General features: G+C 51.9%; 1 protein-coding gene and 1 long non-coding RNA gene across 5 annotated transcripts; one reads left to right on the forward strand and one right to left on the reverse strand.

Moving 5' to 3' along the window:
* Window positions 1-14,450: 14,450 nt before the first annotated feature.
* On the reverse strand, window positions 14,451-16,341 carry LOC309884549. The gene is made up of 2 exons (XR_014318641.1): window positions 16,202-16,341; window positions 14,451-16,100 (listed from the first exon to the last, which is right to left on the reverse strand). It is a non-coding gene; the product is annotated as an uncharacterized lncRNA (long non-coding RNA).
* Window positions 16,342-16,653: 312 nt separating this feature from the next.
* On the forward strand, window positions 16,654-60,048 carry PMEPA1 (prostate transmembrane protein, androgen induced 1). 4 transcript variants are annotated; one of them, XM_082773548.1, is made up of 4 exons: window positions 16,654-17,207; window positions 49,336-49,490; window positions 53,782-53,835; window positions 53,941-60,048. In XM_082773548.1, exons 1-4 carry the CDS (start codon window positions 17,105-17,107, stop codon window positions 54,487-54,489), a joined length of 861 nt encoding a protein of 286 aa, XP_082629674.1. In that variant the 5' UTR covers window positions 16,654-17,104; the 3' UTR covers window positions 54,490-60,048. The 4 variants fall into 4 exon arrangements, with proteins under 4 accessions (XP_082629674.1, XP_082629675.1, XP_082629676.1 ...); XM_082773549.1 differs by having other exon boundaries at window positions 53,944-60,048; XM_082773550.1 differs by lacking the exon at window positions 16,654-17,207 and adding an exon at window positions 22,497-22,609.
* Window positions 60,049-60,948: the final 900 nt, after the last annotated feature.

The following is a 60,948-nucleotide window of genomic DNA, read 5'->3' on the forward strand; positions in this document are numbered from 1 at the left end:
TTCTTTCTCCTTCTTCTTTTTTTTTTTTTCCTCTTTTTTTTTTTTTTTCAACAAATAGGGCTCAGTTTTACCATTGTTCAATTTTTTTTTTCTTTTATTTAAGCAAATTTTTCAGCCATTCAGCGCCTCTGTTGAGATTTTTTCTTTCATTACTTTATGGCAGATGAAAGTTAAGAGGTCCAATTACTAACATTTTATGATAGCACAGAATATTATTAAAGCACTTAAGAGGTTATTAACACCTTTTATGTACCTCATTATTTAAAAGCCTGCCATATTTAATCATTTTAGCACCATTAAATTGGCATTAACAACAACCCCATGACTTACGCTCAGAAATGTCACCGTTTGACAACACTAATGCAAGAACGCATCTCGCAGAAACCTGGAGGCACCAGGTGAGCCACAATGCTTCATGCAAATGGGGCATTTTCCAGGGCTTTCGACCCCAAAGAGGGTCAAACATGCAGGATGTGGGGGCTGCTCTCTCCTGGTGCCCATGCCACACCAGGGGCTCACATCCTTGGGGGCCCTGGCTCGGTGTCTGCTGGGTCCCTTCCCATGCCTAGCGGTGGGCAAGCCACTTGGCCAACTAAGCAAGGGAAGAGCAGAAACAACCTTAATTCCCCATCCTACGGCATCCCCATGTTTATGGGAGCTGTTCTATGCGTGCTACTCCCTCTTGTAGAGTTGTGAAATTATTTATTGTGTCCCCCTCCCCTTGGGTCCTGTACCTCCTGTTTCTTTTTCACTCCCTCGCTGGGGAGGGCTGCAGCAGAAACGCAGGCTGCTGGTTAGCAATTACGCAGCATCAGCCTCTACCCATTGATTATCAAGGACAAAAAAACAACAGCAGTGGAGTTGCTGAGTGGAACATCATGTTAATCAAGTTAGAAATATTATTTTTACAGCCGCCTGATTATTTCTAACAACCTGCTAAAGCCAGGGGGACTGGGTGGGTCAGAAAGGCTCTGAGGACGTTGGGAGCGTTCCAGCCCCTTCTTTTCAGCTCTGAAACTCCAGGAGTGAGATCTATTTATATGGGACTTTTTTCCTTTTTATTTTTTTTTCATCAAAATATCGGATGATTTGTGTTTTCTCTATAAGGCTTACAAACAAATCCTTTGCCATAATCATTATTTTCATAGATGAGCATTACTAATATATTTTGGCATTTTAAAGCACATCCTTGAATTTACTCTGGCAACTATTATAGAGCTGAACACGGCATCGGGCAAATCTACTCCATGACTAATCTGCCCAGACTTCAGTAGCATTCCCTTTCTTTGTGACTGTCTAACAGAAAATGGAAAAGGTCCCAAATGCCTCCAGTTTGGAGCCATAAAGGGCCTCCTGAGTTGTATTTCAGATGCTGGCACTCAGACAAGCGGCTGTGTCAAAAACCCCAACAGGTCCACGTACAAAACAGATCAGTCCCATCTGCTGGAGGGATGCCACCGCTGCTATCAGTACATTAGCTCAGCCATTTGGGGAGAGTAAATGTCGGCGTTTGTGCGGAGCAGGGTCGGGGCACTTGCTGCTAATGGGGCTGCCTGTCCACACCAAAATCCCCCCCATGCCTGCGAACCACAGGCTCTGCCCTATTTCCATTGCCCTTGGAGGGAGATATTAATATTCGAGCCCAGCCACACCTGGGTTTGTTTTGCTGTTTGTATTGCATCTATATCTGCACAGCTCAATGCTGGTAGGCCTTCAGCTCTGTTAAATGATTTACAGGAGCCTTCAGACACCGCATGCTGGGCTCTGTCCCCTCAAGCCACCCAGCTCACCCTGTGTGCCTTCCTGCCAGCCCCCTCCCCAGCACAGCCACCTCCTCGTTATCTGCAAAGGCAGGGAGTTAATTAGCAGGTATCAGTGGAGCATTTAACAGCAGTGCCCTAGCCCTGAGGAGGTGAGGGCATGGGGCTGTGTCTTGTTTTCTCCTTTGGCTCTAGTCCCCATCTCCCCAGGTGCCTCCAATCCCTCTGCGTTTTTCTGCCCCTCCTGCCCACCTCTCCCCCACCTTCAAAAGGCTTAAAAAAGGTCAGGCAGCAAAGGGGCTGAGGTAACAGGAGAGCTTAAAGAACTTTATTTTTCAGAATAACTCAGCAGTAAGTGTAACTCCTACTGGGGTTTGAGCTCCCAATTCATTCAGCAGGGAGGGGAACGTCCCCCATGGGGCCAGCAGCATTGGTGGGCTTGGACTGCAGTTTTCCTCGCTTTATCGTTGCAGTTACAGCAGTGGTGCTATAGACAAGCTCTCATGTGGACTTTCCTGTTAAGTCTTTGCTGCCAAAGAGGTGTGACTCTATTTGTTCCTCATGGGCAGGTAACTACCACATACTAGCTATTTTGCTGTAAAATCTAGTGGAGTTGAGACTCAAGGTGAAAGTGCAGTGTTGTTAGGTGAAACTACCCATGGGCCATTTAGCATCAAGCAAGTGAAATGGCTTAGTCCCTGTGGTCACTTCAGCCTGTTGGTCTTTCCCTTCAGGGTTTACTTTCAGCAGTCTCAGTGCTTGTTCTGCTGGTGCAGATACACCCTGAGAAGTTTCTAGCTTAGCCTGCCCTTCATCAGCTGTGGGGCTGTCTCCTCAGCAAGCCGAGCGAGGCAATTTGGCTGTGTTTTGCGGAGTGTCAGCCCAGGCTGGTGCAAACCCAGCATCATTTATCATCTGGGTGTATGATGGATGAGGTGATGTGAATTGGTGGCTTTGGTCCATTACTGTTGGAACCGACCAATCTCCTTACTGGCAGCCTCAGCAGAAAATCTGGGAAAGGCTCTTCGTGCCCTGTGGCACCTTTCCATCCTTGGAGGCAGCCCCTGTCCCCCAGCAGGGACTGCGAGCAGTCAGCACTGTGACCCTTGGTGTTTTGCTGCTTCTGCCTTCTGGAGCTCCTCCTGCTCTGCCAGGGCTGCGTGCCCGCTCCAAGACCCAGCTGTGTCCCCAGTGACTCCGTGCCCAGGACCCCAGGCAGATGACACGGGTCCTGCAGCTGCTTTCCAGCCAGAGGTTTGCGTGTCTGTAGTGGCTGCTTTGCAGCACCGAGGGATTTGATTTCAGTGGATTTTTCTGCCCCAGATCCCAGAGAGCTTGGGTCAAAACCACAGCATCCCGCACGCAGAGAAGTGAGGGGAGATGGCTTGTGCAGCTCAGCTGGTGCCTGCTGCGGGTTCTGCATTTCAAGTTAAAGCCAGTAAAGGTCTATTCTAATTCATTTAACTTCTACATTTCCCATCTTATTTTTCGCAAAAAGCTCAGAAGTTCACAGGAGCTCAGCTCCTGTAACTCTCAAAGTAAATGGGGATAGCTACAATAAATTTACAGTCTGAAAAAGAGCTGTTCTCTGCATAAACTGCTTTTAAACAAAGTGAGAGTTTATTTTCAGAGGATGAGTTTAGGTGGCTGCTGTTGTTAGTCTGTTTTGTGCCTTTTTTTTAATTATTACTATGTTTTTGTTATATTGCGTGATTCTTGAATAGGTACTCAAACAAGAAAGGCTGGCTCATCATCCCTCTTTAATTCTGCATCGTGTCACTTTGGAAGGGAAATGGCTTGGTAAAAGCCAGAGAGTTCAGCTATGATGCTGGCAGATCGTTATGAAATATTCACAAGACATTTAGTTTAACTCGGTGCTAATTGAACACTGACAGCACAAGTTACTCCTGCCTGCAGCGATAGTCTATCACGTTTCGGCATTCCTTCCCCTTTGATGCTCGGGCAGATAGGAGGCAGGAGCAGGGTTAGCAGCGTTAAGCAGCGTCAGCAGAGGCTGGTCCTGTGCTCATGGTGCTGGGGGAACCCGCTGGAGATGGGATGGGTTTGTTGGCACAGGGCTCTAATGAGGCTTCATCTTGGTATTACGTAAGGGATGAACTGGAACTGATGCAGATATTTGGGGGATATCTTCTTTAGTGAGACGTTGAAAAGAGACTTTTTTTTTGAAGGAATGTCCCAAAGCCCCTCTTGCCCTGATATAAGAGGGTTTCCAGGACATTTTTAGCCGTACTGATGTAACAGTATTTCTCTGTGGAGACATGGCCTTATTTACATCTGTGTCTTTACTTCTATAGCTCAACAATCTGAATGTAAGGGTGTAACAGAGCTTTTTGGTGTTAAAGTTTTCCGTGAGGTGGCTAACTGAGGTAGCAGTCTGCTGTAAGAACTCACCTGGCTTTCAGCAAAGCCAAGGCCTTAAACATATTTTCAAAAGTAAAGGAAGCAATCCCAGATTGAGAGCCCCCAGCCTCCTGTGAATCTCCCAGTTCTCCTACCACCACTCTCCCCATCCAGTTGGCCTAGGGAGGGCTGAATATGACAGCCTCCTGTGCCTGTACAAAGCCCCTGGCCACCAGACCTGGCTGGAGGGACATGCGGTGTCCCATGCTCTGCAGGGTGCTGCCCCAACTGGCTTCCATAACCACCACTCTTCAGGAGGGAAATAAATGAGGCTTTCCAAGTTGTTTTACTTGATTCATTTCATTCTGGACTAGAGCAAGGCAAAGAGACAGTGGGAGGACTTCTCTGATAAAGTTGTGTTTGTTTTTTTTTTTTCCCCAAAGCAGAGAATACCAGAAGATAACACAACAGCAAATTACTGCATATTTTAAACCCTTGTAGCTAAACACTCTGTTTTGGGGCCGCGCCAGGTATCTTGTGGTGCCAATGAAAATGGGATACAGATGTTCGCTTGTTTGGATGGAGACACTGCAATAATTCATGACTGCTACAAATTATATGATGCCTCGTGCTCACAAAAGAATACCCCAATCTTTTTGTCAGTAATAAGAAATCACACTCTGTACCTATCTTAAAGAAAATAAGAATGGTAAAAATTGTGAGTTGGGAAGTGTCCTTTTGTTTTCCAAGATGTGACCTCTGTTGTAGTGACAAAGTAGTGCCAGCACCGTGCAAACCGTGCAAGTGGTGTCACCGCTTGGTTGGGAGGACACTGGTGTCTGGGCCAGGTACATGGGCGTTAACTACTCTGCCCTGTGTGTGTTACGAGCAGGGGCCCTGAGCTGCCAGAACAGCAGAGGTTTGGGATGTTGTCTGGGACTTTTTTTAAAAAACAAACAAACCCTACTGATTTAGGCTTGAATATTAGTGATTTGGTTAGATGAATTTTAGGTGTTTGTAAAACGTCATCTCTGATTTTGAACTTGCTGATGAACAGTCTCATTGAAGGCCACGGCAACAGGGTGTTCAGGAATGTGATCTGCCCTTGTCGTGGGCATCATGAAAATGGGACCTACACACCCCGAATACACAGGGATGGGACGGGAAGAAAGAGCTGAGCCCATCCCACGTCAGCGTAACAGAAGGGCTGAGGCTCAGCTTCTGCTTTTTCATCTGTAGCAGCTAACTGCAAAACTGGCATCTGCCAAAAGAATTTGTTAGCATACCTCAGTACTCGCACCGCTGGTTTCCCTCTGTTGTGCTCCTGTCAGGAGAAGTACAAACAGGTTCACACCTGCTGGATGGCTTCAGGTTCGAGGAATGCATGTGCAAATTTGGCAGGTAGAAATTGCACTCTTAAAATTAAATTCCCCTTCTTGAAATCGGATCTCCCTGCTTTCCCCTCCTGCTGTTCATTTTTCACTTTCTCCTTGCAATGCCCATATTAAAATGAAGATTTTTTTTTAATCTTAGTTCATTTTCATGAAGCTGTAACTGAATCTAAAATCATACTTCTGGGAATCCAGCACCAATGTTGTATGAGCGTCTTAAAGGTGTGCACAGTTTTTCTCTCTCTCCCCCAGATTTTACTTTCTCTGTAATTTTTGTGGCATGGGTTTGGGCTTGACGCAAATGGCACAGTTTGGGATGCAATGACTTATTCTTCTGTTTTATTTGGGGAGGTGTTTAACCATTTGCTCACCCTTCCCAAGTTATACATTGACTTTTAATTGAAAAATCTCCTCTCAAGACAAAAACCTGAAAAGCTTTTGATTCAGTAGCACTTAAATGCAGTGTTTGGATTTCTCTATTTTTTAATTGTTTTTCTTGGCTTAAACCACTCACCAGATTTTTTTCCAATGTAATGAAAAGTTTTGGCATTCTGAAATGGCATCTTTTTGCAGGACAAGTGTTGACTGAAAATGCTTTACCCTCGCACTATTAATACATGAAATTTTTCACATTAGGGCAGCCTATGACTGTCCCTAGCTAGCTCTGCCTCTTGGCATAGGGAATTTTCAGTCTTCAGGGTGCAGACCTCTCAAATATTTCCATGGGGAATGTGGATCCCTGGATAGCAAATTTCTGGCTGTGAACACAATGTCTCTTTTTAATATCTCTGTGGACTCCTTAAAGTCCACCAGCCCCCCATATTTCAGGGCATAGCCTCAGATCCGCTTCAGGATCACTCACACTTGCTCGCATAATGCAGTGGTTCAGCAGAGATGTGCTGCCCCACTGGTCTGTCTTCAGTGGAGCTAGTCTCAGCCAGAAATAAAGGCAGGGTCTATTTTTTTCTTCTGTAAGTATGTTCAAAACATGAATTTCCATGAGCTTCCAACATAAGACCTATATCTGCATGGTAAGTAGAGTCACTTTCACTTGCAAATGAGGTTGGATCTGCTAAAAAATCTGCTAATTTGCAATAAAAATAGCATCCATCTTTGCTCTGCAAATATAGCCTATTTGAAAACTGTCCCATTTTCAGCACTGTAGCAGATTGTAGGATGGGAGAAAGGGGAAGGAGGAAATACCTTGCATTTGAAGTCACTTCTCATTTCTCCGGGACTGTTCCACACACCTTTAGTCATGATGTTGCGTTTTGTGTCGTCACGGTAATTTTCGCAGCAGCAGCGATACAAACTGTGTGACTGCGGTGCAGATTCAGGAGAAACTGGGTTGATTGGGAGGGAGAAGGATTTGTTCAGACATAAATATCTCCTGCCATATTGATGGGAATAAAAAAAATGGCCAGCCAAGAAATTGCTTTTTGTAGGAACGTTCTGTCTTTTTTTTTTTTTTCCTTTAATGCATGCTCCAGTGCGAGAGACCCAGAACAAGGGGGCACCAAGGAGCTACTTAATGAGTTTGTGATGCTGAATGCAGCTCCTCTTTCTGCTGGGTGAAAGTACAAGTAATAAAGGCGAGGGAGGTGAACGCATGCAGAAAATGGTATTAAATGAAGAGGCCTGGCCATGTAGGATCTCCGTGGGAAAGCTCTGACTTTCTTGCAGGTTAAATATTCGAAGGAAATGCAGAGTCAGGCTCCAAGGCAATCAATGCGTACATCAAAAACTCAGCAGCTCAGCATGCGGCCAGGTGAAGCCACCAGGTGCAGAGAGGAAAGCCAGCACAACACCTTCTGTCCCAATACTCCTGCATCAAAAAGTGGTGCTTGGAGAAGAGCAGGTGGGGTGTACCTGTACAGCAAAGCCTGTAGGAATATGCAGGGGCAATGTAGGATTTCAGGATAGCGTAGAAAGTGCCAGTTGTATCGTCTAGGTCAATACCTGTTGCACTAAATCCTTCCCTGTTCCAGCACCTAAATCTGCCTGGTTTGGCAATGCTGCTTCTGGCCTGCTGTGGCCAGTGTCCTGCCATGCAGTGTAGGCAGGAAATTTCCTGTGCTCCAGGGGACAAGCTGAGGGATGCCTTTGCTTCTGAGGGGATGATTTGAGCTCTTCATTGCCCCTTATTAAGTATTTGGGGATGGAGCTTGTGGACAGGTAAAATAAATACACCAATAAGGAGGTATGAGGAAAAGTCCCAGTGTCTAATCGGAGGTTTTGCTAATAAGGATGGCTCCAAGAGCACTTTATTCCTCCCACTTTGCACTAAGGCTGGCTGTGATGGGCCGCCCCATGCTTCATGCAGCAGCAGAGCCTGGGACTGAGGTTTCCCCTCAGTGTGCCCGAGCTTCTGACACCCAAAGACTTGGGTGGAAACTTGCTCATGTCTAGATGGTTTGCAGCAGGCGATGCTCTTAGAAGAACAGCTCATTGCATATTCATGGTGGGGCACACGGCACTTGAGAGCAGCCCTTTATTTCTGCTCTGGTAGATCTGGAAATTCACCTCTGGCCATGCTCAGCATGGATCAAGAGGAGCTTTTTGGCCCTTCTTCCTCTGAGAAAGACCAACTAGTTTCTTCAGTTTGGGCACATTATTTTATTTTTTTAAAAACAAAAGAGCATGATAGAGCTCTACATACCAGTTGGAAAAAACATGATTTGTCATGAATACTAATATGTGTTTGACAGTATCCTATAAATTCAACGTGTTTTGAAGAGCGTTAATAAGAGTTATAGGAACCGTACTTAAGATTTTTTTTCTTTTTTTCCCCCAATTAAAAGAAAAGGAAGCTAGCAAGTCTGTATTTGTACCCAAAACAAATATGGCTTGGGTCACGGCAAGACTTCTGCCCGCCGTGCTAGGCCTGGGTCTGCAGCACGTTCATTGATTTTTGTCTCCATGAATCACCCTACAGCTATAGGCAACAAAAGCTGAAGCTATGTAGATCTGATTTCTAGTTCATTTGTTGTTCATTAGAAAGATTTTCTCTCTCTTATTTGCTGCACCCCTGCTGCTGCATGTTCATTAGGAGAATGGAATGTATTCCAAATATTTCCTAGCTCTGGGAGGGCAGATGGTGGAAAGCAATTTTCCAAACCCCTCTAAAAGAGAGGGAGGGGGGGAAACCCTCCCCAGTAACCCCAAGTCACCCCTGTGCACTGGCAGGCTGAGGTATTTCTGAGCGCGGACCTGCCGTGCACTCTCCTTGGTTGCACAATGCTGCGTGTCAGCGTGGTGGGAAGTGTGTATGAATGGGGCTGGATCACACTGCGTGGGGGAGGCTCACATGGCTGGGATTTCTTTCACAGGAAGCCACGTCTGCGAGGAGCACCCAGCAGCACGCTGCCCTGAAGGATGTGCACGGAGGAGCGAGCAAAACTCATTTCCCTAAAGCTTCCGGGCAGCCCAACGCCTGCAGGAACCCCCAGAGGGAGGTTGGCTGGGCCGGCCCCGCCGGAGGTGTGGGGTGAGCTGGAAGTGCCCCAGACACCCCGTCCCTGTCCCCCTGCCCTCACAGTGCCGGCAGGAGGATGTCGGAGCGCTCAGACAATGGTGGAGGAAGCGGCTCTGGCTGCGTTTCCCTTCTGCTCCTTGGAGAATGGGGGAATGCACAAATGAGGGCCGGATTTAGCTCTTGGATCCACATGAAACGTCCCCGTGCCGCCTGCTCCCTTCCTTCGTGCTCGGCCTCTTGGCATGGGAGTGGAAGCGGTGCGCACGAGGGGATCAGGGGAGCAGAGGCAGCATGCAGCAGGCAGAGCCGCAAACACAATGCGGGCGAAACAAAGAGCGGGGCTGTGTTTACTGCCTCCCTGGTGCCATTCACGTCTGCTAGGAGCTGGTTTCCTCTTTTCATGAGCCTCTTGACCTGCAGATCCCTCTCCTCAGCAGCCCCAGAGCCCCACGCCTGGATCCGACTGCCTCTTCAGATCAAGCCAGCAACACACATCGGACACAAAGAGCCCGGGCTGTGTGTTCACCTCGAGGCTTTAAGCTCCTTGTGCTGGCCCCTGGGGCTCGTGTTTGTTTTCCAAGCCCTGAGGACAACAGGCGTGCTCTGGAAGTCCACACAAACAGAGCGCCTGAAGGCTGCGGGCCCCAGGCCTGCCCCATCCTATGGGAAGTGCCCTTGGCCCTGTCAGGGAAGGTCAGCAGCCCCAAAACCCCACACACAAGCCTGGCAAAATGAGGAACTCGTGCAGGAGCCTGCCAGAAGAAGAGCATGAGCCTGATGGAAGAAGGGCAGCATTGTTGGCCCTGGCTGAGACACCCGGTCCCACAACAATGGCTTTGGAGAGAGGTGCTGTGACTGGGTAACCCCAAAGGGTTTTATAGCATGCCGGTTGTAGTTGATTTTCAAGCCCCCCCTTTCTCCAGGCCCAGCCTGTGTTACAGTGAGCGTGGGGCCTCGCTCTGCATTCATCTCCTCAGCTGGGCCTCGGGGCACAGAGGTGTGAAGCAGTAGCTCGAGGGCAGGCTTCAGAAACAGCACCCCGAAGGGCATGAGGCAGGGAACCTCCGGGCCTGCTTTCTGCAGCCAGCACGACCTGAAATCCCGCTGCTCAGCCAGATGGAGGCACAAATGGGGGAAATTCCTCCCGTGTGCCATGCCCGGCCCTGCAGGAGCTGGGCAGCTCAAGATGACCCCACTACTGCTGCTTGGAGCCCAAGCACATCCAACCCACACTCCTGTGCCTTTCACAACCCCACAGAGTTTTAAGCTTCTCCATCAGCTGGCCGATAGCCTTCAGAGATGAGCAGTGGCTGTAATTGATTCATCAAGGCTCCCGTTAATTTGTTTTTACTCAATTGTGGAAACGCAGTTGATTCCCAGTTATCGTGCTCTGGAGTCAAGCTTCCTTTAGGTAATTTGCAGCGTAGCCTACATATGTGTAAGAAACGTATCGCCATCGTGTTTTTAATTAAAACGCGTACGGTAATACCAAAAGGAGAGAGGGGGAGGAAGGGAGGGAACCCAGATTAAGTTTTTAATTGTTTTAATAGTGAGAGTTGGTTCAGGGAGAACAGGGCATATTGGTTTCCTTGGAAACATTGGCAATGTATTAGCTGTATAAAACCGAGCATAAAAGATTTGCGAAAGTGAAGCCTTTAGGTTTTAACTGATATAACTAGTTTCATTTGGAAAATTGGCTTCACACGTGGCCCTTGGAGTCCCCAAAAGGGGTCTTCTCTGGAGCCTCAGGATTCACCATTTCACGGGTCCCCATTAGAGGTCTAAAATGGCAATAACAACAAAAAGCCTTCAACAAGTCGATATCCTTGATTCATACGCTTTAATTAGGTGTGCCCCAAAGTTCTCTTTGTGGAGAGCAGTACGAGGCTCAGGCGAGACCACGTGATTTGAGGACGAAGTGTAACAATTTGGCTTTTTAAATATTCCAGTAAAAATAAAGATTATTAGCAACATAGCAGTACATAATGCTGCATGCACACCCTGTGTTGTTTTTATTGTATGCAACATTTTCCCAGTAGTATGTGACAAGCTGTGGCCAGCTTCAATTTAAGTAGCCGGCCTGGCCTCGTGCCATGTGTTCAGTGCCTCTCGTTTTCCTGGTGCAGCTCCCAGGAAATGTGGTGCCGCCAGGAAGGATGCAGCACCTGAGGACTGGGGCTATCACAGCCCCAAGGCACCTGGAGGCACATGGCCATGCTTCAGCATTGTCCTCCCCCCGACTTCGCCATTTCATTTTTGTTCTCTTTAAAACTCAAGCTCGCAGTTTTGCGGTGGGAAATAACGGCTTGGGTGGGAGCACCCAGGTGGGATGGGAACAACCGCTGTGGGTACGGGCGGCTCACATCTGAGCCCAGGCTGTGCGGAGGTGGTGTGGCTGGGACAAAAACGCTGCTGGAGCACATTTAAACAAAAGGGAGGGGAGAGGCATGCAGCTATGGGCCCGGATGGAGCGTTTTGGACTCTCAGAGGACGGGCGGCTCGGTTTTAGCATGTCAGACGGATCGCTCGGCTGAAAACATTTCAGCAGCTGAGTAAATAGTTACGGAAAAGGCCTTTTGGGGAGCGCTGCTGGTTCAGGACCCTCCCTGTCCCCCAGTGTTGCCGCTTGTTTGTGTCACTGTCCCTCTGGTGCCGCAGCTCCCAAGTTGGCTTTGGCAGGAGACGACGCCGAGCGTGGGGCTAGGCCGCCTGCGTGGCCGGCACACAGAGGCCGAGTTCTGTGCCCACCCGTGAGCGAGGGCCCTGGGTGGCTCCGTGTGGCTCAGCCAGGGCTAGGGGCCGAGCCCAGCAGTGGCCCAGCCCCAGCGCCCCCACCCCTGGGTGCTGGGGGCACGGGAGGTGTTGAGGTCGTGCCCTGCAGCACCTCACGCGTGTGTGTGCACGGCCTTATGACCCCAAACGCTGCCAGCCCCGACCCCAGCACCTCGCCTCCGCCCCCGCCGCGAAACCCCGGTGCGCGCCCCCGCCGCTGCCCCGCGCGCCCCCGCGGGCGCGGCCCCTTTAAGGCGGCGGCGCGGGAAGGCGCGAGCGGAGCCTTTGTCACGGCCCCGGGTCACCGCGCGGTCACGGCCCCGCCCCACGTGGACAGCCAGCCCGCGCGACGGCGGGGGGGCGGCGGCCCCGCCTCCCTGCGCTGATTGGCTGCTCGGAGCCCGGCGGCCCGGCCGCCTCGCTTGTCATTGGCTGAGCTGTTGCATGCGGAGGGGGCGGGGCCAGACCCGCCCGTGACACCGCGCGCCGTCTGGGGCCGCCCCCGCGGCGTCTGGGGGATTTAAAGGGGCAGCGCCCGCGGGGCGGGGGGCGCCCAGCGCAGCTCGGGGCAGCCGGGGCAGGGGCGGGGGACTCAGGGGGGTCCTGGGGGGCCGCTCCGTGTCCCCGCATGGCCGGGCTGGGGGTGCCCACCCCTTGCTCTCCGAGCTGTTCAGAGCCCCCCAGGTGCCCGGGCAGGGCCAGGGGGGTCTGTTTGTCTGGCTGTCTGTGTGTCTGGCTGCCCGGTGTGCTGGCACCGCACGCCTTGGCTGATCTCGGGGTGTTTTGATGCTCTCCTCCAGTGCTGTCTGATTTTACACCCGCCACCAGCTTTTGCTCCTCTTGGTTTTGGGGTCGAGGGGATGAGCTGTGCCCACTGGGGCTGTGAAGGCGCAGGGGGATGGTGCTCAGGGCCTCCTGCTTCCTGCGGGGTGAACGTGGGCCAGGTGTCCCCAAGCCCTGAAGCCTCACGTCTGGTCCCCGCTGAGGCAGAAGGAGGAATGTGCTGGTGGCTTCCACTGGTGGCTTTCACAAGCACGTGCATTGCAAACCAACGCCCATTGAGGTTTCGTGCCCCTGACTGGGCACACCACCAGCCACATGGGCCCCAGCCCAGTGTGGGGCTGTGCAGGGAGGGAGAGAGCACCGGGGGGCTGCTGAGGGCCACTGGGCTCCTGTCCCAGTGCCACCATCCTGCCCCAGCCCTGGGGAGAGAAAAGGGGCCTGGGCTCAAAGGGGGGACATGAGGGAAAGGGGTTGGAGAGAGAAAGTGCTACGGGGCACGGCCAGTGGGCAGAGTGGCAGGGAAGACGCAGGTGGGCATTTGGGATCACTTCAGGTGGATTCATGTTTGCAGTAGGTTATTAACACGTATCGCATGGGATGAAGACTCAGAAGGAAACGCGTCTGATGTTCCAGACAACAATGAGGGCTCGTCTACTGAGGAATTAATTCAGAATAGCTGCTGCGCTTTAAATCATACCTGAGATTAATCTGTGCTGACTTTCAAAGGGAAACAAGAAACTGGCAAGCATCTGTGTCCCTGCCCAGCATTGTTCTCTATCACCGCAGAGATCTCGTTACAATTGTCAGGGAGAAAATCCCAGTTCCTGGTACCAAAGAGTTAAAAAATAAATAAATAAAGACTTTAGTAACCAGAAAGTAGAAACCGTGTCTGGAATTGTTCGAAATAAGGCTTGCTTGAAAATAAATATAGAATTATTCACCATGGTAACTATTGCCCTATTGCGTTAGCGCGTATCGATTTAACATTAATCCAAAGACTAATGCTGTGAAATATTTGGGCTCCTTAATGGACAACTGTTTAGTTAACAAATCTTTGGGGAGTTGTTGAATTTTTTGTTTTGTTTTTCTTTAGATCTCCCCAACCACTTTGGGTAGGAGATGATTTGACTCTTAGGGTTACTTATTTCTAATATGGATCTCTCTTCCCAATTACGTTTATGAATTTATCCTTAGCGTTGCACTACAGCGATTATGCAGGGTCATTCAAATCTTTAACTAACGCTCAAGTGCTGCCGTGAGGAATAAAAGCACAGACACCAACGTGACTGCACAGGCAAACGAGCGGCTGCTGGTGTGGCAAGCGGCGAGATGATGTTACAGCCCTGAGTACCCAGAGCAGAGCGAAGTGTCTTGGTCCGAGGACCTCAAATCTTGTGAAAGCTCCCCTGGGTCCCTCCCTTTCCACCCTGCAGAAGGAGGTGAGGTGCAGAGAGCTGCCCCGGCTCACCCTGGGAGCTGGAGAAGCAGGAAGCGCCGCTCTCGCGGTGCCCACGCGCTTCCTGGAGCCAGCAGCGGCGCCTCTAGGGAGAACATAAAAAGAAACTGAGAAAAGCTCAGCAGTGACAGGACGCAGGTGCCAAAACCGACAAAAGTTGGTGTCCAGAAGTGTCGCACCAGCCAGGTAGCGCTCGGTGCTTGGTACAGAAGAAGCTTGGAAAAATTGCAGCAGGTTGGAGGGTGGGTAGCGTCGGTCCAGGAACAGGATAAGTCAGTTAAAGTGAGCTGATGTACTCTAATTTTTACAAGCCCATCTGGGATGACTTTAATTATTTGTTCTTAAATCATGGTGGAAAAATGCTGATTGTTCTTACAGCCACGTGAGTCGTTCAGATGAAATGGGTTAGTGGTAAACAGCGCATTTTTAAACCAGCATCAACTTGCAAACAGTTATTTTTCTTTTCTCTTTATTTTTTTTTTTTTTTCAGGAGGGCTAGGACGATGTGTGGACTTGCATCGGCCTGCATCTGAAACTGGAGCCTCCCTCCACCAAAGCTCGGCAAACTTGTAAAAACTGCCCCCGAACCAGCAGGCTGATTCACGGCGAGGGCGGACACCTTGCAGCGGGCACTCGGCCCAGGGCTTCTCCTGCCCGCCTGCCCTGACCCCTCTGCTTGTGCCTGGGTGGCCGGGTGAAGCCCTGGGGGATGCAGAAGGCACCCAGGATGGAGAGAGGACACAAAATCCTGTAGTCAGGCCTTGGACATGACACTAACGAAGAATGTATTACTTATAGTTGCATTCGCGTCCTTATGATCATTTTAGGACGGGCCGCGTCTGTGTCTTAAAATGTCAGAAAATATCTGAAATGTTGGGGTTGGGTCTCTGATACTCAGTCGCCATTTGCTTTACAACGACACCACCGTGACTCCAGCTGAATAATAACAGCGTGGGGCAGCACATGGCGCTGTCTGAGGTGGGTGCACGGCCCGGGTGGCTGCGTGCGCCTCTCTCTGCCCTGGCTGGCCCTCCCGAGGCGGGCAGGCCCTCGGCCCGCTCCTCGCCTCCTCACACAGCATTTCTAGAAATTTGCCTGGCACGAGAGAAACTGCAATTTCAGTACCAAGTGGAAGGGATGAAGCCCAAAGGCAGGTGAGCGTCACTCCTCCCATGCCACGGATAAGGAAAGCGAAGCTGGGAGCGGGATATAAAAATAGGGTTGGAAGTGCTTCGTTCCCGCTCCTCGCGTAGGTTTTTTTCCAGGTAATTTTTGGCAAGCTGCTTCTCCTGGACGCTCCCTGTGCCTGCCACGACTGACGGCAGTCACGGCCATGATTTCTTTCCCAGCACCTCGCCACAGCCTGGGGAGGGGCCGAGCGGGCCCCGAGCCCCCTAACACCCACCCGTGCTCCCCACGGGCTGAGGCTGCTGCCTGCAGAGTGAGCTCCAGGAGGGGTTTCCAGGGGGGCTTCCACATCACTCCCCGGGCTCCTGGGCTTCAGCAGCGCCTCCGAGCAGCGCCGGGGAGCCAAACCTCGAAGCTCACTTCCACCCAAGAGGCGCGATCCTCCGCCGTGGCTCCTGCGGATTAGTAAGCGCTGGGAGTTACCATCTGGCGGGTGGCAAGGAGTAAAAGATTAAACAACCTGGCAATTCCTCGTTCCTCCTCTCTGGGCGTTTTCTCAGGACCAGACGGGGCCTCCGGAGGCTTTGTGAAGCGCAGGCGCTTGCTTAGCGTTGGTTTGTAAATAATCGTGGAGAAAGAAAGGCGATTTTTGGGGAGGGGAAGCAAAATCGAAGCTTCCCCATGAGCAAAGCGGTGCCAGACTTGGCACCATCCGTCCACCTCCGGCTTTGCACAGGGGTCGGGGTTTCCATGGGGCGCACTCGGCCCCCTCAGTGCAGTCCTGGGGGCTCCGTCCCCGACCCTAAATCCCGGCTGGGGGGGCTCACGGGGAGAGGGCAGCCCAGGAAGGTGCTGGGGCTGTCTGCACCTCCCGGGAGCTGTGTTCACCCAGCAGCAGCTCCTTCGCCCCAGCGCTGCGAGGCTGCTTCCAGCGTTTGCGTTATAACCCCCCCGTTTCCTCAGGTTCATTTCCCCTAAAAAAAAAAAAAAAAGGAAAAAAAAAGAAAAAAAGAAGGTTTGACTACACCTCGGCACACCGAGCCCTCGGGGGAGGGATGAAGTTTTTCCCTTTTACCTCGCTGGAAGCAGCCGGGCTCCATTCCCGGGCTGACCGAAAACCACCCAAAATCCGCGCGTTTTGGGGTCCGCGGGAGCAAACATCGCGGCGAGCCCCCCCCCGCCCCTAAAACCCGCATTTTTTCCCCCAAATCCCCCGGTCGCCTCGTCGGGACCCTCCCAGGGGGGGTCCGCCGGGGGGGCTGCGGCTCGGGGGGGGGGGGCTCGGGGCGAGCGGGGCCCTGGGGAGGGGGGGTTACGGGGAGAGGGGGGGGCGGGGAGGGGGGGGGCGGCGCGAGGGGCAGCCCCCGTCTGGCGCTGACGTCACGGGGCCCGCCCGCGGCTGGCGGCGGCCGCGGGGCCGTGAATGAGCCGCGAGGGGGGGGGGGGGAAGAGGGAGGGAGGGAGGGAGGGAGGGAGGGAGGAGAGGGGCGGGCAGCGATCGCATCGCACCCCCCCCCCCGGGGAGAAAGAAAAAAAAAAAAATAAAAAAAAAAAAATAATTAATTAAGCGCAGAAGGAAAACGAGCGCTCGCCGGGCAGCCGCCCCCAGCGGCCCAGCGGCAGCCGAGCGGAGGGGGCTCGGCGGGGCCGTGCCGTGCCGGGCCGTGCCGCTGCGGGGGGGGGGGGCGCTGCGCCGCGCCGGGTTTTTTATTTCCAATTTTTGCTCGCAGCTGCATTGCCCTCCCCCCGGCTCCCCCCCACACACCCCCCCCCCCGCGCCGAGGAGGAGCCCCGGCTTTATGTGGTGCTGCCCGGAGAGCGCTCGGCGGCCGGGAAGTTCTTTGTGTCGCCGTCGCCTTCTTTTTTTTTTTTTTTTTTTTTAATTTTTTATTTCTCCCCCCCCCCCCCCCTTTTTCCTTCTCTCTTCTCTCTCTCTCTCTCTCTCTATTTTTTTTTTTGTTTTTCTTTTTTTTTTTAAATGTATAACTTAATGGGTCTGAACAGCACGGCCGTAGCTCTTCAGCCCAATGTGTCCTGCACATGCAACTGCAAAAGGTCTTTGTTCCAGAGCATGGAGATCAGTAAGTGCCCGGCCGGCCGGGGGGGGCTGCAGGGGGGGCGAGGGTGCAAGGGGCGAGTGTGCGAGGGGTGAGGGTGCGAGGGGGGCAGCGTGCATTGAGTGTGCACGCGTGGGGGGGGGGCTGCACGCGTGGGGTGTTCGCGCATGGGGGGTGCAGGGCTGTGGGTGCACGCGTAGGGGGGGTGCCACGCGGGGCTGGTGCCGCTCGTGGGGGGGGGACACTCGTGGGAGGTGACCGGGGGAGGCGACACGCGTGGCCCCGGGGCCACCCTGGCCCCGCCGTTTCCCACCCCTCGGCTTCCCTCCTGGCCGCCCCCCGAGCCGCTCCCGTCTGTGCCGGGGGGCCCCGAGCCCCCTCCCGGGGAGCCCTGCCCGGTTGTCCCCCCCTCGGCCAGCCGGGCTGTGGGAGCTCCGGGGAGCAGCGAGGACAGCGCCTGCCCTCCGTGGCCACCGCCGCCCGGCTGCCGCTCGCCCTCGCCCCAGTGGCCAGGAAGGAGCCGGAGCTGGGGGGGAGCCGTGCGGGGCTGGGCAGCGGGGCTCAGCCGCCTTCTGGGCTGCCTCCAGCAGGGGAAGGCTTTGGGGGTGTCCCGGGCTGGGTGTGGGACATCAGGCTGTACCCCTCCAAGCACCTTGCTGCGTGCCCAGGGCCCTAAACCCGATGCAAACTGACCCCAAACGAGAGCCCGGGGTAGGGGCTCGCTTCCTACACCCCCAGCGTGGGGCTGGGGCAGGCTGGCTCCCGGTGGGTATAGGGGAAAGTCGGCTGAGCCGAGCCGTGCCAGCCCCTGGCAGCACAGACTTTGCCCCGTTACCTCCGGCGGGGTTGCGGAGCGCCGTGTTAGGGCCGGCATCCGTCCCTGGCTATTTGGGGTGCCTTTCGGCCGGTGCTGCCTGCCCACACCTCGTCCCCTTGCAGCCCTGCTCCCTTCAGGTGGCCGCGGCCCAGGGAAGCTCCGCGGGCGCTCGCACACCGCTACGGAAACGTGTTCCTGCCCAATCCTCGCACCCAACCATCCCCTTTGTACCGGCTGCACATTTAATCTTGATTTAATCTCATTCGTGTTCAGACAAAACTAAGCTGGATTTGCCTGATTTTATTAACACTGCCGGGACTGAATAGACCATTATTCTTCCCTGACTCGAGCAGGCCGGGCTAGGCGTGCATACCAATGGCAGCGTGTAAATAATGAAGATACAGTGCTTTTCTCTGTCAGATACAGTTCTTGCCTCTGTCAGCCTCAGCCAGCACGAGCTGTGTCCCACGCAGTTACAGGAGCACAGCCTTGGCCCCGGGTCTGAGCGAGGCTCGTGGGTACGGTGAAAGTTGGGGATTGGAACGGGCAGCGCCTTTTGGAGGAAAACCTTCGCTCCCAGCCCGCTGGCGTGAGGGTTTGTTGGAAGCTCTCCGGCTTTTCCATTTTGTGCTCGGACCTTGCAGCGAGAGCATTTTGGTGTTGGTCTTCTTTTTCTCAGCGTGGGACCGGCCCGGTGGGAGGCTGGTGCCCGGGCTGGGCGCTGTGTGTGTGCCACCCCGGGGATGTGGGAGGGCACCCCAGGACCCCACAGGGTGCCTCTTTTTGGAGCCGGACGGGCCCCAAGCCCCTGGAGCAGGCTGCTGTCAGCCGGCCTGTCCCTGTCACCTCCCGGAGCCCGGCACCCAGCTCCATCGCCGCTGCTCTTTCTCCCTTCATTTCAGATAGGTTTTGTCACTGCCGGTGCCTTGATGGGGCTGTGGGGGCGTTGTGGGGGCCGTGACCCCATCGCCCCCTCCGTCTGGCTTCAGTGGGGAGGGCAGAGCTGAACCTCCCTGAGATAAACTCATTTTACAGCGTTGCTCCCTTCAGACAGCTTGATTTGTATTTACCTTTTCAATAGGACTTTGAGGGAACCTCTGGGCAGCTACCACCAGATGCTCTCTCATTTCCCAGCCCAAAGTTACCACGCCGGCACGTTTCGGGAAAGTGGCGGAGCTGTAAACTCTCCTAATTTAACCCTCTAATTAGGTTAACCGTGCAACTGATCCCCAAAACTATTTCTTCGCAGGCTTTGCTCCGCGCGGTGGGCTGCGGTGCGGCGGCAGCAGCTGGACCCTGCGCGGCTCCCGGATTAGGATTAGGATTAAGCCGGGGGGGGTGTTTGGGAAGGGGGCCGGGGCCTGCCCTGGCTGCGCCGTGGTGCCGACGGTGCTGGGCAGCCAGACGTCTGCGGCAGTGGTCGCTAATCGCCTCGGCGGGGTGACGGAGGTCAGGGGTGAGCTGCGCGTCGGAAGAGTCCGTAAATAACTAATTATTTGGCGCGGCGGCGTGCCTGCCTCCCCGCCAGCTCCCTGCTCACCCGCAGCGGGCAGCACAGCCGGCTGGGTTTTCCAGCATCCCGCGGCTGCTGTCCCTCTCCATCCAGCCCCAGCAGCAGGGACCTGACCCGTGCCAGGGCTGCTTCGTGCCCCAGGGGGGTTTCAGAGGGGCTGAGGTGCCCGGACAGGGCTGGGACGGTGTGGGGAGCTGAGAGGTTCCTCAGAGGTCCTGCAGAGGTCTGGCTTCTGTGCTGGCCCTAGTCAAGGAGCTGGGGGGGAGCGAGGTGTTGGGGGGCCGAGCGAGCTGGCAGGGAGGTTTCTGTCCGAGGCTTTGAGGTTTTCACATTCTTCGGTTTAATAACAAACCAAATTTGCTGGCGGCTCGAGCAGGGATCGTGCTCCTTTCCACTTCGGGCTGCTTTTTTGGCAGATCTTTTCTCCCCTGACACCGCATCAGTGGCAGTTCCAGGCTCTTTCAGGACTGCATAATACACATTCACTTCTTTTTTCCTCCCCCCTTCGAGCTTTCCCCCAGGAGGAGCACCCGCAGGGAAGCCAGGGCTGCCTCCGGCCCCTTAGCCAGCTGCAGAGCATTTTCACAAAGCGTGCTCGGGTTGTGGCTCTTGGTTTGACTTCAGCCAAACCCAGGAGAATCCCGTGTGTCCCTGGCTGCCTCCCCATCCATGCCAAGCACTGCCTCTCGCCCAGGGCAGCATCACTGTGTGCACCCCAGCAGCAGCACCATGCCCGGGGCGCGCTCCCACCGTCACCCCCGGCCAGGGCAGCGCCGGGGTCGTAAAGGCAGGGTTGGTTTTGTGCCCTCGAGCAGCGATGTAATCGGAGCGTTTTATAACCAGGGTTGAATGGCAGAATTAAAAGACGCAGAGGAGGAAATGGGAGGAAAAATAGTCTGCTTTTTTTTTTTTTTCCCTTTTTTTTTTTTTTTTTCTTCTCCCCTGGGTGAACACCTGGATCGCGTTGCACGGCGCAGCACCGGCGAGGCGGGTCGCAGCCCCGCGACACCCGCGCTCAGAGGCGCCTGGAATCATGCATAATGCAGCACGGAAACACGAGCTGGCTAATGCCTCCTCTTCCCTCGGCATCAGGGTGTATTCGGGAGGGTGTCTGACACAGTAAGTCCTGTTAGGCTGTGTCTGAAGGAGGTGCATCTCCTCTGCCCCCTGAACGAGCCCCTGGCTTGCCTTCCTTTCACCCAGTGTTGTGCTTTCAGATCCTGCCTGTGAGAGCTCTGGCATTGAGGAGTGTGTGACATGCTGCACCCCTCCTGCTTTCCTTCAAGCCTAGAGCTCCCAAGGTGGGGTCTGACCCCCCCAAAGAAATTTTCAGGGTGCTGAATGAGCCTCACGAGTGCTGCTTGCTTTGCAGATGGAGAGAGGAATACCTACAAGCACACCTTCCCTCTGCTTATTTATTTCTGTTCGCTGTTCCTCACCAAATGTGCTAATATTTTTAGCTTTCTGGGGCTGAGAGTTGGCGGTTAGATAAATCCAGCTTTAGAATGAATTTGTAAACCTAAATTATAAATGGATAGACATGAGGAGACCTTTCCAGGGGAAGTACCAAAATACACGGTGTCACTAATAGGCGGTAATTAGAGTCCAGCTCCTTTCCTGAGTAACTCGCCGTGCAGTCATGTCTGTTGGTCTTGTTTCAGGTAACAGCAACCGTCAGAATTTGGTAACTCTAATTAGCCAAGAAAGGTCATTTATTTGCAATGGCTTTTCATTTTCAAACCCGACTGCCGCCTTGCTTCCTGCAGGGAGATCCGTGCGTGGTGTGCAGTTTATCTAATCAGATCCTTCGGGTTCCCTGATAGCGTGCATCTCCTGGTGGCTGATTACATGCGAGGTAATAAAACCTGGCTGGGCAGCTCGCGGGGAGAGCCGTGCAAGGGCCACTTTGCCGCAATTAGCTAGAAACTTTGTTCACACCGTGAGCACACTCCCAGACGTACATAAAGCAAAGGACTCATTAGTGGTGCTGGGGATGTTTTTCGCGGTGCTCATCCCGTCTGCGGGGCGAAATTGCCGCCTGATTATTTTATAATTCTTTCGGGTGGCGGAAGGCAGGTGGCTCGGCGGGTCCTAGGTGAGGAGACACGGCGGGGATCGGCCCTGCGGAGGCACTGCTTGCTCTGCACCAGGATTTGGGGGCAGGATTCGCCTCCATGGGGCCAGGATGCGATCCTATCCTGCCTCTCTGCCCTTTGGAGCCAGTCCCATGGGCTGCTGCATCCCTGCTGCATCGCTGCGGGCTTGGCACTCCTCGGGGTGCAGGTCCACAGCACGGGCATTGTGCAGGAGAGCTGTGTGCCTCTGAGCGCTGAGTACCTGGAGAAGTGTTGGGGCAGGGTCTGTGTGTGTACGCAGGCACACACCCCTTGTGAAGTTAAGTGATTTAGCACTACAAGGAAATAGCTTAAAAAGAACTCGTTAAAGAAGTCATTGGTAACCAGAGAACGGAGTTTTTGGGTTTTGTTTTTTATTTTTTTGAAGCAGATGGATTTCAGTTGTAGAAGTTTATCGTCCAAATCAGAGGATTTGGGGAGCTATTGAGAGTAAGGAGAGCTTTGATGCTTTGGCAAGGAATACAGCTTCCAAGGCAGCACTTTGATCTGCATTTTAAATGCTTCTTTGTAATGACAGTTTCACAATTTCTTTTCTCATTTTAAGTCAGTTCTGCAGAGGTATGTTGTGAGAGAAAATAGTAACAGCGCACATTATTCCTGTCTGCTTTGCAGCCAGCTGGAACTTGTAGTTCATCCCAGATCTTTTGGCTACTATGGTAAATTTATGATTACACCAAAAAAAGAAATTAGCAGAGATGTTAAATATTATCAAAGCTTTGCAAATCTTTTGAAATATCTCCAGTGTGAAACCTAAGCTTGCATTAGCATTTCTGCTGCAGCACGTTGTACAGCATTTAGCTGAGCTCCCACCTAACGTTGCAGGTTCCTGACTTAGCTTTTTTTTCCACCTGGAAGGAGAGGTTCCCGTTCAGCACATGCATCCTTTCGGTCTGCTGTTGCACCCGAAGACCCTGAATCAGAAGCCTTCTGAAGAGAGCCTGCTGCTGCCGTAGTGGTGCTGGTGGGAACCTTTTTCTTCCCCTTCTATCTGCTGCACATCCTCAGATAAACTCTGTGTGGAGGGAGGAGGTTGTCATCGCCTACATATTCTTATACAAGAGAGCTCGTTGCCTTACTTTATGTAGTACGGATGGAGTAGGAGAGGGGTAGGAATTGGGAATGTTTATTAAGGCTTGTGTTTAAATCTCACGTAGCATCTTTCCTTCTTGTAGCCAGTTTGGGTTGGGTTTACCTCTCTTGGGCAGTGAGCAGCCTTAAGGACGAAGGACAAGCAGGCAAGTTTTCCCAAATTGATGCAGAGCTGTGTAGTCACTCTTTTTGTCCTGCTTTTGGCCTGTCCTGAGCACTGACTCCAAGGTGTACGTGGCTGGGAGCTCTGCCCTGCACCAAGCTCAGCCGGTGTGTAGGAAGGCTGCCTGCTTCATCTGCAAGCTCAATGAGCCTGTGAAGTTGGGTCTTAGGTAAGTGCAAAGGGTAGCAGCACTGCAAGGCCTTACCAAACAGCATCGTGTTTAGCTTGCGTCCTTTTCCAAAATGCGGTGACTTTGTTCTGTTGGGTGCCATCCCTGTTACTGCATCCCTCGCTGCTGCGTGGTGCTGGTGAGGCGGCTGCCAGGCGGTGTGGCCGTGGGCCTTGCCGATGCAGCTGTAGCACAGATGCACTGGTGCATGTTGTGGGGGTCAGGACGGCACCGAGTCTCCCATCACCTTTCCATTTTTTACCTTAACACTTCCTTTTGAGTGTGTAAAGGAAGATAACATTGCTCAGGTTATAGCTGATACAGGACCCCCAATTTTCCCAAGTAATCAGACTTCTGATTCCCAGCTGATGCAAGACTAGGTTTACGCTCCGTGCAGAGCAGGGCATGGTTAGTCTATTTGTGGTATGTGGCAATGTTGTCAGCGGCTGTGGCATTACATAAAGATATCTTGCACATCTCCTGAAACTTGCCTCACAAGTTGTCAGTGTTGGTGGATGTCCACGGCCCTTTCAAGTGGCTCACACATTCGTGCTCAGCGCATTCAGTCTCGCACATATCCTTAATAAAACGCCTCTGACTGCCTGATCTTTCCCTTGCAGCGTATATTCGGGATCGTACACCCAGAAATGCGAGTGCTTTTGCACGTGTCAGTTCTGAGATCCGTTCACCAGGCCCTGCTCTTGCAGGCTGTGACGAGGAGCCATGCGCGCGGCGTTTTGCTGGCACGAGGCGCGCGCTGCAGCAGGTGCAGCAGCATTGCCCATTTCCCACGTCTGTGAGCCTGGCCCAGGCAGCCCAGCAAAGCACAATTCAGCCTTGGAGAAGGAGAGCCGGTTAACCCCCTGGCCTGGAACATACTGACAGTGAAAAGAGGCGCTTGCAGAGAAATCGATGCAACTTTTAAAGAATCACATGCAGGACGTGGTTTGGGGATTTTTTTTCTGCTCTCTTCATCCTGCCCAATATGTTAAGTAGCTGGTTTGTTACTCTAACCCCCTACAAATGATTGTCAGTAATAATTCTGTAAAACTATGAATCAACTCTGCATGACTTTGTGCAAATAGACTGAGTAATTTCTTTGTTCTTTTCTTCTTACTTTGTAATTGGAGTCTGTAAAAGCCCAAAGGTTTGGTCTTGTGGAAAGCATGATTCATTTATTGGTGTCTGTGCCGACTAGTTATCTTTCAGTAATTCCAGAGTGCTGCTACAAGCCAAGAGTGATTCATACATGGCTAAGTGCACAAACAAATGGGGTCATGGCCATCTGCAGAAACTTTTCTAATCTATTTATGGTATCGGAGAAAGAAGTGGGTGTATTAAGGATGATGGAATAGGTGTCAATTACATTAGTGAATATAACCAGTTAAGTAACACTAACCATTACTCAAAAAACACATCTGTTCCTTGCTAAAGATCACTACAGGAGGTTCTGTTTAAATGCTAGCGTAGGTCTGGTACAAGAAAGGGATTGAGTGTCTAGCATGTTTCCTAAGGAACTCACCATCTGAACGGCTTTGGTAGTCTCCTCTGCCTTCCTTGAGATGCAGACGATAACGTGCACTGTGGTGTTTGTAGTAGCAAAGTCCTGGCCTTTGCTGTTGCAGACCTCAGCCATTATATCCTTTACATGCAGAATTTGGCTTAATCCATAATTAACGTGTGGCTCATGATGATTGATAGCATTTCTCATTTGCACATCATGCAGAATGGCTGCACGATGTCTCGGTAGGGATGGTGGTGGCCAGCTGGGCTGTCTCTCCTCCCAAATGCATCCTCAGTGCTTCTGAATCTCAGAGGGAAGGAGACCTGCATCTTATGAGGTGGCTTTCTTCTACCTCCGTGCCATTTTACTCATTGTGAGAATGAATTTTCCCCTCTGTGACTGATAACAAAAGCAGTTCTGGCTGCATCCGCTTCAGAATTGCTTTGTTCAGGTTTCGGTGTTTCGGTTTGGGTTAGGCAGCGTTTGCTTGTGCTGTGCACTTGGGTGCCTGAGTTGGCTGAGACCTGCACGGCACGTGGGGGCTTTGCACCTGAGATGAGCGTACCCAACCAGACCCTGTGCTTGCAGAGCCCGTGGTGTTTCAGAAACCTCTCGTGGCTGTGGAGGCGAGTGGATTGCAGTGAGCACTGCGAGATCTGGCCGTGGATGTTCCCCCGAGCCCCCAGGCCCTGCCATGCTTGTGCAGGCACCGCTCAGGTGCTGCTGGTGTCTGGAGGACTCCAAGCACAGAGCTCCTGGACTTAGGTTTCTGTACACTGAATTTAAGCATTGGTGCTGGCCAAAAAGGTGGAAGAATTTGGCAATGTGACTTTGTTGTCCTTTGGCTGAAGCCAGGAAGGCTTTGACCATCCTGCTGCACTCAGAGCATGTGCTCACGAAGGGGACCAGGACACGGATGTGTGTGGTGTGCTTCGGAGAGGGAAGCGACCCCGACTGCTGCCCACAGTACTGATGTGCCTCTTGTGATGGCTGAACCCCTTTCTTCTGCCCTTGCTTTAAAGTCAACAGATTGTGCAAGCCGCATGCTAGCTTTACCTGCAGGGCAAGTGGGAAGGGAGCCGTGCCATTTGGATGAGCTCCTGAAGACATCTAAGGGCTGAGCACCGAGACAGCGTTCCCAAGCCCCGCTCCCCGCCATGTCCCTCTGAAGCCGCTCACCACTGCCGTCCATCCACCTGCAGCACTGCCCTGGATGATTCCTGGGAAATTGGTGTGCCTGTGGGGCTGTGTGCAGGGAGGGCGGGAGATTTCCCCCGTAGTGTTCTCGTTTCACACTCTGATTGCTAGTAACAACACCAAATGCCCCAGAAGTGACGCTGTGCCCCAGCCTCGCACACCTCACCCGTGCTGCCCTGCCTGCGGTGCTGCTGGTTGTGGAGCTGCCATCTCAAGGACACCAGCTCACTGCTAGGGCTCTGGGGGGGAATCAGACCTCAGTGGCCTGGGGTTGGTCTTGTTCTTGGTGCCGTCAGTGTCCCCAGCTAGCCCAGGCCATTGGAGCCCAGTGTCCCTGCTGAGGGATGTCTCACTGCTTTCCTAGAGGAGCAGCTCCGGCTCTGCCCTTGATTTTCTGCCCTTTCCACCACTGCTGGTATTGTGCTCTGCTTGCTTCAATCATTGGTCCCATGTGTGCAGTCCAGGCTCGTTGGTACTGAGCTCTGAAGGTGCTTTGGGGTTAGGTGCCACCGTTAGGACCCTTAAGGGGCAACGTGATTTATGGACACTTGCTTCACACAATGTGGAGTAAAATGATATTAAATTGTGATAATTTTCCCTATAATTAACAGGAATCTCACTTCTGTTGTTACGGCTATATTACTGTAGCAGGAATTTGCTTGAATTTGCAGATGCATTTTCCATTTGCGGATGCATTTTCCATTGAGCGTCTTCCACTCCAACATGCTCACACACACACATGTAACACCTTAATGATACCAGTCGTTGGCTTGTGATGCCACGAGCGTTTTGTGTTTCTCTAGCATGGTTTACTCGTGGCAACATCCATCAATCGCTCTTTCTTCACCTCCTGCAGCTCAGGCAGCCCAGAGGCGCGAGGCCGGATCTGGCACAGGGCTGTGCGCTGGGTGCAGCCCCGGGTTCTGCAGCTCCTGGGTCTGCTGGTGGCTTTTAATCCTCAGCATCCTCATGGGTTTTCTTGGAAAATACTTCCCGGTGTCCATTGACTGCCATCCAGGCCTGAACGGTGAGGAATGATAAACGTAGTGACAGCTTCCATTTAAAAATTTTGCTCCGTGCTTTATATTAGTGCAGTGGTTTTTTTTTAGTTCTGAAAGGGCTCAGCCCAGGTTGTGTGGCTGGGCAGCGGGGCAAGGCTCACACCGCACTCCCAGCCCCGTGCGGGTGATCAGGAATTTCCCTTTTGACTTGGCCGCAGGAATTCGCTGCTCTTCAGCCCATGAGTGCACTCCAGGCTCAGCAGGTTGGTGGCTCGGGAGGTGCTTTTCATCCCCTCCTGTTCTGCTGCCTGCTCTCGGCGGGATCACGCTGCATCTCGCAGCCATGTGTCTGCCTTGGTTACGCTTCCCGGGATTCGCAGACCCACGTTAAGGCTCTATTAAATTAAGCAAAGCGACCTTTAAAAAATCCACGTTTCAAGTGGAAGGAACGCTTTATGTAATGCAGGGGTATGCGAGGGGACCTAAATGCAAACTTAAATTGGCTGGTACAAAAATAGGTGTCATTGTTTTTCTGCACAGTGATTTTACGGCGTCTGACTTCAACGTCCCCGTGAAATCCTGCATCCAGCATGATGAGGGGACGGGGCCACGGGGGGCTGAGGAGCCACGCCATGGGACTGGCTCTAGGAACAGCCTTGCCGTGGTTTGCAAAATCAGATTTATCTGTCATTTGCTGAGGCGCTGCTTGGTTTGAGAGGTGGCTGGAGCATTGGTTCCTCCTTGCCCGTGTTTGCCCCTCGGGCTCGTCCCGCAGTATCAGGGCTGGCAGGGACATGGGGTGTCATTTTTGGGGCTGTAAGGGCAGACAGGTGAGAAACGGGTTGTTCCTGCAGCTGTATGCTCCTGACGGTGAGCATGCCAAGAAATGCAGCGTTGTTTTCCAGCCCGATAAATGCAGTTAGTTAAAGCTGGATAATTTCATGGCTGTAGGCACTTCTGTGGGCTTGGAGGAGAGCAGTGGCTTTGTTTGCCCCAGAGCTGTCACCTGGCCATGCTGGGACTGGGAGCCTGAGGAAGTGGTATCGTGTTTTGACCCTGCATCCTCACAGTACTCCAGATAGCCTTTCCTCTTTCTATATTTGAAGCCTTTTCACTCTTCTGCTGGGAGATACGGAGCATAGCTCTCTCGGGTAACAACTGGCCCTTCCTCTCCTGGCCAGCTGGTCCCCAGGTACCTTCTCTCCAGAGGCAGCAACGCTCTTCCGAATCTTCCTGGCAGGAATTGGAGGAATGATCATTTCTTGGAGGTATCTTCAGCTGGTTAGGACTTAGAGTTGGTTTTCTTTTGAGCTTCCTAAAGGTCTTGCAAGGAGGAAAACTCATTTGCTTTCCTGAGAGCGTCTTAGCCAGCACATGGGAGGAAAGCCTGGCGCTGAGACAGGGTGGAAGAAGCTGAGATGTGATTTGTTTCTTCTTTGGAACTATCCCTTTTTAACTGCCCAAACAGCATTTCAAAGAAAATCTCTGCTCTTCTCTATCTCCTTCCAGCATTGTAATTCTATATAATCACTTTTCTTTCTCAAAAAGAATAGGGCATGATTTATTTATTTTTTTTGCAGAGGCAGGAAGGGATACATTCCAGATGTTGCTGGTCTACACTTTTTGCCTCTGTTTAACATTTAGTGGCTTTCAGTAAATATGCTGCGAGAGGTGGGGCTGATGTTTTTATTCCAGGCCGAATCATCCACAATAAATCCCATCTGCCGACGGGGGAGCGCATCTTGGCTGGGCGCTGCTGCGGTTACGAGCTGCTGCTGCCTGTCCGGTGTTGCCGAGGCGGTGGCCAGCAAAGCCTCGCACGGTTGGTGCAGTGAAGTTGTGAGTGGCGATGAGAAGCAAAGCCTGAGGGTGGCCCGAGTGCTCCTCTGGGGTCTTTGCCCTCGCTGCTTCAGGGCTTTGCCGTCCCGTTACCGCCTGGCTGCTGTGCTCTGCAGGGAACGCTGTGTCCCCAATCCCATACAGACCTCACTGCCGAGCACCACGGCCACTTCTGCTTTCAGCCAGCTCGGTGACACCCACGTTGGTGGCACCCTGATGGCCCCACTGCTGGCACAGGGCTGGCTCCTGCAGCCAAGCCTTGCCATGTCACTGCCCGCAGTGCTTTTACCCGCTTTTGGGAATCTTTTTGCAAACGCAACCAAAAATCGTTTTCCGGCATATGTTGCACAGAGGTGTAACGGGACAAACGTGGCTTGCTCCGTTCCCTGCTTCGTGTCGTCGCCTGTTTGACCAAGCACACTTTGCAGTGCTGGCAGCCAGGTGGGTTGCACAATCGGGGTCAGACAGAGCCGCCAGCAGCTGCTGCTCCAGCCAGCCCAAGGGCTGCGGGCACTGCCTGCGGCTCTGCCCTGCTCCTCGGCTGCTGACTGTGTCTGCAAAGGAAAAGGAAGGTTATGTGTGAGTGGAGGAAAGAAAAGGAAGGGAGGGGAGCCGGCGCTGACTTGGGTCAGGGTCAAAGCACCGACTTTAAACCTTGCACCTTCAGAGGTTGATTCGCGTTTAAAAAGTTGGCAAAACGCATGGGGGAAAAAAACAGCCAGCTGCGAGCACACAAGAGCCGGGCAAGTCCAGAGGGAGGCAAGGAGCAGCTTCCTAAAATCCCGCCTGACTTCGGAGAGTCCAGGCTCGCTGCTCCCACATTGCCAAAACGCCCCGGGCAATAACACCGTGTGCTGAGCTCCAGCATCGCCTCGGCTCCAGCTTGTGCTTGCGGTGGAAGATGGGTGGGTGCGTGGAAGATGCCGTCTTCAGGCCTCACGGGGAGGACCGACGGATTTCTGCCACCTCCTCAACCCCTCCAGGCCCACACTGCGGCACTGCCAACGTGCTCCTGGGTTAAAGGCCGCTTTGATAGGCCGGTAGGACTTCAGAATCAGACCGTGGCAGGTACTAATTAGTGCCATTATCAGCGACAGACAGTCCTTACAGGCTTCATAAACAGGCTGTGTGTGCAGGTGCTCCCTGCAGAAATCCCCTGTGGGGTGGGGTGGCGGCCGGCGTCCCGTGGGCGCTCCCCAGCCTTCGGCTTTTGCTGGGTGTCCGCGGGGACTTGTGCCCGTGGTCACAGCACGTCTGTGAACGCTGAGGCGCTGCTAACTGACAGCCCGGAGGGAAGTAAGGGATTGGCTTTTCTTCCTGACTTTTTGCTGTGGAAAAAGAGTGTGGGGTGGTTACTGAGAGTAACCACCACAGTTGGCTGCAGAGGGACCTTACACGAGCCAGCCCCTGGCGTGGTGGCTCCTGCAGGGACAGGCACTTTCTGCTTGCTTCCAAATGTCCCCAGGCTGCTGCTCAATTTAGAGACATCTCCGAGGGCTGGGTGCCTTTTGAAGCATGAGTATTGTTCCGTTTGTCATTATTCAGGTTCATTAGTGACCAGCTTTACAGTGAGGAAAAAAACTTCTGCGTATCTGTGAAATTGGATTGAGAATCTGACTTTTTTCAAGACTCCCGTTGGGCGTGGAAGGGGCTGCCCACGTTCAGGATGGACAAATCGAGTCCTCAGGAGGCCGGCTGAAGCAGCCTGGGGTTTCAGCTGAATTAGTTTGCAGAAGAGCCTGTGCTGTATTACAAGACATCATCAATGCATTTATATCTCTCTCAATTTATATTTGAGTTTTGTGAGTACCTCAGAAGTAAGGCGTCACTGCCCAGATGTGGTATCCCTAGCCTGCTAGAGAAGAAACGACTAAATAAAATGTTAACAAGTGATGAATAAATGATTTTAAAAACAGCTAATCAATTGTTATAGAGCCCAGGAAGTCAATAGAGCTTATGACCTTGGCTTATAACCACACTTAGATCTTTAATGTGCTCGTAATACCTACAGAGCATTCACTAGGCTTTCACCAAGCATTTATCAGCAGAAGTCATAATCTAAAATGAGACAAAAAAGAATTATTATTTTGGTTGCAGTTCTTAGAGCCTAGGTGGTTGCAGTTGCGTGGTGGCCGTACAACTTGCACCCGTTGCCTGGCCCTGTGATTTGGGAAGGTGTGTGAGCAGGGAGCTGTTCTGGCCCTACTGCTCTTCCCCCTTCACGCGGCCTTCCCTGTCCCACGGTGTGTGCGCGTTTGTGCCCTGGGGAGGGAGGCAAAGATGCAAATGCAAGCGTGCGATTTTCTTAGAATATAAATAGCAAAAATATTATATTTTTTTTCTTTTTGGGTCAAGTCATTCCCTACAGTCTCCAGTCTCTTTTGTCACACACTTCGGGGGTTTTTATTCCTACCAGATGGATGTTATCTGCAGTGGGGTGCGGGACATTTCAGTAACCTTGCTGCCAGCCCCATTGTGTGGCCCAGCGAGGAGCTGCGTTTCCAGACCTCAGTGCCTGCGCAGAGGCGGGGGGAAACCTCCGTGGGCTTTGAAACGCTGCTGTCTGCACGGCTCGGCTCCCGCTATCAGATGGCTTTCTGCCTCGCCTTTGTTGTCTGGGTCCTTGTCTGCAGCTGCAGCGTGCCCGGCTGGGGCCAGGAGCCGCAGCTCAGGGGGATCTGGGGGTGTCCCCGCAGGGAGAGCCAGCGGAGAGGTGGGATGGGGCGCAGGACCTGGAGCACAGCCTGGCATGGGCTGGGTGCTGGCAGCATCAGACAAATCTGGCACCATGGGGAACCCCTGCCTGAGCCTCTGCGGATGCAGGGCTAAGCCCCTCTTACACCTGATCCAAGCAGATCCTGAGCACCGCTGCTCCCCAGACCGACCCGAGGGGGATGAGCTTTCATTGGGCCTTTTTTTTTTTTTTTTTTCCTCTGTTTTATAAACTGTTCTGCTTTCCCCCTTCTTTCTGGTGACTGCTGGATGTCTCCAGCATGGATGTCAGGCTCTAAGTTCTGTAAATCAGACGTGAAACCCTACCACCAGGAGGGGACTGGTTTGTGGTGCTTGGGGACATGGTTCAGTGCTGATACTGGTGGTAGGGGGATGGTTGGAGCAGATGATCTTGGAGGGCTTTTCCGACCTCAGGGATTCAGTGATTCTGCAGAGCCTCAGCCTCTGCGAGGGACAGCCAGGAGAGCCGGGAGGGCGCAGTGAACCCTGTGGGGCCTCGGTGTCTGCCCTCCTGCTCCGCCTGGGTGCTGGCCTCGGGGCAGGAGTGCAGAGGGAAAGGAGGAGATGCCCTCGCTGAAGAGCTGCTCACCTGATCTAGATGCACTTCAGAGTAAGAGGGTGAGGTGGAGGGTTTCCATAAAAAGTGTAACTCGTGAAAATGCCTTCCCTGTTGACTTCTTAATGGTCTGAAACCCATCTGACACTCAGACCCCACCTGATCCCAAAGGCTGAGTGGTGCTCCCGGCAGTGCTCCCCGCTGCAATGCCCAGATGCACCGTCCTTTGTGGCACTGTTGCCAGTTTGGGTACTTCGTTATGTTACGTTATATTGTTATATTAGTCTAAATTGGTTTGTTTCCATAGCTGCATGCCGCTGATAAAGCCTCATTGTGGGACCTGTCAGTCTTCCTGTACCAAAAATACTTCACACACAGCATCAGAAGGCAGGTGGCCGGCTGGTGGGTGCCGGGCCCTGAGAGCGCGCTGGGCACTGGACGTGGCGGCCTCTTTGGGGTGGCTTGGGGTGTCCCAGGGCATCCCAGTTCTGTTGCTGCTAGAGGGATGGAGTTTTGGAGATGTGGTGGGGAGAAGAGGGAGAAGGTCAGGCTGTCGTTAGGGTGCGTTGGGTGCAGGATTGGTGTCAGCTGGCTGCAGGAACAACCAAACTCCCCCCTGGCTCCAAATTCAGCAGGTTCAGCTCCAGCTCTTTCACCTCACATCAGGGGCAGGTGGGCTTGTAACAGCTCCACGACCTGTCTGAGCTGCTGGGGGAGGTTTGCTTGGCTGGTCCCTGCGCTGCTGGTCTCCCCTGGAGGCCCAGCATGGGAGCTGCGTGCCCTGTGACCAGGTGATGTGGCTACCACTTGTCCCTGGTGTTCGCCAGTCCCGTGCTGAGCATCCTGAGCCAGGAGGTGCTGCGGTGCCCAGGGTGCTGTGGCACATCTTGCAGCACTTTCTGTGCAGGATCAGCCCCCGCTGCCTGGTGGGCGCTGGGCTCTGGGTGCCCGTGGCACCGGGGCCTCCCCGGGGAGGCCGTGTGGTTGGGTTCCCCTCCGTGCTGTGCTCCGGGCACGTCTGAGCCTCCGTCTGGTCTCTTCTACTGCACGGCTCTGAGCACTCGGTAATAGTGTTTTCTTTCTGGCAGAGACGAGGGAGGGCTTTTAATAGGTCTTTTGTTTTCCCTTCGTGCAGTTCTCTGGCAGGAACTTGCCATTAGCTCTAGCATTTATTTGGGGTGTTTGTGTGGCACCACATCTCGCTGAGTATTTTTACACGGGGGGACCTCCGATGTGGAGAAGCCAAGGGGCTGCCCGGGGTGGCACAAAGGATGTCTCACAGCTGGGTCTGGGGTTCAGCCTTCCTGAATGCTGACTGCTCCCTCAGTTTGGTGGATAGGGAGCGTTTTGGCTCAGCCCCTTTCACGGCAATGAAAGGGGAAAGCAGAATGTGGAGGCTTCCTGAAGACACTGCGCTGCTTGCCCTCCCCATCAGCAGTGTGTGCTGGACCGAGGAGCGGGGTCATTGCCTTTAGGCGAGGCGATGCCCAGAGGCAGAGGGCATCCCATTGGGGTTCGCACTGTGAAATCCCACGGGCTGCCCATTCCTCCTGGGCTCTGTCCCAGAGTCACTGCCGAGCCATGGGCAGGGGTTTGGGCTGGCAGCTCGGGCCTCCTTCCTCCATCCTGCACTGCTGCTGTGCAGGATGGGCTCAGGACGCTTCCCCAGCCGTGTGTTGGGAAGGGGCACGGGTCGGGGTGCACCCCGCTGCAGGGCAGGGATGCTCAGCTGGGGTGGGGACGCCCTGTGGGGACTCAGCCCGCGACCCCAACGTGCACGGGTTTAAAGTCACCCAGGCAGCGCCCGGAAAGAAATGTGCTTTTGAAATGCAGTCGGGATCACCCCCACTCCAGCTCTTGCAGGCACAGATGCTCAGCTGACACCAGCTAAATAAAAACCTTTTAGCCCATGCCAGGAAGTCTAGAGCAAACTGCCAAAAAGCATCGAGGACCAAGACACAAAACCAAGTCGGGCCTGAGCAGAGCACTTAGAAATAACGGGTGGAACTGATGGGCTTCTGTCTCTTGGATTTTAGCACATGAGACGCTTCAGTCTCGGGGTTTTATTGAAATAGAATAGTGCAATTTTAAAGGTTTTCAGTAGACACAAAGTAAATAAGTCCCCTCACAACCAAGGGAAGATTTTTTTTTCCTTAATGCAGGCTTGACATGAAGCAATTGTGATTCCCCCCATCACTGCACTCCCCAGCTTTAAATCCAAGATGAGGTTTGCTGAAGGAGAACGTTCTTTGTGTAACTTTTAGCTATATTCAGAGATGGGACCTGAGCCCTTGCCGTGTGTCTATGTCCCCCTGTGCTGGCTGCATGCTCCTGGTGCTGCAGTGAAGGAAAGAGGAAAGAGGGACCCGCTACGTGCCCAAGTTGGTAGTGAGGTTCTTGCAGTTTCTCTTTTTTTTTTCCTGGCAGGAAGACATGACAAAAAAATTGGCAGGCTCGTACTTTTTATTATTGAATTAAAATCTATTAAATACTAACCGAGAGCCAAAACCTGAAATCCTTATTAGGCAGCGCTGTCGGTGAAGTGAATGCTTCTGGATCTGGCGCTCCCTGCACCCCGTGTTTATGTGCGTGTGCATTGTGTGAAGAGCGAGCGTATGAAACTCAGATCGAGGTTTTAAATAGGAATAACACCGGCAGCTATTTCTCAGTGAATCCAAGGCTGCGATGTGTCTGGCTCTTGCCAGCGGGAATTGCAGAGGCAGCTCTTGCACACCCCGTGGCTGCTCTGACAGCTGCAGCGCTGGGGCCGGTTCACAGCCTGAGTGCTGCTAAGCAGAAGCAATGGGGTTTATGGGTCCGTGCCTGGGGATGTGCTGCTGTGCAGAGGGCCCGTGGGATCCTGGTGAGCCTGGCTGGCTCCCACCTGATCCCGGTGCCCTGAGCATGGAGGGGATGAAGCTGGTGGCATGGGGCTCACAGAGCGTGGCTCAGAACCGGTGGCATTGTCCCATCCCTGCTGGGCTTGGTGTTCCCATATCCTGCTGAGGAGTCAAAAGCAATTACAGTAAACAAAAAAATGAAGTTGGAGGCGCTCACTGGAGAGTGACCCGTTGGAGAGACCCATGGGGATCCTGCACCACGTCTGCAGTGCCTGGAGGCAGCCCTGGCAGAAATCCCTCAGTAGGGCGCAGAGCAAGGTGTCTCCGTGGCCTCAGGCTTCACCCTGCTGGGGAATACACGGCACGGGCACAGCTGGGTGACTCCGACAGGACTTGGCCTCTGCTAAAAACCTTTAAAAAGGCTTCCTGAAGTCAGGTCTGTTGGCTGCAAGGCGTGCGGGGTGCTGGATGGCACGTGCCCCAGGAAGGTGTCCGTGGCACCTGCGATGGGATGAAGGATGCTGTCTGTGTGGGGTGAAACGGTGCTAAATTAAACTCTCCGTAAGGGGAGGAAAGCATCCAGCCCCGTTCTTTACTGCTCATTTTAGTAATTTCTTCCAGATAACCTACACATCTGTGTCAGTGCAATTAAAAGAGAAATGCTGCCTAATGAACAGTTGTAGCCCTTGGGCTATTGCGGAATGAGCAAGTGAAGTTGGAAACAGTCTTATTAAAATAATAATTAAGAAACAAGGGTGGGGAGGCAGAGGGAGACGCAGCGAGGTGGCGGTGGGATGCAGTAGGGTGAGGAGCTGAGGGACGCTGCAATGAACCTGACCTTGTGGTGCTGCTGCCCCTGTCCTGGGGGAGCACCCATGGGGTGTGGGTGCAGCGGGGGCTGGCCGTGCCCCCCAGACCCTTTATCCTGTCCATAGGTTTGTCTCAGTCTGTGGCACAGCCAAGTAGGGCCGTGGATCACCAACCCCCATAGCAGAGGTGACCCGGCTGCAGCCCTACAGGCACGCTTGCTGCTCGCTGATCCACTGTGGGCAGCCCGAGTTGGGGCTGTTGAGCCGCATTTTGCATATATCCTCTGAGATCCCCGACAGCTGATACAGCTCAGGAAGGGAGGAGAGTTTTGTGGGTTAGACAGGGTTGTATCTGCTTTTGTTTTTTTACAGAAAGCTGTCCTTTGTCAGGAAAGAGTGGGAACCCTGTGTGCACCCCCATAGTTTGCATCGACTTTTCTCGCTGGGTCACTGTCCTGAGGACAGAGCCTGCCCAGGCTGAACTGGCAGTGATGGAGGCTGGGCAGTTCGCTGTGCGAGACAGTTTCGCCCTTCTGCTTTCAAGTAAATAATAAAAAAAAAGTCCTTTTCAGTGTTAACCCTTTGAGTTTGAATAGCAGCTCTCCACAAATCCTGGTTTTGTAGCAATTAACGCTCGAAGCTGGCTTTTTAAAACTTAACCACTCCTCTGTGGAAATGCATGTGGCCACAGAGATAGCGATGTCTCGGAGTGACAATAAAAAAATAAGCAAATGCTGCTGGAATGATACATCGGGATGATTTTCGTGGGATTTAGATCTACAAGCTATGGAGGTTTTTTTTTTTTTTTTTTTTTTTTTTTCTTTCTTTCTTTCTTTCTTTCTTTTTAAATAGTTGCGAACTGAAGTGATTACTTATCATTTTGGTTTTAACTCCATCTGACAAATCGTTTTAGATGGAGAAAGCAATACTGCATCTTTAAATGGCTACTCTGTCAGCGCATCTTGCAGGGCTTTAAATGCCCTTTGTTATCGCAGTCTAGACAGGACGCAGGCGGAATATTTGATATGTTATAAGGCAAAGATTTGACAAGGTTGAATTAATTTACCGGCTTATTTAAAACGGTATTTCAAAACATTTTTCTTTACAAACTTGTCTTTCTCTCTCTGCCTATATATATTTTTTTCAAAGTTAGTGCCGTATGTTTCAACTGTTTAGACTGGGAGAGGAGACATTAGCTTACTGCAGCCTGCAGTACTTTAATTGCCCTTTTTATGACTGTCTAGACATCATGCAGATGCATGTTTGTGGTGAGAAGACATTTCCCCCTCTGGTTATACGATAATCTGAACCCTTTACATTGCCTATCTCCTTACCCCCTCTGTCCTGGAATGCGTTTTACTCCCTCCATCTCTGAAAAAATCACTTCTTCTCTGGTTAATTTTTTGAAGGACGCTTTCCCCCTTTTTCCGTGCTTTTCAGGGTGTTTATTTGTGGGTGCTAATGCTTTCGGGGGAAAATAAAGGTACACGGAGCAGACCTCTTGCACCAGTCCCAGTGGTGTGGCAGTGGGGCTGCGTGCCGGGTCTTGCGGTGTGGATCCCCGGGTGTCCCTGCGTGGGTCTGTGCGGGTACCCGAGCACATGGGGCCGCCTGTTTGTTTGTGTTCCCTGTGCCATGAGAGCCCGGCCAGGTTTAAGAATGAAAATATCAGCAAGGTTTGAATGGGTTCTGAGTTTTAGTTATGCAAATCGGGTGCATTAATTAACCCCGTTGCTATAGCTACTGCTTTATTGTTAAACGTGGTGAAAAGGGGACAAGCTGTGTTGCTGGATAATCCTCCCCTCTGTGCTCTTCTTCCCCCGGCCTCCCAAAGTCTTCCTCCGCCCCGGCGCGAGGGCAGCTGCTGCGCCGCCGTCCCTGTCCCCATCCCTGTCCCCGTGGGCAGGTGGCGGTCGCCCGCGGTGGCTGCTGAAAAGCCAAACGAGACGTCCCCTCGGCACAGAGCGAGGGGCGCAGGGGGACGGGCGAGCCAAGGGGCTCCTCGCCCCCGTGGCCTCGTCCCGCTGGCCTCCCCAAAAACCCTTTTGTTGGCGCTGACCTCGCTGGGCGGCCGTAAATTTTCCGCCGTGGCCCCGTGTCATCAATCTGCCTTCTGGTGGCTGCGCCGCATGGGAAAGGTCCCGGCACGGGGGTGGGGGACAATGGAGGGGCGCAGATGGGACGGGGATGAGGATGGGGACAAGGATGGAGATGGGGCACCTCGTCCTGCCCAGCCAGTAAGAGGAGCACCAGCCCAGGTCTTGGCCCTAGAAACTGGCCCCGTTCAGCACTGTTGGGGTTTACCTGGGAGAAAACCTGCCTTTTTTTTGTCTGCTTCAAGACTCATGAATGCAATCCACCACCCCAAAATGTGGACCTTCAGCTTTGCTGCTGCTGAAGTTATTTAAAAGCTTTCTAGGCTGTTGCTGCAATCAGGGTGGAAGTTCATTACCTTTTAATTTAATCAGACTTGGGGTGGTTTTTCTCACCTCCTCCATTTGCCCTGGCACACGTGTTTATGTACATAAATAGATTTATTTTTTCCACATACCTGCACGAGAGTACATGCACATATTCCCTCCCATCTGGCGGCGCTCAGACCAGTTCAAGACCTGAACTTGAACACTGCAGTGACCAAACGCAGTGTGTCTGTGTGGGCACTTGGGTGCAATTTGCATTTTTATCTGCAGTGCCCGACTGTCTATGACTTCAGATTGCATTTGTTTCTTGGAAATAACCGGCCTGGTGAAATGTCACTTCTTTTGCAAGCGAAAGCTGCAGAGCTACGTAGAAGATAACGGCACTTAAAAAGAGGTACAGAAAGGAGAGGTGTCCTGCTGATAAGGCCCTGGGCAGAGCTGAGGAAATCCGGTTTCGATTACAGCCCAGCGTGGCTCTGGCCAGCTCGTCCCGGCCGCATTTCAACACCCATCTGCTCCCGGGCCGGGCCATGGGCTGGGTGCCCCGGAGAGGAGGGTGAGGAACGGTTTGAGGGGCTGGAAGGGGCTTTGCCTCCTCTGCCTGGAGGCCAGGATCAGCCAACATGTTAGCACACTGCCTGGTGCTGCTGCCTGACCTGTGTCTGCTGCAGGTGCCCTGGTGCTGGTTGCCACAGGGCCATGGGATGCAGGGGGCTCAGGGGTGGCTGTACTGGGAGTACGAGTGGGAAGGGAAATGGCCCAGAGGGTGGCCGGTGGGGTGCAGGGAGGAAAGGCCCCATCACCAGCAGCACCCAGCGGTGCGAGGCTGTGGTCCCTGCCCAGGGGACATCCAGCGACAGGGCTCCGACAGGCAGGACCCAACCCTCTAATTGCTGTGAGCCTTCCGGAGAGGTGGCGAAGCCCTCCCTGGATGCAGTGTTTGCTCTCCTCCGAGCGTCCGTGACTGGCAATTTGTCTGTCGAAACAGATGTGGGCAGCAACAAACATCTATTTCTATAACTAGAAACAAATTTGGTAATTGCCTCTTTCAACAGGACTTGCTCAAGCAGGAAATGAAATTCCTAAATGGCAGTTAGCAAAAGTATTTATAGCTAAGTTCATAAATGAGACGTGCTTTCCTTTGTCATGAGATTCTGCTGCTTGGAAGGAAAAAACCTCCGGCAGCAAGCCGCATATTGATCAGGAGCGTTTCCAGGGTCCGCGAAAATGCTTATTTATTAATGCGTTTATTTTTACTATCTGCAGCAGCAACCCCGACAGGACCTCTTTGGTCTTCCCGGGTCACTTGGCAGGGTTTCATCCGGATGTTGTGCGCTGGGTCTTGGCAGTGATTTTCGGCAGAGTCGATCTGAGCCGTGCTGTCTGGGGGTGTGCGAGGCCTGCAGCTCTTGGCCCCGTCTCCCACCTTGGATGCTTGTGGTGCTGAGGAGGTTTTTTGGGGCCGTGCCCCCTGCTGGGGTGGATGTGGGGTGTTAGGGTGTGATGGAAGGGTGATGAGGGCTCTCGGGGTCTGGTGCTGTGTGGAGCCTCAGCAGACAGGGGAGATTCGCCCCAGCTTGGAGGGGCCATGAGAGCTGCTCAGAATTTCCTAGTGAGCAAGCAAATTTGCTTATCTTTCAAGTGCAAAATCAAAACGACTTTATTCTTTTAACTCCCTTGAACTGGCCTTCCCCTTGGGAGAAACTTCAAAAGCAGCGTCCTCCTTGCAGGAATTGCAGTAGGCTTGGATCGAGCTCAGTGCGCTTGCAATATGTCATCTGAAAATAGCGAAAGGGGAGGGAGCACACAAAAAGGGAGGAAAATGGTGGGAATACACAATTTTTTAGAGTCCAAGTGTCCTGGAAAACCTCCTTAGTTCCCGTTGCTCTGGTGGGGCTGGTTAATGTCTCTCAGACTTTCTCTAAACACGTTGCCAGCTGACAGGTCTTTGTTGGGAGCCAAAAGGTGTCCCAGCTGTGAGAGCTGCTGACCCCAGCTCGAATGATTGCGATCCCTGTGTAAAAGCAGAGAGCTGCCATGTCCATCGTTCCCTTTTGGCCTCTGAACGCAGCCCCTGCTCCTTTGGGTCCCTCTAGTAGCCCCGCCAGCCTGGGAGGCTCACCTGTAGGAACAGCAGCAGCGAGATGTGACCGGGGCTATCACCGGGTTTTAGGGACTAAGACATTTTCTGAGGCCCAATCCCCCCCGATGCTTCCACAGCTGTAAGCACGAAATGGGGCCATTTCCTTTAAAACAAACAGAAAAAAGAGTGGGGGTGCAGGATGAGGCCATCGCCAGTGACTCAGAGGATGTGATGCGTGATTACCCAGGGTGACAAACGAAGAAAACCAACTAGATTAAACGCACAGCTAGGGTCCAAGCATGGACAGAGTCCAACGTGACTTCTTGGGCCCCCGTTGCCCATCCTCCTGCAAGGACTTCTCTCAAGCCAGCCCCTTCTGCAGGTCCTGGTGCCAGCATCATCCTGGTGCATTTGGCAAGGCTGAATCCAGCGGGCTCTCTCCGGCCGTCCCGCTTGCTGCCATGGGCCTGATCCTGCTCTTTTGTGCCTCGGAGCTGCTGCTGCAGCTTCAGGACGCTGCTGGTCTGTGCCAGCGACAGCAGTATCGTGCTCTGTATCTACCCTCGGTACTTCCCGTGCTGCCTCATAAACAAACACAATTGTTGACAATCTGATGGGCCCTTTGTATGCGGTTTTATGGAGGCATTATTTCGGAGATAAATGTAGCAGATAAATGCTGACACACAAATATTGCAGCCGTGACTTTGCCTGGCCTGATTGTTTCGAAGATGACCTCGCAGACAAATGGCAGGGGCTGCGTAATCCGCCGTCTGAAGTTCTTTGTTCTTTCGTCTCGTCTTCCCCGGGCACAGGCTCAGGAAGCCAGAGCATTGGTCCCCAGCAAGTGGAGCTCGGCAGCTGCTGGGTGAAACCTCTCCGTAAGACAGGAGCAGCGCTCGGTGCTGCGCCCGCGTTGGCAGCCCGCAGATTCCAGCTGTTGCCTGGAGCTTTTTTTTGGTTCTTGCTTAAATTAGAGCAGTTGCTTAGCACAAGGGGCATGTCCCCCTACGGATAGGATGGTGCTGAGCTGCTGCAGCAGGCTGGGTTGCTGCTGTGCCGGGGTGCTTTGCTCCACGGGGTGTGTATGCACAGGGTGCTGCTGCGGGGCCGTGGGCTGCAGCAGGGCCCGAGCCCCCTGCGGGAGGGTTGGGAGGTGTTTCCCTGGTAAAAGCAGAGCTCTGAGGGGTGCAGGCACTCAGACGGCCCTTCTCGAATTCACATTCTTTAGCTTTGAGTAGAAAAAGGAGGTCCACGGTTTGGCTGCGTCACTTAACCCACATCCTTGTGCAGAGGCTTTGGTGAGTGTCTGGCTAAGCCATTGCGCTTCAGCTGGGCTCAGTTTGCTGAGGGTAACCCCGGGTCCTTCAGGTTGGTCTGAAGTACGCCCAGACCACACTGTGACATCTGTCCCTGGCTCTCCAGAAGCGTGGCAGGCACGATGCAAGCCCCTGGGCTGTAGGGCTCTGACAGAAGCCCCGCTACATGTGCACGGGGACCTGGGGGGGCTGCAGGAGAGCTCTGGGGGTGCCCCCTTTGGTCCAGGCCTGCAGCAAGGCAGCTCAGCGATGCCAGCTCCCGGCCTTCCTGGCTCTCTGCTCACAAAAGGCTGTGTTGGGGTGTACGAGGCAAGGTGGCTCAGCGTGTCCTCAGCTGCCGTCCTCTGAAAGTGGCCGGGACTCGTTCCGTGCCCTGATTATTGGGGCACACAAGGTAGCGGGTGGCTCGCAGCTGCTGGTGGAAGGACAGCCCGTGTGCCTCTCATTGCTTTTGCCGGTGCCTGGGGGCACAGCAGCAGCTGTGGGGCTCTGAAACGGGTACAGGGACAGGAGGGGAGCGAGTTGGGCTGTCCAGGAGCTGCCGGGATGGATCTGGGTGTCTGTCTCACTCCCGTACCCCATCCCACTTCCCCCACTGCCGCTACCTTCGGCCAGTGGTGTGGGTGCTGAGGGCAGCTGGAAGGCAGACCCGTTGCATCCACTTTTATCTCTGCCTCCCTGCTGGCAACAAGCTCGGTGCCAAGGCAGCAGGGGGCTGTTGGGGAAGGTGCTGGGTCGTGTCCTCGTTGTGCCTCCCAAACGTGCTGTAGGTAGGGGAGCAGGGATGACCGGACCAGCAGCTGAAGGTGTTTGCTGTAGGGTACTGGGGGAGCAGCCCAGATTTTGGGTGCTGACAGACACTCACTGAAGCTGGGAGAGGGGGACCTCAGTCTGCCCCTGTTCCATCTGTGCTTTGTGGGGCTGCACAGGCTTGTTGGGAAGCCTTGAGGTTACCGGCCCCATAGTGCTCTTGGCTGAAGTCCTTGTGTGTCCCTGCTCGGCACCCCACAAAGCTTGCAGGTGCAGGATTTGGGGGATCACAGGCAGGGGGAAGGATGTGTGGACACTCCTCAGCCCCAGGCTTCGCACTGTTGGCAGCACCACGATGATGTGGGCTTCATTTCTCCCCACCGCTTTCCTCTGCAGTAGCCTTATCTGCACACCCTGCCAAAACGTGTCTGTACCGTTATTTATTTTCAATACATTTTTTTACATAACAACAGCGCTGGCATCAGTGGCTGCAAGGAACCTGTTCAAGGAAAAGGTGCCCGAAGGTGGGGCTGGAGAAGGCTACAAGGTGAAGAAGGAGCCAGGGCTGGGCACGTCTCTCTGTGCCAGGGCAGCTCCGTGTGTCCGAGATGTTAATGGAAAAACAGAGCAGCAGTGCGTGATGGGGGCTCGCAGCAGATCCACGAGCACTATTTATTAATTCCTCCCGTTGATTTCACCACATCTGGCGTGTGTGTGGAGCCCTTCCTTCCCGGGGTGCGCGTGGGGCCGTGCTGGGGAGGGGGCAGCGCTGGGCTCAGCTGGATTCCCAGGGATTAGGGAAGGAGCCAGGACACGCGGGGTGACCCTGGGGTGCCTCCACGTGCAGCTGGCAGCAGGCAGCACTTCATTTATGGCTTCTATGACCTTTCAGGACTGACCATGGTCTTACCATCCCCTGCTGCAGGGCTTGTGCTGGGATCTGGTGCGGTTCAACCTGGTGCAGCCACGGGGGGGGGTCCCGCCGCCGTGCCCCGCTCCACGGCACCGCGGGCGCTGGGCCAGGATCTGTTGAATCACGGCGCTGAGTCACCGCCTGCACCAGGCTCCATAAATAACCCCAGGCGCTGAGCTCCGCGCCCCGCACGGCGAGGAGCAGGAGGAGCCGCCAAGGGCTCCGGCAGCAGAAAGCATCTCAGCGCCGCCACTGCCCGAGGCGCAGGGGGAGTCCCACCACCGCTCGGCGCCGTGCCCATGGCACCGTGCCCCCGGCTATCCCCGTGCCGCCCCGCGGGAGCCTCCTGCGTGCCCCAGGGCTTCCCCACTCCTGCCCCATAATTGCACCCTGCCCCGTTGGGCTCCCTGCTCCGTGCTGGGGTCAGGCACCTCGTACTCTCCCAGGAGGACCTCAGTCCCATCGTTTCCCACAGCCAGCCGCACAGAACCTGAACGTCCATCATCCTGAGGCAGTGGCTCTGCTGCTAGAGCAGGGAGGGAGAAGGGATGCTGTGGCGTGCCCACCAACCTACACCTCCTGGTATTTCAGCAGGCAAGGCATGAAAGCCTTACTCTCCCTGCCCGTTTTGTTGAGGCTTGCTGGGCAGCGGGAGGAATCTGCACAAAACCGTCCTGTCCAGCCTCGGTGCAGAAGTTGTGCCCTCTTTACTCACTTCCTTTTGGATTTTCTTAGCACCTGTTTCTAGATCAAGGGAAGCTGCTGGAGTTACAGCAGCAGCCAAACTTCATTTTTTTTTTTGCCTTTTCTGTGACCTGTGATGCTGTTTAGGCAACTTGGAAATTTCCCCCATAGCAGCAGGATTGTGCTCACCAGAGCCCTTTTCCAGTTCTGGGGCCATTCCCCCTGCCCCAGACCCAGCTCGGCGGGGCTGCCACCCCCCTCCAGTGGCAGGGGACAGTCCGGCACCTTGGGGTGCCCCAGCCCCTCCGTGCCCGACACACAGAGCAACCTCCAGGCAGGTTCAGATGTCTTTTCCTGAAGAACACAGGTGGAATGAGTGATACTGGGACTCTGGTAGGAGGGACAGTCACGGGAGCATCCAGAAGCTTAGGTGCACATCCCATCCTTCCCAGGTAATTATTCCCTGATGGTTAATTAACCATCAGCAGCCAGGCTTGTTAGCGAGGTACCTCGCTGTGTCCAGCTTGTGTGGCCTCACTCTGGGCAGGTGACTGCCAGAGGACAACAGCAGCAGCAGCAATTTTTCCTGCACACCCTTAGAAGGATGTTTCTGCTGGTCTGCTCGAGCTTGTCATCAGGCTCATCCTGCCCAAAGTGCCCCAGCAATGTGCTTCAAGTCACAAGTAAGGGGTTTTGAGAGATAAAAATACCCAGAGGAAGCGAAAGTGAACATGGGAGAAGCAAAGTGTTCTGCAGGGGATTCTCTGCTTTGTTTAATTTTGTCTCTGAAAACAGCTGCAGTTTTAGCACGGTTCACCCCAGCATTTATGATTAATTTTTTTTTAAGCTTAGGAATGGTGGCTAATGCAGCTCCATTTGTTCAGCTCAGCCGTTATGTCCTGAGCAATTTCATTTCTCATCCCCTCTCACGTGATACCAATATACACAGAAATCATAACTTAAGCTTACGGACAATTGCTTTGACCTGGGGGTGTGTATTATACCTCGCTGAAGGCAGAGGTCTTCTTGGCTCAGACCCTGCCTGAAAGTGGTGCTGTCCCCATGTAAGCAGTAGCTGGAGCATCCCTCATTACCCCAGCGCAGTGCAGGTGTCCTTTTTTCCTCTCTGCACAGCCAGCGGTGCTGCGGAGCGTTCATCTGCAGCAGTGATACCCTAAGAGGAGGGAAGAGCGTTCGTAAAGTTTATAGTAAGCATTTTATCACCTTCAGTAAGTCATAAAAGGTAAGGAAGCGTGGTTAAAGTACCCCACGGCCTCAGCTGCCCCCGGCCACTGCGCACCCATGTGCGTGCAGAGGGTGGCACCTCGGCGCTCACAGCGTGACCGCTGACGTTTAGCATCATTAAACCAGCCAGTGTTGGCATTTTGTTCATTGCACTCGAGGCTCTTGAAGCTCGGGTGTGCTTTTCTGGCCCTGCTTCTGCCCAGCCCTAAGTGTGGTCTGGGGGGGCTGCCTCCGGCATGCCCAAAGGATGCCTCCGCGCATCGGCACCCGCAGCCCCCGGGGTTTTAGGGTTTGCTCTCAGCCTCGCTGCAGGCTGCTGGGAAACCCTCATCTGAAGCCACGCGTGCCTCGAAGCGGTGTGTGAGTACCCAAGCTGGAATGGGCTCGATCACAAACACCCAGCCTCGGGACCTCGATAGTCTGGGGGGAGAAGGCTTGGCTGCAGAAGGGGTGCGTGCGTGCTCACCGACTGCAGGAGCTGCAGCGTCTAGACGGGAACTACGGAAAAGCAGGTTGTGTCACTTAAATGGGATGTCTGAACCTGTTAGTTTGAAACCTATTCGGGAGTAAAAATTATGCAAAATTAAATTAGTGTGACCTTACTTTGCATTCGGAGGCTGAATTTGCCCATCTTGTAAAGCCTAGTGCATTTATAACACTTCCCTTGGGGAAAATTACAGAGAGAAATGGAATGAGGTCTTTTCTAATTGAAAAGTGACAATGATTAGGAAGCCAAATACAAAATGTGTTGAGTATTTTTTTTCTTGTTTTGTTGTGTGTGTGTGTTTTAAGAATACCAGTAGAATTATAAATTATGTGCTTTGCAGTTTGGCTTGTTTTTCATTCCCCAAAGGCTTTTTATTAGCATAGCAGCTGAATTGCACTTGTATAATAACATATTAACTCAAAGTTTGTGTGTTGTTTTTTTTTTTTAATGATCTTTCTTCATTAGTTTGACTGAGCTGCTTGGATAAAATCTTACCGAGCATATCCAGCTTTCCAGTGTGGTGTGTTTTATTTTGTTCCCCTCTAAAAATGAAGCCCATGCAGACAAGTTAAAACAGAGGGAGAGCTGGCAGAAACTTTGATGCCTCAAGTGGGTATGAGTCTCTTGAAACTTGAAAAGCCCCAATTGTGCGTGGAGCTTTTTTGGTTGCGTTTGATTTCTTTTTTTCTTTTCTTTATTTTCCTTTGTGTTTTTTTTTTTTGAAAGGCCACGTTGGGCAACATGAGTGTTCTTGCCGGGGCGATTAAAGCTCTTCTCAGCATACCTGATGTGTTTATTCATAGGCTCGCATGCTGTGCTGTTCATGTGGGGCTGGGTTTGGGGGCAGAGGGTGCCCCAAACTCTTCCCTGAGCACCTCCTGGTGCGGGGATTAGAGGCTCCTGGTGGGGTTGGCTGCCTGGTGTACTCCAAATACAGCAAGGAGAGGAAATCTCCATTTCAGTGACAGCAATAATGATGTCAGGGCAGATGTGCTTCTCGTGGTGCTGGCTGGGTGTATGGCACCAAAACGCTCAGATCCTGGCCTGTGGTGCTGGACAAGCCCAGGTGTGCTCTGCACAGAGGTTGAGGTGTTTGCTTCCCCGTGCTAAGGAAGGAAAAGGGAGACGAACGTGGCCGTTGTGACAGGGCCAGGGCCAGAAGATGGGGGCTGGTAGGGTTTGCCGTTCCGAAGTGCTTTGCCAAACCCGTTTACAGAATGTTAATTTGCAGCTTAATTGTCCTCCCCTCTCCCACAAAGCAAGATATTAAAATCAGCCGTCTATTTATAAAGCCAGCATGGCCGCAGTAACAGACTGGATTCGCGCTGAAATGCCCCGATTCAGAGCTCGGCACGTGGTGCATCACCCAGCCTGGCCCTGCAGTGCTGGCTCTGGGATCTTGGGGTCCCGACCTCTCCAGATGGGCACCTCGAAGGGATTACAGGAGCAGACGGGCAGGGGGACAACCCCTGCCCACCAGGAACCTTCCCATGGCTCCAGTGCCCACTGCTCCCAGCAGCTGTCATGCAGTGCCCCAGTTAATGGGGGTGCCTCCATCCCACCCCGTGCTTCATTCTCTGCTCATCCCATGTCTGCATGTGTGCCGGAGACTTGGCTTAGGTCCCTTGTAAATAATATATTTATTCCATACATTTTCCTTCTCCCCACCACCTCTAAGTCCCTGCCACTGAGACCCCTGGCTCTTCCTGAGGGCCAAAACTTCACCTGTGTCGCCGAACTGCCCTGACTGAATGGCAGGATTTGGTTCACTGAACGTGCCTCTCATTCTAGGAAAGGCACTTTAATTTATAACTGCCGTCCTCTTGTTTTTCTTCAGAAATGTAACTTTTTTTTTTCTTTTTTTTTTTAACAAGAAAGGAAGCTTTCCATCACTGGCCTCGTTTATTTTTCCTTGCGCCTTCTTGCTGTGGCCAAAGCACATGTTGCAGTTAAGGCTAAATTGACTCATCCTCCGAAATTCTTTGGTTGTTGTTTTTTGTCTTTTTTTTTTTTTTTTTCCTTTTCTTTAATGGTCCTTTGCACACAGCCTGAGGCCATTACCCAGGGAGGCAGTGCAAGTGCAGAAACCTGCCTTGCACAAACAAATCAGCAACAACAAAAAAATTGGAATCAAGGGGCTGGACCTGGGGCTTCAGCTTGCAGAGATGCTCTGCAGATGCTCCAGAGGCCTGTTCCTTCTGTCAGTGGATGGCCATAAATGTGACTGTGGAACAGGACAAGCCCTCCCTCCCTCCTTTCATGAGCCTTGTCACCATCCCCGGGCTGGGGACACGTGGTGGCACTGCCCCCTGCTCCAGGAGCACCTGGGCGGCCGCATGCACAGCCCCAGCCTCAGTCCCATCCCTTTTTGGGCTCTCAGGGGTCCTGAGCTGCAGGTGCCAGATGCGGTTCTTGCTTTCAGGGCACCACTCTGCTTTGGGAAGGTGGTGGCTGGAGCGGGTTAAACATTCGGGGACCTTTTGGGATGGTGGGAAGTGCGCCTGCCCGGCGGCAGAAATAGCTGCTGTGTAGCAGGATGGACTCCAAGGTAACTGGCAGCACTTACCACCTGGGCTGTTTTCTTGACATTTATTTGCTTTTACTGGCACTTAAATGCCACCTGCCAGGAGAAAACTTTCCATTAAACAGAAAAAAATCTGCCTGACTCAGCAGAAGCCACCCCTGGCAGTGGGAGCAGTGCGGTGCTGCCCTTGGGGGCACCGCCAGTCTTCCTGCGAATGTATTTATAAATAAAACCCAGGGGGCAGCATCCCTGACAGCTTAAGGCACAGTTCCCAAAAGTGGGTTTTGTAGCTGTTCCTACCGAGAAACAGACTTTGAATGCCCAGAGCAGTTGAATTTGGTTTTCCCTGGCCTGGCCCTTCCTTTGCAGAGGGCGCAGGGAGCGCTGGGCTCTGCAGGCGCGAGGGGACTCAGGGGGGCAGCAGCTGCTCTCTGGGTGCATAGAAATAATGACCCTAGTGCTGTGTCAGTCTGGGGCACTCGGTTTTATTCAGCCTCAGTGAGGTGTGAGGAATTATTTTCTTAAATTTTAGGAGTGTTTATTTGCTTTTGCCTCTTTTTTTTTTTTATTATTATTATTATTTTTCCTTTACGCTGAAGTTAACCGGCCAGTTTGTTTGTGCGTTCTTGTTTGTTGGAAGGATTTTTGGCAGTTCTCCTGTGTGCCAGTTCATGCCGCTCACGATGCCGCAGCTCTTGTATGCGCTGGCTGCAGAACGAGGGGGAATGGGAGCACAGTCAGCACCCGGCGGTCCTGTTGGGTTCTTTTGGAAAACCACGAGGTCTGCTGGTGATGGATTGGTGCTGGGGAGGGGGCTGCTGGCACCTGCAGGCCCCCAGGGTGGTGGGGATATGTGCCTGATGCCCGTGTGTGCCAAGGAGGACTTGAGTCCTGTGCGTCCTGGAGGGAGGAGTGGTGGTGATGGGAGGAGAACAGCGAGACTTCAGCTGAGTTTCTGCTGAATTAGTTCGTTATGACCGATTACACGTGGCTTGTGGTCCACCAGGTTCGGCACCGAACCTCTGCCACCTGCACCTAGCAAACTGCAGACAGGGGAGCAGCAGCGAGGGGTTTGGGAAGTCTTGTCTGGATTGCAGTTTGGAAAAACCATGCCTTGTGGGGCACATCTAAAGATCCCTCCTAGAGACCGTTGTGTGGCACCAAAGACATGAATTAACGTGTGTTTTTTTATGAAGTAGCTGGGCTCGAAGCATGCAGAGCCCACGTATGTGTGTCTGGGAGTGCTGTGGGGGAAGGATGCAGCTGCACTGTGTCACCGACTGCTTGGCCAAATTCCTGCTTCTTGCACTCAATTAAGTGCTGCTTTTTCAGGTGGCTCACAATATGTCTCTCTCTCTCTTGCAGCGGAGTTGGAGTTTGTACAGATAATCATAATCGTGGTGGTGATGATGGTGATGGTGGTTGTGATAACCTGTCTGCTGAACCACTACAAACTCTCTGCGCGATCCTTCATCAGTCGGCACAGCCAAGGGAGGCGGAGAGATGAGAATCTGTCATCAGTAAGTCACACACTGCTCTTCTCATCCATGTCTTACTGTCTTGTTTGCCAAGTGATGTGAAACTGGGGAAATGTGAGAGCCAAAGGCATTCATCTCAGTTGCGTTTGCCCATGTGCCACTCAGCACTGTGTGAAGACGCCCTCCAGGTTGGGTCCTGGCATCGTCTTCCCGGTTATGTGGGGCCCGTGTAGGGATGCCTTTGGCTTTTTGGGGTGCTTTTTGTGATATACAGTCAGCTGTAGCCTCCACTTTTGTCCTGAGCTTTGCAATGTGGACTCTCCATTAGCAAAGTAACCACGTGAGGCTGTTCTTGGTGTGTCCTGTTCCTGAAACCACCACTTACCATCAGCTGTTGGGTGCATGTGCCTTGACATTTACAACCCCAAAGTATTGAGTCTGCTGGCAGCTCCGATTGGAGAGTCCTAAACGAGCGAATTAATCTCTTCCTGCCTCCAAGAGGATGGGGAATCCTGAAAGACCTTCTCCAGTTTTCGTCACAAGTGAAGTCGTGCTGTCACTGCTGCAATGGAGGTGTCAGAAAACGCCCGTCAGCCACGCGAGGAGAAAACCTCTCCAAGGGGATGCTCGGGAGATTCCCCGCTTAACTTGGGCTCTGTGGTTCACAGAAGCCTGAGGAGAAATGTGTTAATTGCACCTCCAACGTGCATTCAAGGGGGAGCCCCTCCAGCCTCGCGGCAGCTGCTGGCTTACGCAGAGCTGGAGGTTTCATCGGATGCAGCAGCTCAGCGACAAGAACCTACAGGGAAAAGACAGAAAATTTTCTTGGAGGGTGAGCATGTACAATTCACTGCTGCCTGCATGGCTCTGTCTTCCCGTGCAGGGATATCTTGTACTGATGTGTTTCTTTATCGTTCACCCTGAAGGATCTTAGAGCTCTTTAAACGGTAGGGCTGCCTCAAGGTCACTGCTTCGTGCTCTCATTTCCAGCCTCGCAGGGCGGGCGCTGCTGCCTTGTGCTGGCCTCCGCGGAGCTGCGCTCCCTTGTATCGGATCCGGGAGAATGATCAAATGCTCTGAGCTTCCTTTGATTCCCTTTTATAAAGCAGAGAGATCTAACATCAGCTTTAATATGTGCACCACTGAGGGCTGCCCAGCCAGCAGGTGCCGGCTGCCCCTGCTCCACGGGTGCTCTCATTTTGTCCCACAGGGCACGGAGGACCCTCACCGGGTGCTCTGTGCCAAAGCGAGGAGAACGCCCAGTCTGATGGAGAGCTGTGAAGACCCTGAGCTCAATCAAACCACCCTTCATTTTGTCAGCTGCAGAGCGTGTGTCCAAAGGCAGCGAGTGCCTCATGCTGCCTCCTGAAGCCCTGCAGCACAAACCCCCTGCCTGGAGCAGCACAGTGTGGGCACAGGAGTTCTCAAGAGTAGCAGACTGTTTTCCCATTTACACTTTTTTATTATTATTATTATTATTCTTTTATTGCTTCCAGAAAGTTTTACTTGAAAAATACCAAAATGCTTCATTTACAATTTTCAAATAAATTCCAGGACGAGGCTTTTTCAAGTTGCCTGTTTTTATTTTCTTGAAAATGAAGAAAAAAGAAGAAGGCTAAAGTGGAAAGAAGAGAAAGTCATGTGGAAATGGAACAAAAATTCCAGGTTGAAACAAAATGTCTTGACTGTTCAGGAAAAAAATCCTCCTTTTTTTCCTCCAACTAGGCCAAAACATCCTGGCGTTTTTTGGCCCAATCCCTGCACCGAAACAGCTCCGTTATTTATTCAGCCTTCAGATGCGTGAGCAATTAAATGGCTTTTCTGCAGAGATTTACCTCTGCACAGCTGCCAGACCTCTGTGAGGACGTGGTGTCTTCTAAACCTTTCTCAGAGCTAAGGAGAGGAACACGAGCATACTGGTTTTGGGGGTTGCACCCTTTATAACTGTCCCTCTTCTCCTGCCCATCTTTGCCAGCGTCATGAAGTGGCAGCCGAGCTTCCCTCGTGGCCCCAGAGCCCTCCTGGAGGGACAGAGAAGCCCCTGGGCATGAAGCAGGGAGCTCCTTGCAGTGGGATCAGCTGCAGTAAAGATCTTCAAGGTGGCTCGTTTGGGATTCAGCACAGCGTGTCTTCTTGTAGAAAACCACTCCAGCCTAAATGAGCCTTCGAGGACGGCAGGCAGCGTCTGCGCCGAGCGAGATACCCGTTTGTGCAATCCATTAAACTTGCACTGAACTGATGTTGGGCTTTCTAAATCCCAAACTTCATTTGGCTGTCGTGACCAGACAGGCACTGGAGCTCCAAACACGCTTTTCATCTTCTAAAATATTAAAGTAGTTCATCCCATGGTCAGAGTGCTGCCAGAGCTGCACTCGTTGTCCTTTCTTCTCCTAGCTCAAAAATTACAACTGAAGGAGAAATTCATTTCCCCAAAGGTGTGGGTTTTTTTCTTTAATGTGGTTCCTGGTAGCGTGGAATTTTTGCATTGCTGCACCTGCTTCTCAGTCACAGCTCTATCAGTTGTACCGAAACCGTCTCCTTGTAACGGGCACCTCTATTTTTCAAGAACTGAGAATCTTCAAGGAATGCAAAAATACTTTTTTCTTTTTTCTCCCCCCAGTAAGAATGGTTCTGACCCTGCACTCTCGGAGTAATGAGACCCTCCCTAAGAAAAAATGGAAAATACGTCCTCCTGAAGGCTCGGAAACTTAATCTGCACCACTCAGCTTTGTGATGGGAATTCTCTGACATTACTCAAACAAGTGGTTCTATAAAAGTCGGAGATTGATCTCTAAAAAGAAATTAAAAAGTAATTTTAGATTCTGAAGCGAGTCCTGGAATACTGGCAGAGGCTTTTAAAGCCATATTGCTCATCAAGACCTAACTTCCATTTTGTGAAATCACAGCTTTCTGGACAGGGCCATTGCTGATGAACTCACGTCCTAAATATTCTGGAAGCAGAAGGTATGCGAGGAGAGCTGTGAAGCTGGGGACATGGCCAGAACAGGAAGGATGAAAATATTCCTGTTTGCTGCCTGTGAGATTTGCCCACCCCTAGCTACTGCTTTCTGGCAGTTCTAATCCTGATGTTGATTTCATAAAATGAGACACGAGCCTTTACTCAGAGGGGCTCCATAGCAGTGCTGGAGGCCGGGGGTTTGTGGCTGGGCAGCCTGAAGCTGCTTGGTTTGGGGGAGCCCCCCTGTGCCCTGGTAAGAAAGGTATTTTTGTAGATGGAGAGTCTGTGGTTGGCAGCCCTGCTGCACAGGCTGGGTCCAAGAGTGGCCTTTGGAAGGGATGCTTTATCCTTAAAGGAAAAAGGGGAAAAGAAAAGGTGCCTGGCGTTTTCTTTCCCCTGGTGGTGAACGTGTCTGCCGGTGCCAGAACTGGAGATTCACCTGCAAGGGATGGGAAGTGCCAGCGACTGCGGGTTGTAATTAGGAGCCTCCTGGCTTGTTTTCCTGCAGCTTTGTCTCCCGGAGCGATGTTGCTGTATATGAATATTAGCAATATTTAAATATTTTAGGTCTTACGGCAAAAGCGTAGAAGGTGAACTGTGTGTTCGCAGTATCAGCAGCCAATGGAAGGAGGCTTGTTTGTTTGTTTGTTTTGATTACGAATTGTAAACCAGTCCCATGGTTTGGGGGAAATTGGCTTGTGGGATTTTCATGCCTCGGGTTGTTGGCGCCAGGGTTCAGATTGCAGAATCAGGGTTGATGCCTGCAGTGTAGGGAAGCCTCTAGACCGCAGCTCCTCGGTCTTTTTAAGCAAGAACCTGGAATCCTTTGGGGGAAAAAACACCGTAGAAGCATCCTGTTGCTGTAGATGTATTGTTTTTTTTTTTGTAGCCAAATCAAAATTGAGCTTAACATTTGAGTATTCACTTATTCTCTTTATTTTCCCACGACTTCCTTGATTGCTTGCATCCGAATGTGGGTGTGAGTTTTGTTGTGTTTTTTTTTTTAATCTTGCCATTAGTTCATGGAGCGTTCTCGGGTACGCTGTGAATCACCACCCCTGGCTCCCGGATCCCGCACTGCGAAACGCCGCTGCGGCGTGTTGGAAGCGGGGAGAGGAACCTGGTGGGTGGGCGCGGGTGGGAGGGGGAAGCCTCCAGCCGGGGGAGCGGGGGGTGCTGCTGCCATTCCCATCATTCATTCTGCGAGTGCTTGACTAAACACAAATGGGGCTGAAAACGGAGGGGAATCCTGATCACAAGGGGTATTTCCAGTGGTATTTCCACTCGTACCGGAGCGGGTTGAACGCTTTGGAGCAGGTCGGGGCTGCGTGTTGCTGAGCCTGACCCTCGCCTCTCTTCTCCTTTCCCATGCAGGAGGGCAGCCTGTGGCCGTCGGAAAGCACGGTGTCGGGGAACGGGATAGCAGAGGTGAGGGCCCTGTGGGTGCCACATGCCACCAACACCGCCTGTCCCCGTGCCGCGGGGCCGAGCCTCACGGTCCTGCCGCCCTTTCTCTCTCTCTCTTCCCTCCAGCAGCAAATCTACACCCCGAGGCCCAGCGACCGTCTGGCGGTGCCGTCGTTCCTGCAGAGGGACCGCTTCAACAGGTTCCAGCCCACCTACCCCTACCTGCAGCACGAGATCGACCTGCCCCCCACCATCTCGCTGTCGGACGGCGAGGAGCCCCCCCCGTACCAGGGACCCTGCACGCTGCAGCTGCGCGACCCCGAGCAGCAAATGGAGCTCAACAGGGAGTCGGTGCGTGCGCCCCCCAACAGAACCATCTTCGACAGTGACTTGATAGATAACTCCGTGTACGGGGGGCCGTGCCCCCCCAGCAGTAACTCTGGCATCAGCGCGACCTGCTATGGGAGCAATGGCAGGATGGAGGGACCGCCGCCGACCTACAGCGAGGTGATCGGGCACTACCCCGGGTCGACGTTTTACCAGCACCAGCAGAACAACAGCGGGATGCCCTCGCTCTTGGAGGGCAGCAGACTCCATCATTCACAAATCAATGGCCTTGAGAGCACAACCGCGTGGAACAAAGAGAAAGAGAAACAAAAAGGGCACCCCTTTTAAAAAAAAAATTAAAAAAGAAAAAAAAAAGGAAATGAAAAAAAAAGAAAAAGGCAAAAAGGAAAAAAAAAGAAAGTTAAATGAAACACTCTGCACTTCTCATTAAAAGAAAAAGGAGAGAGATTGAGAGTTGAGGAAGATGAGCAAAGAAAAAAAAAAGCCCTTCCCCATCTCTCCATGTATAAATATTTACTTGTTATGTCTGGTCTGAATGCACAAGCCTACAAAGCTTGCAAAAACATTTCTTTATTGAGCTGTGTCTAGACGTTTAAAAAGGAAAAAAAAATCAACTGTAGTCCTTTTTTTTGTTTCTAGTTGAGCTGTGTGTGAATGCTTTTTTTTTTTGTTTGATTATTTCACTTAACTTTAAAGACAAAATATTTGCACAAAAAACATTTTGTTTAAAGATCTGCAATATAAATATATAAATATATATTAAAAATAAGAGAAAGTGTATGTGTAAGGAGCAGGAGTATTTTTGTATTAGAAGAGGCCTATTCAAAAAAAAAAGTTGTTTTCTGAACTAGAAGAAAAATGGCAATTTTTTGAGTGCCAACTCAAAAAGCGTGTATTACGTTGTAAAAAAAAAAGGACAAAAAAAAAAACAAAAAAACAAAAAAAAAATCAAAAGCAGGGGTTTAGAGTTATTTATATAAATGTTGAAATTTTGCACTATTTTTTAATATAAATATGTCAGTGCTTGTGTTGGTCAAAGCCTCTATCATGTCTACCATGCAACCGTTAAGGGATATTTGTCAAAGTGAAGAACAAAGTAGCTGGAAGGGGGTGGAAAAAACGCTAAGGAGGAAACGGCAGCCCCGCGAGGAGCGCAGCGAGCCAGACTGCATCACACACAACGCCTTCATTTCCAGCGGCCCCACGGGGGGCCGGCGTTCCCTACAAAGTTCCCTGCGTTCCCTACAAAGTTCCCTACGTTCCTACAAAGCAGGAGGAGTCGGTGCGCGTCCGCATGTCAGCCAAGAGGGTTTGGGGAGTGCAAAGGTAAAAAAATAAAATAAAAATCCCTGCTTCTGAGAGCCAGTAATGGCAGAAGCAGACAAAAATTACTTGATTTTTTTTTTTTTTTTTTTTTTTTTTTTGGACAACCTCTAACTTTTTGGAGGGGGGTGGTGGGGATGAGAATAAACTTCTGTGTCTGAAGGAACAAAGCGTTTTTTGGTTTATTTCTTTCGATGTTAACCTGAAGGGCCCTGCTTGGAGATAAGTCATGTGGAAGTCGATGGGAGTAAATGGTACCGTGCCCACCGGCCGCCTTTCGGAGGGGGTTTCGATATCTCACTGAAAGGCCGAGCTGAAAACTGTGTTGTTCGGGGAAGTCGTTTTCGATTTATGTGAAAATCCCAAACCCGTATGTGGAATGGAAGTGCGCAGTCGGGCCTCAAACCTGCAGCTCCCTGGGCTGCCTCTGGTCATTGCTGTTTTTTGCTTTATTATCCTAGCTAAAGAGGCGTAAAGTATGGTAGATGGAAACGAATCTGCTCCTGTGATGTATTAACTAAAGGCTAAAAAAAACGCTTAATGCTTTAGAAGCAAAAACCCTTTACCTCTTCTGAAGATTTCTTCATTCAAAACGGCACCGTCCCTCGCCCGCCAGCGTCCTCCCCTCCGGATGTCGTGCGTCTTTTAATTTATCTCCGTTTCAGAAGCGTTTTGTCTTAACTATGCTATTGTTTACATATTTTTTTTTTGTACCGCGTAGATGTCGGGTAGGTGTTTTTGCCCTCATGGTGAATTTGTACGTGACAGAGCGAGCGAGTGAGGAACCCGAAGGGAGAAGCCGCGGCCGGCACCGGGAAGGGCGGGCAGGGCAAGTGCGGGGAGCCAAGGTTTGGCGAGGAGGTGCGATCTCGTTTTCTGCAGGATGCTATCTAGTAGAGTGACATAAATGAAAGATATAAAGGCAATAACTATTGTTTTTAAGCAACTTTTCTATTACTTGAACAAAAAAAAAAAAAAAAAGCATGAGAACAGTTTTGAAGTTCTGACCATTTGAACAATATTTATATATATTTTAAAGAAGACGAAGAATAGCTGAACTTGAAGTTTGATCATTGTTTTTTGCTTTTTTTTTATTTTTTGCCTAGAAATAGTCATGTACCTTCTCAATACTTCAAACCACTTTTTCACAGCTCTCAAAATCTTCATAGCTTTACAGTCGTGCAACCTAAATTTTAATGACCTTAAAAACCTAAAAAAAAAAAAAAAAAAAAAAAAAGCCACAAAAAAAAAAAAAGTCCTGCAAAGGAGAATAACTAGTTTGTCATGAAAGGTACAAAACTGATGAATTTATACGAGTTTTTAAAGACGTATCTTTCCTTTATGTAACATGTCTATTTAGTGCCTTATTAACGAAACAGTAACCCTCCCTTTTTTCAAGAGGGGAAAAACAAAAATCATCATTAGCGTCACAAGTAACCAGCGTCTGGTCTCTTGCTCCTTCGGACCTTGCGTTCACTTTTCCAATTCCTCGTTGCAGCGGGGACTGCTGCTGCCGGCACCGCTCCCCTCCCGGCTGAGCCAGCTCCATGTGCCGAGCCGCGCGCGGTGCTCCCTCTGCCACTTGGGTTCTTGGACTCTTTGTAAGGTAACTTGAATACATTTATGCACATCGCCTACCTGCCCGGGTAGGAAACTGTGGTGGATATTGTAAATGAGATACCAACCAAAAGACAAACTGAAATATAATATCTACTGCCCTCTTGAGCCAAAACGCGTGAATAGTGTTGTTGGGTTTTGTTGGGGGGGGGGTGGGGGGGGTTGCTCTGTGACCTAAACTAGTTTGTTTGCTACAAAAAAAATAATAAATAATGGTTACCTCAGCAGGTTTTGGGTGGAATATGCATCACACATCTGAAACTGAGTAGTGAGGAAGGAGGTGTCATCGGGACCGGAGGTTGTTAAGTAGCCGAGTTGTCTTGTGGCATGGCAGTGCTCTGGGCACGGAGCCCCCAGAGGAGGCAGCGAGGGGCTGGAGCTCATGGAGACACCCAGGGGTGTGCGAGAGGGGCTAGGCGTGCAGTGCAGCTTCGGTGCTTTGAAGTCCTTGAAATTTCAACTGGTTCTCTCTCTTTCCACCCCACCCCACCCCCCATCACCTCCCAGTGTCAAGTCTCATTTCACAAACCTCACCCCAAGTATTGCAGTTCCTCAATCCCTTTGTTGAGTTGCTGGGTCCAGTTTATTTGCTCTTCCCCTTGTACGTGGAATTTAACGAGCGTTAAATGGGATGGCTCATCAGCACCAAACTCCCACTGCGAACGCTGCCTTCCAGCCCATGTCCTGCACAAAAACCGAGCTGCCACCAGGGCTGGGGGCTCCCAAGAGCTGCGGGCAGCGGTGGGAGGGGAGCCCCAGACCCTCGGTGGGACTTGGGACGTGCAGCTGCATTTTTGCCTTTTGCCTGGCTTCTTTTTTTTTTTTTTTTTTTTTTTTTTTTTGCATCCTGCTGCTTTGCCACCCCGAAAACTCTGTGTTTCCATTGCAGAAAACAGATCTGGGGCCCAGATCAACTCCAAGTTCTGAATGGGTGTTTAGAAATAATGGTCTAGCCTTTTTTATTATTATTATTGTTATTATTATTGTTGTTGTTATTATTATTATTATTATTATTACTATTTAATGTTACTTTTTGCCTCGGGGTCCATTTCTTCCCAATACCCCTGTCCCGTACCACCACCAAGGCAGGGAATCGGCCGTGCACGCCGTTGCTGATGTCTCTCCTTGGTCCCTTTCAGCCTTGGTGCAGATGCAGAGAGACCCGTGCCAGGAGCTTGGCTCCTGCCCGCTCTGAGGGGTCTCCCGCATCCGCAGCCGTCAGCAGAGAGAGGTTCAGAGCCTTTAAGAATGACTGACTTTAGACAAAAGCAGAAGAAACAAGACATTGCTAACGCTTAGCAACCTCTTGTCCTAGCCTGCCTTTTTGCTCGAAGTTTTGAGAGTCATGTTAGCTTTAAAAGGGGTTGTTAATCTTGCAGATGTTCTTAGCATACAGTATGGCAAACAACACCCTGAACGTGCCACCGAAACTTAATGACCTGGAATGTGAACATGGCTTTTTCAGTAAGGATGGCAAGGAAGAATGGGTTTCGTTTGGTTCTGACACTGGTAAAAATTCAGTCCCCTTTCACAACCCTTGAGTTCAGTGGTTTGGAGATCAGCTTTACTAATCTAGTGCATTGTTTCCATACGTGTCACAAAATTCATTCTATCTTAAGTGGGGGTATAAGGAAATCCAATTGCTTTCTGGAGAATTCACCCTTTTTATGTGTATAAAACTACAAAATTGCACTAACTGCTATATTAAAAGTAAATAAATAAAAGCCCAAAATTTTTACTAAGGATTGAAAAAGGACTGAATCCAGATGTGTAGCATTAGCAGTGCTAGGCAAGAACAGAATGAATTTTTAATCTCTTCTGTCTCTGTATAGCTCAGAGATTTTCTATGTACAACACAAAGCTACAAAAAAAAAAAAAAAAAAAAAAGTTTTCCAGAAACTGCGCTTCAAATTTTTGCTGTACTATAGAAGCTCATGAAGGACAACATTACGAGTCCTAATTTGCCTGCCTTATAGACACATTTCATTGTATTAATATTTTCTTAAACTTCCAGTTGCATTGCTTTGGCTTTGGAGTTTGTTATAGGCAGTCCTGTATCCTGAGTTCTGTTCAAGTTTAAACTTATGTAAACTATTGACAGCACATGCAATGCAGTACTTATCTATATTTTGCTGTTTTAGTATGAATATGTACTCTGATGCCAATTTACAAAAATCTGTTGTAAACGCTTATTGTGTAACAGTAACCAATAGTGGCAATTATATGTCATTCTAAAAGCTGCAATACTTATACAATAAATTTTACAATACTTTGGAAAATTTGCCTTCACCTTTTGCTTTGTTACCTACAGATCAGAGTTTGCCAACATGATGTAATTTAAAAAGCTCTTCCTCTTTTCTTCTCAAATATTGGAAAATGAATATTCTCGGGTTTTGATATTTGTGTATTTTGCCCCCTTCCTTGTTAAGTAGCCTTCTGAATTACAGGCCAACGTATGTATTGACACAACGTGTTTTTTCTTTTTTTTTTTTTCCTTTTTTTTTCCCGTGAAGCTGTAGCTGGTTCCTGGTGTATTTGCATGCTAGATCCGTGTGTGTGTGCGTGCGTGTACAATTCTGTTTTCTTTTGAGTAGATCAGGTGTCGCAGCTTTAATTCCAGAAGAAGCATTCCTGTTTTGCACCAATATTTGCAACACTTGCGATCCTGCCTTTCAGACAAGAACACCACTGATGGTCAGAAGGTCTTAACTTGAATAATCGTCAATCAACAAGAACTGTGTAGATTGACTCAAATCCTAAGCACAGAAAATTTGTGTGACTTTTTTTTTCTTTCTGAGACTGTGGTCAAATGCAGTGATCACATTAAAATGATTGAAAATTCAACTGTTTGCAGGGGGTTTTCTTTTTGTGTTTTGGAAGGATTTCCTGGAGATTCACCTGCCCTTGGCAGACCTCGGGTTCCCTCCTGAGAATGAGAGGCCTGTAGGGATCCCTGTGGTTCGACAGGAGGCTCCTCCAGCTGCTTTGGGTGGCCACGTGGAGGAGAGTTGGCCTTGGTGTGGGGAGCTGGCAGCAGGAGGAGCTGGTGGCAGCGCAGAGCCCAGCTGAGGGCCACTTCGCCAAATGTCTGTGGGGATGGCTGCAAGCAGCGTGATTGCAGGTCAGGAGCGAGAACCCCAAATCCTACCCTCTGGCCCTGGGCTGTGCCACTTACCTCCCAGTCACGGTGTGTTTTGTGAACCTCCTGCTGTCCTTGCTGCTGGAAAGCCAGCACGGGGGGGGGGGGGGGGGGGGGGGGGGGCGGGGGGGCACCAGGCTGGAAAGAGCAGGATTAGGTTGGAATGCTTTAATTTTTTAAATTAAAGAAGAAATTGGCTTTTGTTTAAAGCCATGCTGGTGCCTGGCTGCATTGGCAGGGCTCAGAGACTCACCCTAGACTCTGCTGGGCTGAATACCCAAACGGGTATGGTTTGGACCAAAATCACTCAAAATCCCTGGGTGTCAGAAGCAGCTGTACAGTAGCTGTGGGGTAGTTGGGTTGGGGGACGGCCCCCACCTGCTGTTGGGACCCCACAGGTGATGCAGCTTCCAGCCTGGCACGTTCCCATGCCCTGGTGGGAAGTACAGAGTACTTCTGAAGATGCTGTAATGCCGGATCTGTCACCGTTTGGTGCCTTCCAGTCCATTTACAAAACAGCAGCTGTTAATCAGGAAGCCTTTTTTTTCTCTAAGTCCTCTTTGAAATGAGCAGAAACCAGCTCGCTCTATTTTACCAACTGAGCAACTTAGATGAGTGATTGAAGCTAACATGTTCGCTCTCAAGATGGTGCTTTATCCCAGAGCTGGGATACAGAGCTCTCGAGGGTTGGGTTCCCTTTTCCCTCT

This window comes from Aythya marila (assembly GCF_965140915.1).
Source record: "Aythya marila genome assembly, chromosome: 16".
In the NCBI taxonomy this organism is placed as follows: Eukaryota; Metazoa; Chordata; class Aves; order Anseriformes; family Anatidae; genus Aythya; species Aythya marila.

Coding starts and splice junctions, on each gene's coding strand:
- PMEPA1 (XM_082773548.1), top strand. CDS start 17,105: ATGTATAACTTAATGGGTCTGAACAGCACGGCCGTAGCTCTTCAGCCC. Junction 49,491..53,781: donor GAGATGAGAATCTGTCATCA/GTAAGTCACACA, acceptor TTTCCCATGCAG/GAGGGCAGCCTGTGGCCGTC. Junction 53,836..53,940: donor CGGGGAACGGGATAGCAGAG/GTGAGGGCCCTG, acceptor TCTTCCCTCCAG/CAGCAAATCTACACCCCGAG.